Source organism: Styela clava, chromosome 14, assembly GCF_964204865.1.
Source record: "Styela clava chromosome 14, kaStyClav1.hap1.2, whole genome shotgun sequence".
Taxonomy (NCBI): domain Eukaryota; kingdom Metazoa; phylum Chordata; class Ascidiacea; order Stolidobranchia; family Styelidae; genus Styela; species Styela clava.
The window spans coordinates 612,069-682,628 of NC_135263.1; the positions used below are offsets into that span (position 1 = coordinate 612,069).

General features: G+C 36.8%; 3 protein-coding genes across 3 annotated transcripts; 1 reads left to right on the plus strand and 2 right to left on the minus strand.

Moving 5' to 3' along the window:
• Nucleotides 1–10,552: 10,552 nt before the first annotated feature.
• Nucleotides 10,553–24,192, plus strand: LOC120340380 (apoptosis-inducing factor 1, mitochondrial-like). The gene is made up of 13 exons (XM_039408623.2): nucleotides 10,553–10,667; nucleotides 11,359–11,492; nucleotides 12,472–12,547; nucleotides 13,204–13,313; nucleotides 14,557–14,778; nucleotides 15,394–15,543; nucleotides 15,975–16,083; nucleotides 16,915–17,111; nucleotides 18,000–18,140; nucleotides 19,046–19,188; nucleotides 19,987–20,135; nucleotides 21,097–21,245; nucleotides 23,071–24,192. Exons 1-13 carry the CDS (start codon nucleotides 10,583–10,585, stop codon nucleotides 23,152–23,154), a joined length of 1,749 nt encoding a protein of 582 aa, XP_039264557.2. The 5' UTR covers nucleotides 10,553–10,582; the 3' UTR covers nucleotides 23,155–24,192.
• A 1,627-nt stretch (nucleotides 24,193–25,819) lies between these two features.
• LOC120340782 (uncharacterized) lies at nucleotides 25,820–40,220 on the minus strand. Its single transcript, XM_039409144.2, has 16 exons — nucleotides 39,999–40,220; nucleotides 37,659–37,778; nucleotides 36,809–36,886; nucleotides 36,367–36,397; nucleotides 35,909–36,001; nucleotides 35,205–35,315; nucleotides 34,614–34,711; nucleotides 34,102–34,182; nucleotides 33,517–33,852; nucleotides 32,891–33,135; nucleotides 32,323–32,416; nucleotides 31,698–31,833; nucleotides 31,057–31,171; nucleotides 30,041–30,163; nucleotides 28,441–28,505; nucleotides 25,820–27,873 (listed from the first exon to the last, which is right to left on the minus strand). Exons 1-16 carry the CDS (start codon nucleotides 40,107–40,109, stop codon nucleotides 27,674–27,676), a joined length of 2,037 nt encoding a protein of 678 aa, XP_039265078.2. The 5' UTR covers nucleotides 40,110–40,220; the 3' UTR covers nucleotides 25,820–27,673.
• A 10,158-nt stretch (nucleotides 40,221–50,378) lies between these two features.
• On the minus strand, nucleotides 50,379–59,266 carry LOC120341316 (26S proteasome non-ATPase regulatory subunit 14). The gene is made up of 8 exons (XM_039409804.2): nucleotides 59,064–59,266; nucleotides 58,467–58,544; nucleotides 57,831–57,943; nucleotides 57,214–57,364; nucleotides 56,146–56,253; nucleotides 55,774–55,874; nucleotides 55,064–55,163; nucleotides 50,379–51,513 (listed from the first exon to the last, which is right to left on the minus strand). Exons 1-8 carry the CDS (start codon nucleotides 59,187–59,189, stop codon nucleotides 51,352–51,354), a joined length of 939 nt encoding a protein of 312 aa, XP_039265738.1. The 5' UTR covers nucleotides 59,190–59,266; the 3' UTR covers nucleotides 50,379–51,351.
• Between the last annotated feature and the right edge of the window lie 11,294 nt (nucleotides 59,267–70,560).

A 70,560-nucleotide genomic window follows, 5' to 3' on the forward strand; every position in this document is an offset into this window, starting at 1 on the left:
CGCGTAGAATGATATTAAAAGTGACGTAATAATATAGAATAAAACTATAATTTGTAACGAAGATACAGTGACGTAACAATAACACGAAAAGGGTCCGGTTTTCCGCTCCGGTTTTAAAGACATCTGAGAACCATTGTTATGTAATAAGTCTCTATGACGTCATAGTGAAATGAAAACTTCACTCCCTTTCGTTATAATTTACTTATTACACAACAATGGTAAACTGATGACAAAGTTAGATGTCTTATTTGGCGAACGTTTAGAAAGTTAGCTTTGATCTGGAGCGACTCGTTGCATATTGTGTTCTTGAGGGAGGATTGGGTCCAGTGCACACGTGTGGCCTGCAAGTTGATTGAGAACGCATGGCTGGAACAACAAAGCTGTGCAACAGTCGCCCATGAAACCTCCGTCGATGCCATCCCGTTCACGAACTCTGGTTCTAAGAAGACCGAGACCAATGCATGGAACGAAACCGGCAGCCATTGCCCACAGAACTGGTTGTTTTTCTCCGAATGATTCAGCAATCTTTCCGACTGTTAAAGGTGCAAGGCAGTTGGCATAACAGCACAACCCCATGTTGGAGAAGCATCCGCACAGACCAACTTTAAATTCTCCCATTTTGGTGAGTTATGTGTAATTTTTTAGGCTATTTTGGTAAAATCTGTGATAATCGGAAAAATATAAAGTTACGATATGTTTAACCCTCTAAGAAAACATACCTAAAATATAGTGTGGTATACAATTCTTGAACCTAATGCAACTCGGAATCTAACAATCAAAATAAACTACGAATACCACTGGAATGACAAACGGGGGCCATGAGTGCTAAAAGTCTCCAGAAAGAGGCCCCGAGTAATAAAAGGTTGCAAAGCACTTGTATAGAGCCTGATTCGGAGCGACGTCTTGCAAATAAATTGCTTCTTTATTTGCCTTTATAATCGAGGTCCTATATAAACAATCACTCTTTCTCCATTACTCTCCTATCAGGTATTTAGTTCAGGTATGATATTGCTCTGAGCAAACTTTTAACAAGGATTGGAACCTGTATAGATATTTCCCTGTATATGGATCTTATCGCGTGAGTGGTAACTGTTTGAAACTGTTAAAAGTACTCTTTCCACTTTTAATCGACGGCTCGGGACGTTGTTTTGAACGAACTTGCCTAACACATACCACAGACGTCATTCCTAGATATACCCATCAGATCCAGCCCAATGAAAAAACTCCACCCTGTAAATGACCCAAACAGTCGCATATCTGTATGTTATATATCGCCGTTGTAAGAATACGCTTCGCGTTGCCTAGCAACCGAATAAAAAATATCTCGAGTGAATAAAGATGTCTTTCGTCATTCGGCTGATTATCTTCCAGTAATTTTTTATCCTCTTATTCTGGGCACAATTTTCAAAAGCTATATATGGCTCGTGTCGTGTCAGTGGTTGAATTCTTCATCCTTTTTACTTTCCAGTGAGATTTTTGGGACTCGATTTGAGCACATTTGCCTTAAAATAATACATACTCATCCCTGTATATGACATAAGCTTACTTTATATCGACAGCAATCATTTTGATAGCCGTGGACGGAATACGCGTCACGTTGCCGAACAACCGATAAAAAAAACTTCACGTCTTTTTGCGACATTGCAGCAATTGTTTGCACGCTCAATTAGGGAATCTCGTTTTAGGATTGGGCTGATCGAAATTAAATATTCAACCAAACGTAATTACGAATTTAATTATTTAATCGCTTTGTTAAATCATTTGTTAATGTTGTTACTGGAAAATCAATTTCTTGCGCGACTACTGGACTAATATGAAATTTTCAGCACTTTAAGCTGGTCGAAGCCACTGGCAAGTTATTGCTTTCACTTATTTTATAATTTTATTCAGACTACGGCTCGAAGTTTATTTGTTTTATTTTAGTTACATTTTGTATCCGAATCGTGGAATAAAATTGATAATTCTTACACAGTATTCCCTCAACTGTTGGACTTTCAGATAATTTCGAGTGGATCACGAAACATCCATTTTTAAAAAATAAATTCTTTTTCCGCCCGCATTTATAACTTGTCCTAAACAGATAAAAATTGAGAAAAAAGATAAAAAAAAATTCTATATCCATATAGAAATTAATTTTTTTTTCCTTGTCCTAATTTAACAAATTCAAAATTTCGTTCTGATGTGACGTGATTACAGAAGGCATATGCGTCGCGATTTTCGAAGGTTTGGCAACATCTGTTCTAAGTGGTTTAGTATCGCTGCACACTGACATAATTTTCGAATATTTATATATGTGCTGTATTGCAGCTAGACTTCTGAATTATTATTAGATACTATAAGTCCTAAAAATTTTATTTCTGCTCAGAAAAATTTTGCTCCCAACTCATCGACGAATATCGGCGGCAATGGCGACAATAAAATCTCTGCCAGAAGAGTCACCCGACGCCTTTTTTTTTCGCGAAAACGACCGTTCGAAACTCGATATGTGTAGTCTGTCCAAACAACACTTAAAGTGCGCGACTTTTTTTGAGCCGCTTTAAAAAAATATTGACATTTTCGTCGTAAAAAGTTCAAAATCTTTGAAATATAAATTTAGATGAGTAATATTTAAAATTTTATCGTATTTATAACTACTAAAATATTGTTTTATGAGTATATTTGCGTTTCGACTTTAAAATTCGAGTAGCTTCCTTTAACTTTTCCTTTCTGCAAAGAGCCGGCGTCCTGACGACCCTATGTTTATCCGTTGCCCTAGTGCGAGTCTCCATGGTGAGTTTTCTCATAAAAGGGGCAGATCGTGTTCCCCGCTTTGGTACGCTTCAATTGTGACGCTACAATCCTACTACAAGACATCGCTTTGTGACAACACAATGGTCACTATGACGAAAAACAAACAAAAAATCAACAAATTCCAACGTATTCACTGAATAAATTGTTTGACAAATAATTGAGGATAATAGACGCGGTGGAATCAAACTATTGTGACTTCATAAAGATAATACCAGCTGACTTTATGAGAAAACAATAGCACTTGTTTAATTTAAACTATTTGGTCACAAATACCACATTCTCGTAAATCCGGCAATACGAGAAATCGCCCTGGCTTGTGAGGGCGAAGCTTCATTAAAACTTATTCAGTAAATTAACTTGCAATTCAACAGTTATTCGCCATTAATCAGTCCACACAAAAATAAATCATTATTTCAATATGTATCTGTGTTTTGGATAACAAAATTAATAGCTCTCTTTTATTGCGTACAATTTTAATAGACCCCGCTCCTGATATTCTATTGGCTAACACTTATCACGTGACACATTACAGCAAAATACTCGTGACTTTTACTTCTATCCCAATGTGCATTCTTAATTACAATAGTGCTCGCCCACGGTAGGAGAAAATGATTGATTGACGGCCGGGTGGCTTCCTAAATAATATTGAGCTACGCTACAACAAAGTCCTCTCAATGCGTACAATTTGCAATAGACTCCGCCCCTGATATTTCATTGTCTAACATTCAGTCACGTGACAAAATTGCGTCGAAATTAATGGTGCTCGTCCACGGTGGATGCAATAGTTGATTGATAGCCGGGTGTCTTCCCAGACAATGTAGTTTACAAACTGACGTGGCGCCGGTCGTTATTGGACATAAAATGGACGCCGGATCGTTTTGATAAATTCCTGTTGTAAAAAGTCGCTTCACTCTGGGATTAATGACCTGATCGATTGCGGATTTTCAAATGTTTTCTGAGTTCCACGTAGCCCGATATTTCACAAATTTTACTGATAGTTATAGATCACCGGCACAGTATGAATAATCAGCAATTTAACCTACAATTCAACAGTAATTGCATTCATTTTTATCAATCCCACCCCGGCTATTTCATTGGCAAACACTCTATCACGTGACAAAATTACCGCCCAATCCTGGTAATCGATTTCAAATTTCTAGTGCTTTAATATGAAGGAAGTATATAAAATTGATTCATTTTCTTAATGTACTCTTAATTTCCACGAGGCCTGTTATTTCACTACACGTTTTGGTAGGGTTTATAATTCATGGACGCAACGTCATGTGGTATTCGATACGATTCGTTTGCCTTGGGAGGACATTTTGCTGACATTGCGGAAGTCTTACTGTTTATTATATTTTACATATAGCCTGGTTGCTCCCTTGTTGGACACGAAGTGTATTTATGGACCGTTTTAGTATTATCATGTTGTTTTTGATCATGGTGTTGTTAGTATACTTTTTTCTCTCTTTTCGTCACAAAAAAGCGTGTCCGCATTAACTACTGCACCAATTGCTTTGAAATTATCAGTGGTTGAAGATTGGATTTTTCTCTAGAAGGATATTACTTTTATTTATCTTAAAAATTTCTGTGGCCTTTATGGGATTCGTTTTTTTTGTGTTTGATTACGTCATTAAAAATTGTGCACATTGTGGCGGTTAGTTTGCGTCAGTTGTGAAGTTTGCGGCACGTTTTGGACTTCATCTTCATATATTTGAGCATCGCTCTCTTGTTATTATAAATCATTGGCAAACTATCTTCATATGCCATTTAGTGGAATTCTTTCAATATTTTACTGTCATCACAGTATTAACTATTTGGCCCCCATGTCCCTATTTGGGCATTGCTCGCTTGTAAACATAAACACACAATTTACTATACCAATCATTCATTGATCGGCGCAGGCCGTCGGTTCGATTGTAATTTGAAAATAAGACTCATGCTCGACGCTATGTATTGTCAGCAGTACAGGGTTTGAAATATAGGATGACCATAAAGTATTGAATTCATTTTAAAATTGCAAAGGGAATTCATCGATACCATATATTGTTTTGGCCCTCACAGATGTATTAAATGAAGTAAAATACTTGGTGCTCCCGAAGTATGCGGACCAAGATGGCGGACATCGGAACGTAACATGGGTAACAGGTTAGGGTTAGGCCATAATTTTTTTCCAATTTTCCTTATTTTAGTCCTATTATCAGTTCGAAGACTAGCCAAGAGATTCCCGTAGTATTTATACCTAAAATTATGGCCTAAACCTAGTACACATATTACATTCCGATGTCCGCCATCTTGGTTCGCATACTTCGGGAGCCCCAAATACTTAAACAATTATTGATTCAAAAACAACAAACCCGGTTAAGACATAATGAGAACTGACTTCATAACAAAACTGAGATTGAAATAGGACTTATGGACATCTTGTATATAAATTATATTTATATATGATATATACACTGGTCAAAATGATTGATTAACAGCCGGGTGACTTCCCAATTATTACCAAATCAAATAAAAAATAATAAGAATTGTGTTGTTGCTGTGGCCATATCAGTCATTTTTAGGCATTACTATCTTTAGTTCTCAAACAATATAGTAATCTTCCTGCTCTACGTGCCTACGTCCTATTATCGCATTATGTCGCAGACAATGTAATACGTGACGCGCTCGTCGGTTGGTCAGATTATAATTTCAAATTACGACTTTCGTTTGGGGCGATGAATTTCTTAGAGCGTGTATGGCCCCGGTATAGATATTAGGCTTTCCACAAAATTTGATCAAAGCAGGGTTGCGCACTCACTCAAAAATAAAAGAGACTCATCTCTGTGCATAGTTACAGATTCTCACTCTGCAGTAAAGAAGACTCATCTCTGAGCGAACTCTCTCTTGCGCACTCACTCAGAAGTAAAAGAGACTCTTCTCTAATCAAAGTTACAGGCACACACTCAGGAGTAAAAAAGACTCATCTCTGGGCAAAGTTACGGGCACTCACTCAGAAGTAATGACGTCTTATCTCTGAGCAAAGTTACTGGCACTCAGAAGTAAAGAAAACTCATCTCTGAGCATTGTTACGGACACTCAGGGTATGAAAGGAGATTCATCTCTAAGCAAAGTCTCGCGCACTCACTCAGAAGTAAAGGAGATTGATGTCTGAGTGAAGTTACGGATGCTCACTCTAAAGTAAAAAAGAAACATACAAGGAAACTGGTGCGGTTCGCTTATAGAGCAGTATTCTTCAAACTCGTTGCAAGCAATGCTCGAGTGTGTATTATTAAATGACTTCGGGATGCCAACAAAATTCCGGGCAAATGTTAAATGAATTGTAACAGATGCCATAGGAAAATGTAAACAAGATGTCATATTTAGGTGTTCCCATGAAATATAAAAACAACAACATGTGAAATATCGTCCTCACAGGACTCAGGAAAATAGCCCAATGACAAGTTTTAATGGCCATCGAACATTATACGCTATGTTCCCTTCCAGCCTTTGAACAAATTGATGAACGTATTCGAATCGGGTAGTAGATTATTCGAATCGGTGGAGACGAAAATTTCGAATCGCCGCCATCTTGTTTTCCTTTTGTACGGCAAATGTCGAGATGAATCCTTCAATTTTTCTAGAAGATATTATTTTACAATGTAATTCTGACACGAGAAAATTTTCTTTTTAGTAAGTTATTGATGAAACATGTTTCTTATTGTGCGTGAACGCTCAGCGAACTATCTGAGTTATGGTTTCTGTGATGTCACAAACAATCACATATCTTAACTTATGAGATAACAATGGTGTGGCGTGAACAGTCTCTCGCCGAGAAAGTAAATATTATTTTATTTACACGCGGAAAAATTATTTGCTTTGTGATAGTTTGTTGCTGGGGAATACTCTAGTGTTGTGTACATCGCTAACCATGGTCTTGTCACTTTAGAAATTGTCATTTATATACCATAGTCTGGAAGATATATTTGGCGTCAACAACCCTTCTCGCAATGCGGACGGGTTTGACATGTCGCCTACCGACTGTCAAAAAAATAATCTAACCAAATCAATAACGTAAATCAGGGGTGTGCAACCTGCAGCCCACAAAGGAAAATTGTGCGGCCCGCAGAGAGGTGGCAATTTCGAATGATGTTCGGCCAGCGAAACAAGTTTTTAATTTGGTTTAATCTGGTACGCGTAAGAACTTCCTATCCGTTTGGCGTTGCAAAGCCTATACCTGATGCATATGAAGCTCAATGCTCTAACACAAGAGTGGGCAAGGTTTTTGGACCAGGGACCAGACCCACCTAGACTGGCGGGCCATGTAAGTGTGACGTAAAAGTAACATTTTATAAATAATATTTACAAAAGCAAAAGTGGAAAACAATAAGCTTCGTGTCAAAACTAAATCTGAACGCAATCTCAACAAATTCCCTGAACTATTTTTCAGCTAAAACATCAAAAGTTGATTTTAGTTTGGCTGTGGCAGCATCAGGCGGGCCAGATCAAATTACCCAATTTGGTCTGGATCTGGATTTTACCCGCGAGCCGTAGTTTGCTCATTTTAGCGCTAACAGCTGGCTCGACAACTTTTATGCATGTAACCACTAGAAAGCCCATGTTAAATAGAGATGCGGCCCGCAGTTTGCCCAGTTATTCGTATTTGGCCGGCCTGTAAAAGTTGCACACCTCTGACATGAATATATACAAGAAAAAATATGCAGGTTGGCCCTTTCGACACCCGATGTGGACAGGTAATCGGACGAGAGGCCGTGTATCGTCATATTTATTGCGCCGTATTAAATTTCCCTTTTGATCGGGAATAAATGAAAATCCTACTGCAGTTATCCGGTGACCGTACATTTGAACTCGTACTTTTGCACCCGTATATCCGCGGGTTCAATCTATATTCGGGTGCTAAAACCCATGGGTTAGGGTTAGTATGGATTTAAATATCCGTAAAAAAAATTCATAGGTGCAATAGCATGCAGGTGCACTTGTCGTGGGTTCAAATTACGGGTTCAAATGTACGTGGGTTCAAATGTAATGGAACCCAGTTATCCACTTAGCCGATATCGATCTTGCCGATACTCGTGAATGCATTGTGCCATTCGACAGTGGTTCCAATCTTTTTGGTGGAACGGAACCAGAAACATTCCAGAAGCTCGAGGAACCCGTATGCGATAGTTTAGTTGTCTTTTACTGTCTCAGTTGTATAAACTAAGAATAATTATGAACGCAAAACTAATACTAGCAAAAATGGTTATTTAATTGTAATAAATTTAATGTTAGTGGAAACTATTAGATATTGCAATAAATTTAAACAATATGTTTAGTTTAAACAATATATTTAAACAAAATCAATGTAGACTCTCAGATTTAGATGGGAAATGGCGGATTAGTGTCCTTGACCAGTAGTTTCCAACCTTTGACCCCCTTTTTATCATTCCAGAGGTATTCATAGTGTTAATTTTGATTGATATATTCCACAACCCGCCATGTTCAAACAATTCATGCTCAACAAGGTCAAAACACATCCTGTGAAATAACCTTATCAAGCAATAAAACTAGGAAAAATGAGAAGTAATAATTTAACTGAAACATAAAAAAAAAACGGAATTTACGTTTCCGAAGTAAACATTTGTATCCCAAGGTTTTTTTTAGATCAGAAGACGCAAGATTCCGGATTAAATATATATATATATATTTAAAACTGCAACCCGACACTTTAAATAGCAGGAGCAGCAGAAGTTGTGCTGTTTTTTTAGTTTTTAGAGCAGTGTTTTCCAAACTTTTACACCGCGGACCCCTATTTATCAATCTTAGTTTTGACGGACCCACACCTTATACCGTATCAATTTCTGTTCCTAACCAGCGAGGAAGGACAATGTTCTATTTACAACACGATACAAACGACATATGATGGATGAGGTTGCTTTTCTCTGCACAATTTTCGGAGTAATTTGTGGCACACAAACTAGGTCCGACTCTATGGCAAGTCTAGAATCTGTAGTTTGCTATCGTATTGGTAAGAGCTGAGAATGATGTCTCGCACATGCAGGTCGTTGCAAAGCGCAGCAAGAAATAATCGTCCACAACGATAAATTAGAAAGATACAATGACATTTTGATTGAAATCAATCATTAAAGTTCGATCCGTATCTTTTTAAATCGTTGCGGGCCCCCTGTGCAGTCATCACGGATCCCCAGGGGTCCACGGACACCAGTTTGGGAAACCTTGTTTTAGGGTAATGTAATTCCTACTATCACAACACAATTATTTCCATGTTATAGCGACGCAGTTGTGACCTGTATTTCACGGACACACTTTTGCGAATGCCTTCCACTCATTATCCAGATCTGGTCAAGCTTATACAATGACTTCAACTAGAAATGGGTAATTAGATCTTTTAAATTTACTGGACCACAGGTGACAGTTTTCCATTGCGGAATTTAGAGTCCTATAATTAATCTCGCTCTCAATGGTGAGCAATCGGTGCGTATGACACCAATCCGAGCCGCAAAACCGATTATTTGCTTATTTTATCATGCTTTCTGTTGTTCACTATGTTAAGATAGAATTTACATAGTTATCCTGGCGAGAGGAAAGCCGATGGGTCGGCTTAATCATATTGCTAACCACGGCCTCTCGTCCGTTTACCAGTCCATGTCGGGTATGGGATTTGCTAACCAATTATGTGTTGTCAAAACATTAACTTGTGAGGGCCGCGTTTCGCCATTCGATTGAGTCGCTTTATGGGCTTTTCTTTCACTCAAAATAAACAACAATTGTACAACAACTTCAATTGTTTGAAAATACATATATGTTGTAAATACCGTCCACAATTCAAATCCACTAAAGTCGTATGATGTAATATGGACTCCCTGCACTCGTCGTTCGGCCACGGACATATTACGTCATATTATTCGACTAATCTGTCATTATCCGTTGAAAAATCGATGTAAAAATCTATAAAATATTATTCAAAATGCATTTAAACAAATGAGAAGGCTTAGAAACTGTCGGAAGATCTGAAAATTATCGATTTATTTCATTACGCAACACGACTCACTTTGACCCCCACGCTTCCGACACATCTCAGGGGTCAAATGAAAGTTGCCAAATGTGCGCTGCGGTGTTTCTAATGCGAGATTACGAAATCAAATTTGCATCAATAAGATAGGATTTTTATTTTATTTATCCTCGTAGAGAGGAAAGACGATAGGACGGTGTGCTCATATTACGAATCTCTTGCCAGATTAGCAGAGTACGTGTTGATGTTGCCTGGTGGCCTATGCTACGGCTGTATGGCAATACTGCAATGGGTGACCATGTTGCATGTAAACTATTCGACATTGTTGACGAAATAAAATACTACTACTACCGGTACATATTAGTTCCAGTTATTAGTACAGTAGATGCATGGTCTTGGAACATTCATAGCGCTATCATGCCGCCAGTGGCAGAGAATGAAATTATACCGGTACGGTATAGTCATATCTGAATGTCACCACAGGCAGTAAAAAATGTAGAATTCTTGTAATATACCTAATTCTAATTCTGTAATCACTGAATTAGACTGAAACTGCAATATGCACCGTACTTTACTGTCATTCTGTCATTACTTTTACTTATTGAATAATATTGGATTTTGCAATATTGTACTAATCTTTCAAAATCCAACAAAAAAGGCCGTTAATTTATTGAACTTTGCCGAAGTGACTCGAGTCGCCTAAATAAAATGACTCAAACCTAACTTTGATCTAACTTTGCATTTAAAATATTTTTTGCAGACAATTAACTTCCAATCATGTATAGATGTGGTAGGACGTGCAATCAAGCACGAATTTTCGTCAGAAATTTAAAGAAAAATGAGGAAACATCACAAAATATATGTAAGTAGTTCGTTTTTGGTTTTAAAGTGTTTTGGGATTAGGTGTCACAATTTAAGCATAGCTGAAGCAGACATTGAGAATATTTTTATGCTGCGTCAAGTCCAAGCCATTTCAAAACAACTCCAGGGTGAAAGCAAATGGTTGTTCATAAAATTTATATTATTTATGTATGATTGTAGATTTCGCACATTTTGTCATATTTGCAAATTAATTTTAGCAGTAATTCCAATTGATTTGGTCATTAAATCCTTTGCACAAATATCCATATTTTATAAATGCATAATTTGTTGATTTTACCAGATTTGATCATTTTTTAGGTCCAAGCCCTGGCAGGCTGGGACACATTCAAAAGTTTTCTCGCGATGCATGGTTGGGAACGCCCCACTGCGCATGATTCTTGTGTCTCGTATTATTTTAGACCAGAAAAATGAGACCACTGATGGGGAAACAGAGGGCCCAGGAATTTTCAAAGCAGGGTTCTGAAATAGATTGTAACAGCCAGCAGGCCCAACTCTCTTGAGGGTCTGAAAAGCGTTTCAAACTATGAAAAATTGTTATGTAAGATACAGAAAAATGCCTTTTTTTACATTCAAGAGGTGAGGTTTCAACCCTCATTCCCCTCCCCCATTATTGAAACACTGATTTCTACACAGTTGGGAACACTGTCTTAAAGACTATTTCATTTTTTCAGTTTCCAGAACATACAGATTCACTCGGAAAGAGCCGGCAAATCGTCTACAGCTTTACTCCCATCGTTCATTAGATCTTCCGGCTCATATCGGCTCGCTACTATGTATCGGGACTGGAATGATATTTTTTGGAGCTGTAAGTGGATTTTTATAGATTAAAAACTAGGTCATGAGCACAAAGTGCATAGGATTACTCTGAACAAGGCTCTGTGTAAAGAGCTAATAGAAATTGGAACAATGGTTCTCGAAGTCGCTAGGCCGGGGGTCTGAATTAGAAGCAGAAGGATCTTAGCGTGCCAGGAGAGGGAAGCGCCTGCAAGGGGAACAAGGCGCTTAAACTGGGATAATGATCTAACGGTTGCCGGTATCTAAAACACCAAAATGTAAAAAACATATGAAGTGTTTAACTTAAGTTCGACGGGCCATATTGGATCTACCACGAGACGTAATTGACCCACTGGCCGTGGTTTGGGAACCACTGGTTCAGAGTTACCTGAATCATTCCAATTTCTATTCGAGATTATTTATATTCGGTATTCATAATTCTACATTTTGATTTTGGAATAACTTCATTTGAGAATTGAATTGCCTTTTTGAGCTTTTGAAATCTCGCGCTATTATTGAGAGCCTCTATTTACTTTGTTCTGAAAATTAAAAACAGCGGAGCAGTCAAATCACTGCCCATTTTATATGTTTCTGTTAAACGTGATTACGTGAACCAATTCAGAATATATTCGATATATTATAAATTCAAACATGCCCTTTTATAACAGAGGTTCCCAAACCGCAGCCCATGGGCCAATCATGGCCCGCGTAACGATTCATTACGGTCTGACGAATTTAAGTGAAATGGTTTAACACTTGTTTTTTCCTTTTTGTTTTCGTAATACCACAAATTGTTATGTCATTATCACAGTTTAATTACATGTATATTTGTAACAATTCGATTTTACCGATATCTAAATTATATATACCAGAACCTCTGCGGGCCGCGAATATCCTTTCGCTTCTAATTTCGGCCCCGATCATTCAACTTTGGAAACCACTGTTTTGGAATGTAATTAAAATAGAGAATTATCTTATGCTGGTAACAGATAGCATACTTTACATTACAGGCTGCTTTCCAATGTTCCAGTGAAGCTAAAGCTGCAGAAAAACAAGAAGATGATGAAGAAGCCCAAACTGAAGAAGGTGAATTCCCAGATATACCAAAATATAATTAAGTTATTTAGATCAGGGCTTCGCAAATTTTCAAGCTCGTGACCCCTTCTAATATATTAAAATATTCTGCCTACTCTGTTACGTTGGCATTGTTGTGTAGGCTGCGTGCCTCTTCTCCGATCCTATGTATTCTCCCGAAATCGTGATAATTATGTTTTGCACTATTTTTAATAATTGTGTTTCGAATCAAAATTAAAATAGATATTGACTCTATGTGAAATTGGTAAACTTTTTGCGATCCCTAAAATTGATTGCGCGACCCCCAGTTTGAGAGGCTCTGATTTATACCAAATTGAATAGGCTGACCCTGGAGTGCATAATAAACTCCTTATTGCTGTATCCAGGATAATATTAAACTTCATGGTACGGCTACACAGTCAGGTGTCCAATTCCAACGCAGAGTTATTTCAACGTTGACCGTTCAACGTTGGGATTCTACTGTAAATTTTTCCCCGACTTCTATGTCCTGGATTGATATATGCCAAACTCAGGCTCATAACATCCTTCTAATTCTCTATTTTCCTAGATCAAACGCCCCTGGATTATCAGTGTTTTGCAACTTATAAGTCGCGACCCAAAACTGGGTCGTTTGAAATTTTGAAAATAATATCCTAACTTTTATCCAGAGCCTGTTCTTCCAGAGATTCCAGAATCAACACAATATTTATTAATCGGAGGAGGAACAGCATCACACTCAGCCATGAGGGCGATTAAGAAGAGAGATCCAACTGCAAAGGTATGTACAATGGTACTCCTGTTGTATGCGAACCAAGATGGCAGACATCGGAACGTAGTACGTGTACCATGTTAGAGTTAGGCCATAATTCCAGGTACGCATACTACGGGAGTCACTTGGCAAGTCCCTGAACTCGTATTAATAGAACTAAGATATAGAAAATTAGAATAACATTTAGGTTTAGGCAATACCCTTACCTGGACCACATACTACGTTCCGGTGTCCGCCATCTTGGTTCGCATTCTACGGCTACGGGAGTACCTGTTCAATGATGTTTGTTCTGACTCAAAAAAAGCAGATACTCTTGCTACTGTTCTGGGATCTATAGTAGTGGGTGTTGTCATTGTCATATACACAAAGCAAAGTCACACGCAATCACTGACAAAATTATATAGGGTTATAGCGGTGCCGGAAACTTCTTCAGGATTTGAACTTGTGGGCCGCAAAGTACTCTCGACTGGGTGTGCAAAGAGCGATGGATTAGTGGTTAGAGCTGGCATATGAAAACTACGGTCTTTGGATCAAATGCGGCCTGTTAGGTGGCTGGCCCGCCTGATGCTGCCATGAATTTCTGCTTTCAACAAGTCTTGCATGCACTACCTAGTTGTCGTGTGCGGCTATGCGCATCCTTAAGTTTCAATTTAGTGCTGACAAAGTTTTGTTAAAGCCCCTATAACACTCTTTTAATGTTCTTCTTTGTTCATAGCTTACACATTCTGTTCACAAAATGTAACTTTTTACATCACACTAACATGGCCCAGATGTAATTAAGTTTGCACTGCAGGCTTCACTCACAGCCTAATAAAATTGGAAAGGCAATGCCAGACCCGAATGATTATGGACTTAATTAAAGGTGATAGCTTCCTGTCTATCCCTGGCAGCTCGAGCAAAGGCTTGTTTATAACAAAACGGTTTTCTTAGCGCATGATAGCCATCAGGTATATTCATGTCGAAGATAAATAAAGCGCAACCGGTGTTAGCAAAACGATGAATTTGCAGGCGTTTCAAATTTCTTATCAGAACGTAGCCGTCATTAGGACCTGATGAAGTGTTCTAAATAGAAATTTGAAACGTTGGCAAATTATATCGTTTTGCTAACACCGGTTGTGCTTTATTTATCTTCGACAAAACAGCTTTCTGGTCAAATTTTGTATCTTGTTCAATTTATGTTCTCTTCCTGCCATGATAGGAGTAAAGTCATGAAAAATGTTTGAAAAACACTGTTTTCTACAATTTTACTCAGATTCTCATAATAACGGAGGAAGAGATGCGACCCTACATGCGCCCACCACTTTCAAAAGAATTGTGGTTTTCCGATGATAAAGAGGCCGCGAAGGAATTGCAATTCAAACAGTGGAACGGAAAATGGAGGAATCTATTCTATGAGGAGGAGGACTTCTATGTCAAGCCCTCGAAATTACCAACACTGACCTCCGGTGGTGTTGCTCTTTTAAGAGGAAAGAAGGTGCACTATTTATTCAATTAGTCATATGAGTTTTGTGTTTGTTGGTAGAGAATAGAAATTTTTGTCATTTATTCAACTCTGTGCTATTTTGCTGAAAATGCAGTAACCTCATTATCCACAGTTTTTTAAATTCATTGAATATGATACCCACTACCCAGATCTGTCTTAAACAAGTGGAATAAAATGAGTTGATATTCAGCCAAGGAGATTCTTGATTTGAGGAATAGAATTCTATTCTAAAAACTAAAAAATAGAAATCCAATGAAATCATTGTTTATTTGGGCTTGCTTACGTGTTGCAGCCAGGAATTTTCAAAGGGTGTGTCTAGAATCTCTAGCTGTCAAGCTGGACCGTAACAGCTAGCAGATCTGTCCGGAGGACGAAATTGTGGGTTTCGATAGTCTTGTCTTGAAGGTCTAAAAAGCATTTCAAGCTGAGAAAAATTTCTATGGTGTGTTCCTATTCTTATCTGATACTCTGATATCCCTATCCAATATCAGTATATATGCTGCAAAGTAGTGCTTCATTGATTTAATATAGAATGAAATTTGACTCTTTTATAATAAAATGTTATAATCGAAAATGTTGTACTAACTATTGGCTCGTTTTCTTCAGGTGACAAAAATAAGTCCGAAACACAGTTCGGTGACGCTGGACGATGGAACGGAGATCAAATACGAGAAGTGTTTAATCGCAACGGGGGGTGAACCAAAAAATTTACCAGCTTTTAAAAAGTTGGGGAATAAAACTACACTGTTTAGAAAGGTGAGGGGGTGAATTTATTCAAGATATATTCTAGTAAAGAAATGTTCAGGTCATCCAAATGAAATGTCTCAAACCTATTATCATCTGACTGAAATCCGATTCTGTGGTCGAAACTCTGATATTCTGTGACTTTGATCGACTCGCAACGCATAGTTTAGGTCAGTGGTTCCCAACCTTTTTTGACTCGTGTCCCATTTCGGAGGCTTTTAGTACTCATTGCACCCGTTTCATGGTATTTATAGTGTTTATTTGATTGGAAGATTCCAAATCTCATTATGTTCAAATAATTAAAGGCAAAAAAAAGTGAAATCCCTTATCAAGCAATGAAACTAGTCCATCCTTTCGAAAATAGATATCTAGCTCGTTAACCCACGTTAATCCATATATCTTTGAACATTCACACAAAACATTAACCCTTTTTCTACCTCCAGGCTTCTGATTTCGTTTCGCTCGACGCCATCACGGACAATATTGAATCGATAACTGTGATTGGGGGAGGATTCATGGGGAGTGAACTTGCATGTGCTCTCGGACACAAAGGTGGGTCGGGGATTTCCCCTCTTTCAAAAACTAATTCTGTTTCAACAACAGGACTGCTGCTGTTTGTAACTATGATCCGAAATGTCAATAGGATATTTCGGAAACTGCTTATAATTTTAGTACATATTATCTGGTTTCGCTCTTCTCACTATTAGTAAATCCACATTTATGCATACTCATTCATAGTTTTCGTCAAAATTTGGTTTTCTTCATAGTTTAGAGCACAAGAGTCGGTATTTTATTCTACTCAAAATCAAAAGTCAGGTGCAAGTTGCTCCTGAGACCCCACAGAACTGTCTATAACAGGGTTTCTTAAACTCTATGTTTGCGACAGTTTAAATACCCAATTCAATAATAATTGGATAGCTCATACACCTAGTTTTGGCCAAACTTTTGATTAAATGAGGCGCGACTTGTGCACGACTGTACGCGCTGCAGTTAAAACAATGCGCAGAAGATGAAGTCCCTTGTGTTCCAAGGACTATTTTCATTATTCTTCTACAGGAATACGCTCACCATCACACCTCTGATTACATACTCTGACATGGGTTCGCAGGCTCGAATCCTATCTGAGGTAATTATGTGTGAGATGATTGCTGGACTCCTCGCCGCCATAGGGTGGCACCAGTTTGTTTCCTAGCTTTTCATTTTACGATGGCTTCCTCAACCATCAACAATTGCTTAACTATTCCTATACCAGACATGGGCTGGTAAACAAACGAGAGACCGTGGATCGCCTTATGATTGAGCCGTATTATCCGCTTTCAACTTTTTGGAATAAATATGACTAAATCATTATATAAGAATATCTCCAATTTGTAATTCATACAGGTGCTAAGTCCGGTTTGAAAGTTCGTCAAATCTTTCCCGAATCTGGCAACATGGGCAGAGTGTTTCCTGAGTATTTAACAAAATGGACAACAGAGAAAGTTCAGAAGGAAGGTGTCGAAGTCATCACTGATTCCGTTGTCAAATCTGTGTCACGAGATGGCGCTAAAGTGAAAATGACTTTGAGCAATGGGGAGGAGGTCAGTTGATGTCCACTATTCTTCTTTTGATTGAATTTGAATTTCCTGGCTATGTACATTGGGCGAGGCATTCGGAGCACCCTTTCAACCACATCTCCTTGGCACAGGCAAACCAAGGCAGTGGGCCAAATCTGACTCGTTGGTTAATTCAATCTGGCCCGCCACAACCAAATAAATGTTGATGTCTTAGCTAAATAATAGCTTCAGGAATTTGTTGAGATTGCGATTAAATCTAGTTTTGAGGCTTATTGTTTGCTTTTGTAACACTATAAATAAAATGTAACTTTTTATGTCAAGCTTAAATAGCGTGCCAGTCTAGGAAGGCAAAATTTTTGGCTCTTGGTCCAAATGGAGGAGCCCATCACTGCTATATCCTCTAGGATCCAAGTTTAAATCCTGCTCAACTAATTTAGAGCATTGATCACATTAACTTTTGGTATGTGAATTTGATCTATTAGATTTTTTCGTTTTTTAGTCAGTTAGTCGAGGTATTTCATTATTTGCTCATATTCACACTTAACTCAAAAAGAAAAGAACTTATCGCTCTCTTGATTAGCGGATAATCACAAACCGGGAACTACAGCGCACGTTATGAATGATTAAGACAGTTTACCCTTATAAATTAGTTTTATATCCACTTTCAGTTGAAAACTTATGTTTTGTGCAAAAGTGCCCAAAGAAGGTTATAAATGTAATAATTTTAAACTCAGATTAACTTTTAGTGTGTCCGTGTTTTATTACTACTTTTTATCATTTTAGTTGGGGCATAGGGGGGTGGGGGGTGGGATTGGGGGCCGAGATATAAGGCCCACTTATGAGCCTTATCTTAAAAAGTTGACCCGTCAATACTAAACACGTCCCTATCATATCAATTTGTTTAACTCTCAGATCACCACTGACCATGTAGTTGTCGCAGTTGGGCTTGATATCGACACGAGCCTTGCAGAATCTGCAGGAATTGAAGTTGATGAAGTGCATGGAGGGTACAGGGTTAATGCTGAGCTACAAGCAAGAAATAATATATGGGTGGTGAGTAGAGGGTTAGTTTTGTGATAACTAGTACAAACTGTTTGCTCTCATGAAGCTTTCTATATTTTTTATTGTTTGAGATTGTAACAAATCGCTTTTTCCATGGACCAATCATTACTTATCAATTTTTAGATCGGTAAGTATGTTGATAGGTATTTGTCTGTTTGTCTGTCTGTTAGATGCATGCGATATCTCACGAAAGCGAGGTTGAATCTGCTTCAAATTTTGCATGTGCATTCATCATATCTCGGACCAGAAGCCTATTGATTTTGGATGAATTATGTCGTATAATTAGCGAGTTATCAATTAATTAGTGATGGGACACGTGGTGTCACTATAGAGTCATGAATCGAAACCGCAATCCCGATCGATAAGTCTTCGGTCTCCGACCGATATTCCTGTTTATTTCTTATTCTTTCAGGAATTAAGCGCCTTCAAATATTCAATGCTTAAAGATGAAAGGAGTGGCTAAAAATATGTCCATCGATAAGAATTATAGTGGAGCATAACTGTTAAGAAACACAATACGAAGTCTTTAGAATGCGGACATAATAGCTACATGCTGTGACAAAAAATAATATTTTTAATGCTTCAGTCAACAAACCATGTGCATTATATTCGTCCCTTGAGTTAATTTATTGCTCTTCGATTGTTTGTCAAAAATTTTGATTACGACCATTAAATATGGCTTCCTATTTGGAAAATCTGAGAATCCAAAATCCAGGATTTTTTGAGAATTATGAGAATTTCTATTTCTTGTGTAAACGGAAAAACTAATTTTTTTGTTTGGCTCATCCAGACGTCTGAATTTGGTTATATGACTCACTGACCAAAATGTTGCACACCTCTGACTTAGAGCAATACCACCCGGGTTTGAAATAATGCCAAACTCTCTTCTATTCCAGGCTGGTGACGCTTCCTGTTTCTACGACATCAAGCTTGGCCGTAGAAGAGTCGAGCATCACGATCATGCTGTTGTCAGCGGAAGATTGGCCGGGGAAAATATGACGGGGGCTGGAAAGCCGTACTGGCATCAATCAATGTTCTGGTGGGTAACATTTTATCAATCCTGTACGAGTGTGTGTTGCTATGTCTGTAGGACAATGATGTTTTTTTTCAAACTTTTCTCAAACCTTTCAAGCAGCGCTTCTTTTTTAGAATTTGTTACACCCCACCTCAAAAATAATAATTAGCTACAAATAATAACAGGTAGGAAGGCGATTTATTTATTCAACAATTTAGTGGGACCAAGTTTTGGGATTTTGTTAACATCACCTTTGACAGAAGTTGTAGCAACCTCTATTGACTGGTCAAATGTTCATTAGTCAGCTGACAAGAGAATAGAATGCGGCTATCGCTTAGCGTTACAGTAATGAATGCACCGGACAAAATGGCGAAAGATTTAACGCAGCGACAAGAGCAAAAAAAAATTGGGGGCTCTCGAAGTATGCGAACCAAGATGGCGGACATCGGAATGTAATATGTGTACTATGTTAGGGTTAGACCATATTTTTAGGTATAAATACTACGGGAGGCTCTTGGGTAGTCTTCGAACTGATAATAGGACTAAAATAAGGAAAATTGGAAAAAAATTATCACCTAACCCTAACCTGTTACCCGTGTTACGTTCCGATGTCCGCCATCTTGGTTCGCATACTTCGGGAGCACCAAAAATTATGTATTTTTATCAATGTGAGGGCCTTTTTAAACATAAACTGTTAGATTGGAATTTTATGCTTGATGGGGAAAATCAGGAGCGTTGAAAAGAGCCACACTCAATGGCTTGGTTGGCCAGATTGTGGCTCGGCGACCACTTGATCTAAGCAAACTTTTATCAATTTTTTAGGTCAGATCTAGGGCCAGATGTTGGTTACGAAGCCATCGGGCTTGTTGATTCAGCTTTACCAACAGTCGGAGTGTTTGCCAAGGCAACAGCTGAAGACACTCCTCGTGCCGCTGCAGAAGCCAGTGGAGAGGGAATCCGATCTGAGCAAGGTAACTGAAAATATTTTTGTGAGATCTTTAAACCACTGAAAAGTCGTGATAAATGACATTTTTTTCTCTGGGTTCCAGGCTGTGGTTGTGTCCGATTATGTGGCCTGAAAATAACTTTTTATATCGCGTTACTTTGGAATTTTGATTGTCTGCCTTAGATGAAGGTAAAAAAAATAATTCTGGATTACTAAAACTCTTAATTGACTTAGCCTCTTTCATACCCAAAACCATTAACTTCCACTATCTGCCTGAGGAAAGAGAATGCTTCTCCTGAAACTGTTCCAAATCTTTCTGTTGTATTTATTTTTATTATTTTTACAAGTGTTTACATGGCCATTTCAATTGAAACACCTTTTTGACAATGAAAAGCGGCCAATTATGAGGAATTATTCTATAATTAGCTTGAAAAGCATTCGAATACATTGATATTTGATTCATTTTGGACAAACAGCCCTGAGTATACATTGAGTGGATGTCACCAAACCAGGAAGATTAGAAAAATTGTTAGTTGTATCCTGGGGCATACCCAGGGAGAGTATGCGTGTTGGATCCCTCTTTGGAGTGTGAAAAGCAGTTTTCTGTGAAATGTAAAAAATAATCATCTTTCGGTACTCCTGAAGTATGCGCACCAGGATGTCGCATAACCTGAACCCTAACCTGGTACACAACCTGATTTTCAGGTTGTGCGCCATCTTGGTGCGCATACTTCGGGAGGTCCCATTTTTCTCTATCATTCATAGCAATTTGCCGTAGCTTGAAAAAACCCTGAAGACTCTTGAAGACACATATTGATAACCTGCTAGCTGCTACGGCCTAACTAACTAATTTCAGGAACCCCATTCTGAAAATGCTGGTCACGTCACTGTCTGTATCAGTGGGTTAATATAGAAAACCATGTTTAGGAAATGTGTGAGAATATGTCAAATTTTTTTATTCTACAAACATTTTTTCTGTTTTGTAGATTCTGAAAATGTTGAACAAATGCAATCCATTCCAACTTCTGAAGAGAAAGAAGAATTCGGGAAAGGCGTCATATTTTATCTCAGAAAAAATAAAGTTGTCGGAGTTTTATTGTGGAATATATTTGGAAGAACAGGAGTTGCTAGAAAGGTATATAGGGGAGTTCCCCCTCCTTGAGTCTAATTTAAAAAAAAAATGCATGTTTGTTCCAAGCAAGTCTTTGTCTAAGCTGTACCATAGGCATGTCGAGATAGGAGACTTGCAATCATGGTTGACCTATTGAATAGACAATGTCCCGGGAAATACTTCGTGCTGTCTGTTATTGTCTAGTTCAGGGTGGTCCAAGGTTATCGGCCTCTAGGGCCACACTATTATTTTTTGTATTGTTCGCGGGCCATAATAGTGCCAAGAATAGGTAAACAGTGCAATACTGAACAAACACTTTTATTATCCAAACACATTGATCATTATTTGTCATTTATCAATCTAAAACATTCAAAATCCACCAAAAAACTCACTAAAACGTGTAAAAATCTTACTATAGCTACATTTAGTGTAAGATTTCAAACTCTTCATAACAGAGAGAGTGTCATAAGACGGAAATGCCGTTTTAGATTGTCACCGACACAACTTGGTGACATATCAAGCAAGCACTGGGGTATTTTTCCTCCCATATCCAGTCAAAAATCTGTTTGAGTTGGTCAGTTTTCGTTTCGAACTCATTTTACAAAATAACTTGCAAATAATTGCAGATAGATTGATTACTGAATTTTACCAAATTTGAGAAACCGAAGGGGGGGATGCTTGTAATTACTAAATTTTCTGACATATAGGCATCATTTTCTGTAATACAATTTAGGTGGATTGCAAAAAAACACCCGGCAAGAATTATATTGTCCGGCCATAAACATCAATATTTAGGTATCAGGCATTGCCGACCTAGGCTAATAGATTCCGCGGACCTGGGCTTGGACCACCCTGGTCTAGTTATTTGCTATTATTGTGATGCACGCATAATAGACCAAACTTGGTTGACCAGGGGCCAAAATTTGAAAGCAGAAGAATATTTGCGGCCGGAGAGAGCGCCCACAAGGGGCCCGATACCAGCACATATAAATAAGATATCGGTGCAATTGAGTTGTTACAAAGTCAAATATACATCTGCTGACTGTGATAATGACATAACAATTGGTGGTATCTAGCGCGCAAAAAGATAAAAACATCAAGTGTTAAACCATGTCACTTCACTGGAAGTCCGGCAGAACATATTAAATCATTATGAGGGCCGTATTAGGCCCGCGGTATGGGAACCACTGATTTACTGTGGTTGTTTACTATTATTGTGATGCACATTATAAACTATTCAAACTATACAAAGGCCTTCATATGAGTTGTGGAGAACACTGACCTGTGTTCTTATACAATGTATTGAGGGGGAGTTTTGAAAATGGTAAATTGTAGTGCATCATGTATAATATAGACAAAGGGAGGATTGTATTAAAAACGTGGGGAGACATTGCTTTAGATTTTTGATTATGTGACTCGATTAAGCGTATAATATGAACCTTTTCATGCTCAAAAAGGAGTCTCTTTCACATCTGAGTGAGTGTGGTGTATGTCACCTTGCCCTGACCAAGTCCATACATCTGAAACGGTTTAGCTATTCTCACACCCAACTTGGACTGGTTATCGGAGAAGGCTATTTGATTACAGCATTATATACCATTTCCTCTCCCAGAGCAGAATAGGATTTGAATATTTATCCCGAAGAGAAGAAAGACGATAAAACGGTGAAACCATATGGCGAACAACTCTTCCAGTTACCAGTCCATGTCGAATATGGGATAAGGTATCGAACCCACACACTGTAATCAGAGGTGTGGTGGCGAGCGTATTCCTATCGTTCAGCACGATAAGCCATGCCCTCGCGCTTAATTTTGAAATTCCTTTCCTGATAAAATATTCTTCTTTCCAGATAATTCGAGACCAGCAGGAATATGAAGACTACAGTGAACTCGCAAAATTATTCAAAATACATCGGGAAGAATTTGAAGAGTAATCTTCTGCTGTCAGCCAATCAAAATAGTTTATCTATAATGTTCAAACGCAATCAGAGTTTCAGAAAAACGCTATTTTATAATTAGGTAATGAATAAGCAAAATTAGCAAAGACTTAAATTCTTAAGAACCAGAAATGGCTGAAATTGAATATTTGCTCTACTTTGTAATAATATTTCTGAATATGGAATATCGAAATAGATTCTAAATAGGATCGTGGAAAAACATAAAAGTCAATATACATACATTCAATGATTTGGAAAAATTTTCCATATTCTCAATACTTCTTGAAATAATATTTTTAAATACGAGTTATCGAATATGTTCCGAGTTGGTTTATTTTCCACAGGAAAATATGCTGAAATCATTGAAAATTTGAGGAAATAAATTTAGCAATACGGTTAAAATAAACATTGTTAAGATTGATTTTCTTTTTTATTTATTATTCAGAAGTTAAATGAAGTCTGTTTTTGTCTGATCATTAGATGTAAAATTTCTTTGAAAACAATGTATTGTATTAGACTATCTCTATACTCAGATAGATATTTGGGGGAAGTCTTATATCTTTCCTGATATCTAAGAAATTTGACTTGCCCTCGAGCCAAAATATCACATTTTCCATGATCCGTTCAAACACTTTTAAATTATTATGAACCTGAATGCCTATGTATGTTTCCGCTATCAATCTTTTGCCAATTCACTTCATTTCCGACTTCAATTGTGACAAGCGTTTGCCAAAAGTTATCAAAAGTAACCCAGAACATAGCAGGAGACCATATTTTCTACAAGCAATCTGCTTCAGGCCAGATTTGCGCTCGAGATATTTCCACGAAAGTATGAATTCTTCCTAAATGCTCTCTATATATTTCTGTATGAAAACCAACTGTTTCAATTATGATTGTGAACACTTAATTTGCAAAATGTTCCCTTAAATATTGTGTGCTGCTTTAAAAGCAATGTTAATTCGTGATGTGACCTGATGTTTCAGGAACACTGTTTTTGTTCCTCTTACTATTCTGGAATAAATTGAAATTTGGCGATTGAGGGGTATTTTTTTGTGCTTCCGTGGTCTTAGTTCTTCGATTCAATGAGATTCTTAGCATGTCCTGATAATCTGGGAAAACTGTTTTTGTTCAGGCAATAGATCAGAGGTTCTCTAACTTTTGGTGTTGTGTAGCCTGAAAGACGTAGTATAATATTACTTACAGAACCCCACAATAAATTTATAAACATAAAATATTTGAGTTGTCGCCTTGTTGCCACATTTCGACGCTACCGTTGTCAAATTTTATTAATGTGTTATTGCTTCTTTGGACATTTACAAAATTAACCAAGTCAGTATTTTATTGAGTAAACGAATAGCTCGCGGAGCCCTTTGGAAGCTGTACTGGTATGTGAAGCGGATCGTGTTAATGTGGCATACACACTTAGGATAGGATTAACATATCTATCTTGAGGGAGAGGAATACGGCTTAAGCACATGGCAAACCACGAACTCTAATCCGGTTACTAGTCCAGTCTGGTATAGGATTAGTTAGCCAGATATATGTTCCAGACTTTTTACAAAATGGGGGAACTTTTTGAATACTAGCACTGATTGCAATTCTAAATGTTACTTCATACATACGAAACAATAAACCGGTTTTGTAGGATTCTTGCGTTGTATAGTAGAGGATATTGATATTGGAGTGAAAATCATAATTTTAAATTCATCGGAGCTGAAATCTTGACAAACTCAAGAGCACCAACTTTTAAATCTTACCTGATGATTAAAAAAGCATAAATAAATAAGCTTTAGTTATCAAAGTTTTGAAACAGAGTAACGCTCAAATTGGAGATGATGCTTTCGTCCGCTCTAGAGTCTGATCGTTTTATAAATGGCTCAGAGTAGTCTGTGGCAACTTGTGGTTCTTCATATATATGCGTATGTAGCTATTATAGACTGAGAATGTGAGGACGAAATTGTGTCGAGCTATTTTCGATTCTAGACAATGAGGATCGCTGGACGTTTTCCCCGCTGTATAGTCGAACTGCAGGTCAGTTACCTATTTGAAGTTGAACTTCCCTCAGCGGTACCTGAAATACAGAGTCGTTTATCGGCTTTCTCTCCCTTAGAATTGCAGTGTATGGAAATTTTATTCTATAAATACTGCTTGAAGAAATTGTAGTTCATTTCTTACCTGAAGACAACTCTACTAAACTGTAAGCCTTATGAGGATGATTCGGTGCTCCAGAAGTGTGTGTACCAATATGGAGGTAACCACTTTGTTCGTCTACTTTACATCAAGTTGTGTAAAGAGACGGAAACCTATGGGCAGGGGTATATTCACTTGACTAACACAGAGAGTCATCGAACTCGTAATAGAACTAAAATGGGAATACAATTATGGCCTAACCTAACCCTAATTAGGGCACACATACCACGGGAGTACCAATAAATCAGCCGTTACCAGACAGTGAATCCGGTAAATCATAAAGAAGAATGCAGATTTGTAAATTTAGCAGCAAGAGGCTGAAACTGCCAACATGAGTGCCTTCTAGTTTCTTGGCATCGTTATGAGTGAAACGCGATGGCACTATCAGACGGAATATGAAATAACGCTGGTTCCGATAAGCAGCCCAACTGTTTCCTTACTCTGCCCAGGACACATATACGCACAAAACATATCTTTTGAACCTTTTTAATTCTGATGATAGAAATGTACAGAAAATGGAATGAAACTCGAAGAATTCATCCCCGATTACAGATTCTCTTGGGAAGGTTGGAGAAAGTTATACATCTGGGAAAGAATATTATTCGTCGAAACGTATGTTTATTGATCAGAATATGCTATTATTGCAGCAATATCTTGACCAATACCTATGTTGGCTGAGCTATTAAAATTAGATTTTCGGGTTCGGATTCTAAAATGGCTAGGTTTAATAAAAATTAATGACATTTGCAGAATAGACCAATATCTAATTTTATTTTTAACAGATTTTATCTATTCAAAATAATAGATAGATATACAAACAGGTCGGCCCAAAATTAGGGGTCGAATCATTGACTCGACTAGACTCAAATAACTCGAGCCATCGTACTGAAATGTCGAGAAGGGTAAAGTCATTGATATTAATAAAAATTTTCGACAGACTGTATATAATAATCTATATAATAATACGCAAGGAGTTTTTAAGAAAATTTAAATATTTTTAGCACGCATGAGGCAGCACCATAAAAGCAGGGTATGAATTAACAATATTTTTGACACAAAAAATCTTTTGACTGCAGTGATAGATTTATCTTGCCCAGAACAAGGAAAAATCTGCTAGAGGTGGAGATATCAACTTCAATTAACAGATTTCAATTTCATAAAAGGGCCAAAATTATGCGACTCAAATTCTTATCATAGATGAATATTCCCCCAAAAAAGGCAAAACTCAAAAAATCTGTTTTCAGAGAATGAAGAAAACTTATCTTTTTTTTAGTTTTAAACTTTTGTAACTTTTCATTTAAATATTACTTCAAATTATGATTCGATACCAGTTTAAAAAGCATTTTTTTGTAAATAATTTCCAAATAAAATTTTTTCAGAAATTTCAATATTTGCCCATGGTTTGGAATCATTGTCCACTTATCATCAATTCATTTTTAGAGAAAGAGGTTTCGTGTGAAATCTCAATTGTAGTCTTGAAAATGTACCATATTTATAAAATATGTAAAATACAGACAAAATAGGCGGAAAGAGAAAAAGTTGTAAAAAGTGAAAAATGAGAATAAACAACAAAGGAATGTCGGAAACAAGTGAAATATAGATAAAAAAAATGTATATACATTATTATATAATAAACAAAATTTATCAATTGTGATAAACCAATAGAAATTCATTCTTGTCTTATGACATTTTATTTTATGACATCATTGTTGTTGCTTTGAAACTAATTGTTAACAAGGAGAGATGAAAATTCATAAAAATTCTTTCTGGATTGCATGAAATACCACCATCTTGTGTCTGATACAAATACCTAAATACTAACTGATCCCATTTCAGACATGGGCTGATAACCAGAGGAGATGGCACCTTATCGGCTTTCCTCTCCCCCCCCAGAATGAATAGGAATCTCACCCTATCCCACCATATAATACTGAGCTGGCAAAATATGGACCATGAATTCCATTAAGGAACAAAAAATTAAAATATAAAACAGTAACTTGGATTTGCTACAAATTATGGCAGCTTAATAAAATATATCTGTAAATGCAACAACAATAATTGTAGAGGCAGTATAAATAAGCACCAATAAAATATCATTTCGAACCTGTAAATCCACTCATCCATGTCAACTTTCAAAAACAGAAAGCTCATTTCAAACCCTGCAATGTTACTGTTAAGCTCTGCAATATCATTCATGCGAATCTCAGACATGTAAGAATCTTAGATCATGTAAAAAAAAGCTTATTTCATCCCCTGCGTTTTAAGTAAATCTTTCAAATTTGCTCAAAATAGTAAAATTGTTTCATTTCAAGCACTGCGAAATCATTCAAGGGTTTGCTTTGCTTAAAATTTCAGCCAAAATGTTCAAATCTTGATCAAATTCAGGAATATAATTATTTGTCTCTGGAACAGAGTTCATCATAGGTCGTTGCACCTGCTCAGGGGTTACTTGAGGTCGATGCATGGGGTTATGTGGGTTCGTTGACGGCCATCCTGCACCTCTAGAGTTCCATGATGGGTGAGGTGCTGAAATTAAAAGAAAACATGATGAATATAGAGGAAAATGGCTTTTTCTTTCAACTTTCTATATTTTTGGAATGATCGATATAATTAATCAGTCAAATGAGAATGACAAGGGGTTGTGAAAGTTAGCAGGGATATATTCCATGTCCACCACCAGAAGCGTAGCTAGAGAGTCGGAAATCGATAGTCTTTAAAAAGCATTCTACAAGCTGCGAAAATTGCTATGTATGATATGAAAATATTTTTTTTTACAAATAGATACGATACACACCAAATACCCCGAATCAATATGCGACATAAACAATAAGACTTCAAACTAGCCAACTAAATGCGCAAATATAAAAGTTTGTCTCGAATAAAAATGAATAACTTTGAAAATTTAATTTGTTGACAATGTAGTAATATCGCAATTTTGAAAAAAAAGGGTCCAATTTGTAATTTATCGACATTATGAAGTCACAATACTCAAGTACTATATCACAATATACTGGAGGCCAACATCCCCCACCATAAATACTGAGTCCCCCCCCCCCCTAAAAAAAAACAAAAAAAACACAAAAAATGACTCACCATTCCCTGGGAAAGGAACATTGACATTTGTTGGAAGAACTTGCTGTGAATGTGGTTCAGAGATTCTGAAAGATAAGACAAATAACGGTTTTCAGTAATCAGTAATTATTTTATCACCAAGAAATACACACTGTACATACAGAACGAGATAAGAAAAGAGAGGAAAATAATGCATTTCAGGGTGAAAGGGGACGCGATGAACCAGCATTCGTTATCGAGCAGCGACACCTATGAATAGTCTAACATTGGGTCATACAAGAACAAGAATCGAACTAAATACAGTACTAAAGTGAGGAGTCTGACGCCAAAATACTGACATTGGCAGAAATATGTTTAAAAAGGCCGGATATTTCCGGACTCACTAAGCAAACGACTCCGAACAGCGACTGGCAGATAACCATGACAACTACGGCACAAATACGGTAACGTCTAAGTGACTGGAGCACCATATTGCAAGCTGAGTTGGATGGTACCAGCACTGTGCTGATGCATGGTTCATAAAAGCTGAGGACGAATTTGTACACAAAATAATACAAGGTTGCAACAGCGAAACTCTGAACTTGAAATCAGAAAGAATACTACTAGAACAGTTGCCCCCTCTGATATATAAGTCTAAATGCCTCAACTAAAAGTGTACTGTAGGGCCGGGTATTTTCAAATACCTGATGATTTCGGAATCGAATCGAATATTTTTTCGAATCTAACCCCGAATACTTGGAAGATATGAATTTGGATGCGACTTTTATGTTATGGGTCGGTCGGCCACATAAATTACTGAAAACGTAGATTCTATCACTCAGTAAATTTGCGTTCACATACAATAAGAAACGTGTTTCATCAATAACTCACTAGGAAGAAAAGAGTCACATGTCACAAGTTCATTGTGAAAAATGACTCCATAACAAAATGTCAAATTATCCAGACCTTTGGTGATCGAATAAAAAAACAAGATGGCGGCAATTCAAAATTTGAGTCGAATAGTTTACAACTTGATTAAAAATGCCCAGCCCTAGTGTACTGATAGAACACACCAGTAATCCGCTGCCTTGCACTTTTGCTGGTGCTCCCGAAGTATGTGCACCAAGATGGCGCACAACCTGAACCATAATCTGGTACACATACTATGTTCAGGTTGTGCGCCATCTTGGTTCACATACTTCGGGATCTCCCTTTTGCTACCAAAAACTATTTATACCAGTTCATTGACTGCGAGCCAAAAAAAGAAGCAGAAGAAATATTCATAGGCCAGGAGGGGACGATACTTATAATTAAGATACAGGTATGATTGGATTGTTATGAATATACACATGCTAGAACTGTGCAAATGATGTAACAATTAGCGGTGTTTAGAACAAAAAAATTCGAAAAACATGGAGTGTTAAACTATTTCACTCAAGTTCGACGGGCCATATTAAATCGTCACGTTGGCCCGACGGTTTGAGAACACTGATTTATAGGTTTCTATGCGTATTGTACTTGCCTTTAATAAGTGCAAGTAGCAGCACTAATAGCGAAGTTGCTGAAATAGACTTCAATTGCTCGAAAAAAATTGGAAACAACAAAACTTTCGTTCGTGTGAGAAAGGGATTTTCATTTTTACCTGCCATAATAAGGGTGTGAATTATTCTGCATGTGTTGTTGTCGCATCATAATTGCTTCTTGTTGAATCGATTGTTGCATCATCATGCTGGAACGTTGGGTTTGAACGAATGGAGCCGGACGACTGTTAAAATATTTAAAAAAATCATGGAATTTGCATGTAAAACATGTTGGTTATCTTTAATTTGTTTATCTGCTTAGAGCAAAGTTATACACACTGACTCAAAGTAAAGTAGACTCATCTCTGAACAAATATATGGATGAGCACTGCAATGCCAAAATCTACTGAAACCTCAGCCTGTATGATTTAGAACGATTCACCTTTTTCGAAAACTGACATACTGGTCAAAGAACATTCTTGATGGCATTACCAAGGCAAAAAGCCACTAACACATGAAGAGCTACTAATATTACTAGAATATTTCCAGGATAGCAAAGCCCATAGAATTTATGACACTGAGTGAAATGTGAACCTGAAACGCGAACAAAGATAGGTTCGGCGCTCTAACCAATAAACCATCATCCCCATTCACCCCCTAAGACAGGGGTGGGCGACTTCTCTAGTCGGCGGGCCAGATGTGGGAAAATGAAGTCCTTGGCGGGCCGGATTATAACATGAATAGTATTCAATATCTTAATCACATATTTATTCTCTAATGCAAGAAAGAAAATTATAAATCGCGATTTAAAGTAAAGTTTGAAGTACAAAAAAAATAGAGACCAAAAAACACAAAATGAATTTATCATAATGTACTTAAAGTGTAATAATGAAATATCATAATGTACTGATGTACAGTCAGCGGGCCGGTCAAAATCTCGTCGTGGGCCGTATGTTGCCCACCTCTGCTCTAGGATGTATCTTTTCCATCTCATTAAAAAGACCAAATTAATTTGCTTGAAGAGAGCTAACAGACTTGCTTGCCAACTCTGTCCATCAGCAGCTAAATAAAAGGGGTCTTTTCTTCGAGACCATCAATAATTAAAAAGAATGAAAACTAGAACCCTTCACAAACTCACCCGTACATATTTGAATCCATGTGTGAAAGTCGTTGGCCACCGGGTGGCATCTGATGATGACTCTGTAGATTTATTTGCTGACTCATTGATGGAACTTCAATATTCCCTCTATAATCTGAAAATGAATTCGAAGCATGTAGTTTTGAATATCTGGGAGAGGAAAGGCAATAAGATGTCTTAATCAGCGCTGTGGAATTTAAGTCAGGAATGTTTTTATTGATATTGGTAGTAAAAATTTTCTCTGAAGTCAAGAGTCAAAATCAGACATTCAATATAAACCTGAGTTCAGGGCATAGTCAGGAATTTTCAATGGGAGGTGACCCCTGTCCGAGTAACTTTGAATTTTCCATAAATTGTGGTCCAACTCAAGTGGAGTCGAAGCTGCCAAACACATATTAAACAAATATTTTTGATAGCATTCTCAACGAGCGATTGAAATTTTTTTTCATATATGTTGGATTTTCTTGGAGCTGGAGTGGGTAGCTACAATATCTTCCAACTTAAAATTGGGGCTCGAAAACAAATTTTTCTTAATTGGCAGTCGTTTTTTTAATGGCTCAGACCTTTTCGGAAATGCAAGCAAAAATTGCATGAAATCTCTCCTATTTGCATTAATATAATATCAACAAGCTATTACTTACGTGGTGGGAAGTGTTGGGTTGACCTGGGGTCAGAGGGCATGTTTACTGACCCGGAACCGCTCATTGAACCATATCGTGTCTTCTCCGCTAATTGTTTCAATTGCTGGGAATGAGATTCATAGTAGTTGGCTTGAGACTGGAAGAACAAAAGTATTAGAAACATAAATGTTAATAATTGAATTCCAGCTAAATTGGAAATTAAAATTAGGTTATTTCAGAAGCCAGATAATCGAACACAATTTTCATGTTTCTGAGATTTGTCATTTTCACGATTCAAATATGATTTTAAGTGTGGCTGCGTGATATCAACTACCTATCTCTACTCTGTGCCTTTGCGCTGGTGGATACATATGATGCAAGGATGCTGTAGCATGAAGAAAGATAATCATTCGATGTCTATGTGCCTTGCTACACACTAACACAGATGTATGTGCACTCACTAAGGAGTAAAGGTGACTCACATCTGAGCAAAGATACGGCCACTGAAATGCCAAGAGCTACTGAAACGTTATGAAATTATGGTGGTTCACTCACTCAGAGTAAGAAAAACTTATCTCTAAGCAAAATTACGAGTAACACTGAAATGACAAGAGCTACAGAATTATGCATTTGAAAATACTCTTACCTGTGGGCCATGAGAACCTGCCGGTGGATGGCACAATCTCGGGGGTTCAGGAGGGGGAGCCTCGTGCGGGGCAAACTGGGCCACCTGGTTCAGTCTGGAATAAAAAGTTAGATAATAGTTGGAGGAACATATAATATTTCGAATAACTAATGTACCGGATCAGCGGTGACAATAAGCTAATGCATGTGCCATTTTTCATCGAAAAAAGTACATCGCAGTTAACTTGCCCTATTGATTTGGTTTTAGTGAGACTAATTACTTATCCTTCTTCTATGCTTTTGCATCGACGGCCCCCTATGTTATAATGCAAGGATGTGACTAATCTAGGTGATTAAAGGATCATGCCGCACACTATCACGAACATTTACAGTGTAGTACACCGACAGAAATTTATTTTTAACATCACGTCTGACCAAGATAAATATATTGAGAGAATGGGATGACTTGGGGACAATTAAAAGGTATTGCTTCCCCTGTAGCAAAAAACGAGTCAAAATTTTCTTCAACCTCAAGAGTTTATTTAAGTCCAATATATATATAAATTAAACACTCTGGTACGAATGCATACCTTTGTATATGTTGACTCGTCATACTGTTATTCGATGGCATCTGTCTCCCACTAGTGGCATAATTATTTTGTTGTTGTTGCAAAGTTGACATATTCAGAGAAATATTCTGTTGCGACGATAAATTTGCAGAAAAGTTGTTTCCTCCCACACGCAAAGATTGTTGAGTCATGATATTGGCGGAAATATTCTGCTGACTCATGCTGTTCTGACGAGGCAATCCGATATTTTCCTGCTTATTTTCAGGCTGAATTAGAAATAGAGATTTAGTAAGATAAGGAGAGCTAAGCTGATGATATATGATTAGTTCTATTTTGCATGGTATAGAATTGGCAAATATGTTAGGATAAGATTTACATATTTATCCCGGGGGAGTGGAAAGGTGATAAGACGACTTAATCATATGGCGAACCGGCCATGTTTGGGTATAGGATTAGTTATTTGTTTTCGGAAGCATGAACTTGATGGTGGAGGAAGCCGTAACCGACCAGCGGTTACTTGAGCCAATCCCAGGTAGGCTTGGGAGTCCAGCAATTTCATTTTCAAAAATGCAAATGAACTCTAGAAAAAAGAATAACTATGTCGTGGTCCATCCTGAGAACAATCAAACAGAAAATCACTAAATTACCGTATTTCCTCGAAATCCTGGGAACATATCAACCTTTTCACTTTTACAATACATTTTCGCATTTTGTTGCTGTTGCATCATCTGTGATGTCATCGGTGGTGATGTCATATGTTGTCCTGGTGATGACATACGTTGCATTGATGCCATTTGCTGAGACTGTGATGATGTCATATGCTGTGTTTGTGATGTCATTACATGTGATTGTGATGTCATATTATGAGTATATGGTGATGTCATAGGCTGTGACTGTGATGTCATAGATTGTTGACCATCAGGAGATATGATGTCATCTATTATATCATCGTTGATGTGAGATAGTAGTTCATCAAGTGTGTTCTGAAAAAAGTTCAAGGTCATTTCAAGGTTACAATCCTATTTCAAGGTCATAGTCTCAAGTGATTTAGAAGAATCTGCATTCGGATGTTAAGTAAACATTCGTAGACAAGGGACAAAAATAGTGAATTATTCTTTTTTTAGCACAGCAGTTTTATCATCTAAACAACTGCTTGTTTATATCCTTTAGCAGAGAGGAAGAGTGGAACACTTGATGGAAAACTAGAAATCTTGCACTTAGTAGATGCTTACCATGTCCAGGTCCAGATCAAATCCACTTAGATCGTTTGAATCTGCTGCCCCCGGTGGGCATTGTTGCTGTTGTTGTTGGTTCTGGGAATAAAGACGATCATTAATTAAAGAACAGAAAATCCAAAACTGCCGTCGCTTGATAATTTTCGAAGTACATTGCAAAATATTAATCCACTTGCTTAAACAATTACTTGATATCTGCCCACATTTATGAAATTGTTTTAAAATGATCAAATCTGTTTGAAGTAACCTCGAGACTAAGTCTGACAAAGGCTGGTGATATGAGACATTCAGACATGCATTGTGCTCTGGTTATGATCATTTTTGTGAAAAAAAAACTAGATCATTTTATATAGTATAAAGGTTTTTTGTTGTAATTCAACACGAAAGGTACAAAAAGAAATTTACATCATGATTTTGCAAAATTTAGAACATTGATTAGGTAATTTTTCAACCAGGGTTGGATTAAAAAATGCACATTTTGAGATGCACACATTCCAAGCGATATTTACCATATTTTGCTGACTAAGTTGTTGCCCTTGGCGATTGTCATGCACCATTTCTTGCTTTATATTCTTGGGGCCGACATTCACACTGACAGATTGAGAATCTGAATGTAAAAAATATTAATAGAAGTGTTCTCTTCCACAGTGCATTGTGTGGGTTCACAGGTTCAAGTCTTGAACCTTGACAATGTCAATTCACAAGGTAAGATAAAAATTTACAAATACCTGACCTCAAAATACATGAAATTGACATCCTAATACAAATATCACATCATAATAATAAAACAGAACATCATAATACAAATGTGACATCACATTCACAATGATAAAACTTGACATCATAATAAAATATGACATCACATATTATACAGAAACTTGATTTCACAAATCAAAAACTTAAAACCTTAATGAAGACCAGCATAACGCACATAACGCAAGCAGCATAACGCAATTAGCTCGTTATTTTGTAATTTTTCTAGAGATATATAGCTGAATAAATTATGAATTAAACTGCACATAATTTTTTGGGTTACAAAACTTTGAAAATCATTTTATGGGCCCATCATGAAGTTAAGATCCTTGCTCTAATGGACCTACCTGACATGTTCCTGCTCGAATGTTGAACATTGACTGTAGTTTCAATCTGTTTTGCAGAATCATTCCCGAAGTTTTGAACAATTTGTACCGACACGTTAGGTATCTGGTATTCTGAATAAAGAATTAAACTAAATCAGAAAAGTTTTGGCTGAAGTCATTATTTATTTCACTGGACACAGAAAGCATTTCTTCTGTTAAACATATTCACAAGGTGTGAAAATAAAGCTCCTATTCCTTTTTATCTTGACTTTATTTCAGTTCTCTATGGACAAGTTTTCTGCCCAAATATATATTTTCCACCCAATTTCAAACAGATAAGTCTTTTTAATGGCTGCCTGTGACTTCACTTAGAAAATGAGTCTCCTTCACTTCAGAGTCCGTGTGTATACACCACTATATTCTTATATAATTTCAGCAGCTCTCAACAACCAGTAGTGATTGGCCATAACTTTGCTTAAAGATGAGTCTACTTTACTCTTGAATGAATAAGTGTGTATGCAACAGCATATCTCTATATAGCTTCAATAATTCTTGGCGTTTCAGTGGTTGCAACTAATTTACTCTGAGCTTCATTTACTTTGAAGCGAATACATGTGACCTTGCTTCAGACAAATTCTCAAAAAAGACGAAATTTAATTTGTCCCAGTGTTATAAATAACCAAATCTTCCCTTCTGCAAAGAAAATGAGATAAGAGAAATGATACCTTGTCTCTGGTTATTTTTCTGTAGGTGCGGATCATTTTTCATCTTTTTGGCTTCTTGTTGTTGACGTTGGCTCATAGAAGAGTCACCGTAACCTGAACACAAAGTTTGGAAATTCATTTAAGGTAAGGCAAGCCGGAATATCCACCGATGTGCTCTGAGCGACACTGCGCTCTCCAGAAGTATGCGTATCAATATTATGGAGGTAACTAATTTTGTCCATATTTATTTACATCAAGTTGTGTAACGGGACTGGAAGCCTAACCCTAACTACGAAAGTACCAAAACTTGTGGATGTGGCAGAGTGATTCCATTCGTACAACTTGAATTTCAATCGAAGAACTGAATAATCAAAATATTTCGAGTAGAACAATTGGAGAAAAAATAGGAATTTCTTAATAACAACAGCAACTTAGCAAATTGATTCGTTACAAACTTCATGTCCAATAAAAACTCTTACCTTGTGCTTCATTTTCCAGCTTTCTCTTCAGCTAAAATACAGAAACAAAAATGATAAATTGATTGGAGGAAAAAATAAGAGTGACTAGCAAGTGGTTGTTACCAAGACTGTGGAATTATATTCGAATGCTTATTTTGATATTGGGATTGGATTTAGTGTCGAAAGTCAAAGCAGGAATTTCCAATTCCTTCGAGTCAATTTCAAGCTCTTCAGACAGTCACAACAATGTCAGTTTTGAGGGGTAGCAGCTAACTAGGACCAACCACAGAAATGTGATAAAAAAAACATTTTTCTGTATCATATATAGCAATTTTCTGTAGCTAAAATAAGTTTTTTTTAACCAGAGTGTTCAGGTCAGAATTTCCAATAAATTCCTATCACACAATAGCTGAGGAGAGATCTTCTTTTCAACAGCACACAACTAAATTTATAATAAACTTACAGACTGAGCCGCCGCTCTTGCTAGATATCCTGAATCGTTATCATTTGTGTCAACGGATGAAATCTTTTGCCGTGAATCCTGGGAAAACAAGAGAACAATGCTCAAAAATGTGATCGACTAATATTTGAAGCTGAAATGTCAGTAAAATCCCACACAAATGTTAGGAAATCAGATGTGGTTTCCCACTAAATATATAAAAAAGGTGAATTGTGGTTGAAATATTGATTGCTCCATCTGTTGTGAAAAAAGTGAATATCCCCAACACATAACTCAGTAAAACACTCCATAGGCCAACTTCTTGCCCATAACATGAGTCTCCAGAAAATACATTATAACTAATGAACAAGCAAAAATATAGTATTTTATTATTTATTGTAACATACATTTCAAGTAGCAATGATGTCAAAAATTGCCTGTAACGAAATTTTTAATACCAGGCCATTCCCACAAGCATTGATTTGGATTAAGTACTTAAGAAATTGCAGGAATAACGACTCAATAAAATTAGATCACAATGCCTCGAGGCAAAATAGTTTGACGATGAAAACAATCATCAAGGAAGATAATATATTGACAAATAATTTGAAGATATGCTTTATCGTCAGGGAAGGCCAAAACCAAGTAAGTTGGGCCCTACTTTAGCACAAAGAGAAATTGAACATGAACAAGCAAATACCGATTAACATTGATTACGAACTAATGACACTGTTTTCATTAATAATTCTATATTTATTACATGTCCGAAGTTAAATGAAAGGTAGTATTTTTGTTTGTCTACCAGATGTTGAAGCTATAAAAAATCCTTCGAGAACTCGCAAGCAAATTAATCATAGCAACAAGCTCCTCTCACCTTTGTTTTCATTCCTTTCTTGTTTTTGAGTTCCTGTACTTTTTGCCACAAGAGGGCAGTATCTCGTCTTTCATTGGCGCGTATCGTTTGTTGAGCGGAACTGTAGCGGTCCGCACATTTCTGAAGTTCAAAAGAAAATTTAGTCAGCGAAAATGATCAATGGTTGGGGCAACTTTTATTCAAGATATATTTTGAAAGTATTTCTAATGTCATGATTATGTAGACAGTTGCCAGATTTACACACTCTGTCACCAAACAATATATGTATTTTTTCATTTGCATTCAATTCGGAAATAGTCATCAAAAACATCTGACACAATAGTAATATTGTTGAAAATCCATTTCCCATTTTCCTAATTATGCAACTTTATCTCAAATTAACAATTATTAATCACGATATTGGAAATCATTATGAGGACATAATTGACATTTCCTTATAGGGAACTCTTAATTGTTTTGTCATAATCCATTAACACAGTTACGAAACCAATTTGTTTCTTAATTTGTATTTAAACTTAAAATAGAAATGAGCAGTTATGCCCAAACCATACATGGGACAGACATATATAATCAATATACCTAAGGAACATAGCAGACCAATCAAAACTGAGAACAATTATGACATCATAGACAATCAATAAAATTCAAATTTAGAATATTGGTAAATAGGAGTAAGTTTATTTTTCTAAATTGATTATTTGAAATACTATGTGATCTTCCACCACAAGGCCCTTTTGAAAGTGTTTTAGTGTTAGAATATTTCAAAACCTGAATAAACGGTACTCACGAAGTACGTGAACCAAGATGGCAGACACCGCAATATAGTATGTGTACCAGGTTAGGGTAATAATTTTATTCCAATTTTACTTATTTTAGTTCTGTTGCGAGTTGGGGGACTAGCCAAGTGACTCCCTGTAGTATTTGTAGCTGAAATTATGTCCTAATCTTATTCTTTTACACATACTATGTTCGGGGTCCGCCATCTTGGTTCACATACTTAGGGGTACCGAATAAACATAATATGACGGGAATACATGTTCTGCATTATGATAGATATCAAATTTAGCTACCAAATATTTAGAGTAAGTTCTAACAGTATTTTTATACAGCTTTTACTTCGAGCAAGGAGTCACTGCTAATTAATCAATCAGTTGCTATATGGCAAATTAAGGTTGGCACTTATGGATTTCTCCTGAAGACATGGAAATTGAGATAGGGGTTTAATTTTACAAATGGCATTTCATACAGACTTCTTCATAAACAATAAAATTATTCCCAGATTATGATTATGCATGGCCAATCATGATTAACTGATCAACCTATAACTTATGTGTGGGCCAAACATGACACATTGATTATCACAATGTTTATTTTTCCATCAGTAAATGATTCAGACTGTCTCCAAATACAGGAAATGTACCAAGGTGATACCATGGACTAGCCAGTGATCCCAAACACAAAATTAAAACATTATTTCAAAATTTTACACTTAATACAAATTTAAAGTTTGCAGAATTACTTTGCTAGCATAATAAAACAAAAATTCAACTTTTTTTTTTGAATTTTGCAAAAAAATGTCCAATTTTCAGGACCAAATTTAAATAAAATTCATTGGGAACACAGATGTAGCGTATTGAGTATTACATTGCATTGTCGACAACCGTGAGAAACTAATCAACCACAGCAGGGTATATAATCAACTTTATTTTGTAAAAGAGTCGATAAAATGACAAGTTTGGTTTTTTCCGAATAGCAAAATTATTTTAAATGCTTTGAATCTATATTTTGAAATTATTGGGAACAAATGTCTTGAAATTCTGTAAATGTTAAAGTGACATTTTGGTCCGCAAAACAGGTTTTCCGGCTATTCATGTCATCATTATGACTCATAATCACATTCCCCCACCCATTGTGACATTATTATTGTTCAATTTTATTGATTTACCGGTCTTTGCATAGGCTAAGACATTTATATGAAGGGCAGGCGATTAATAATATTTGAAAATTCAAATCTCTGAAAATGGCTTTAAACAAGAAGCCTAAACACTGATATGTAAGAGGCTATTATGATATTTGAATGGTAACCGAACCATAGGCCGTGGAATTCTTCATGTATTTGATATTCCATTTGGTATATTTGACCTTGGGCACAAAATCTACATCCCGCAATTATGATGACATTATTCTGATCAATCACGCTTCATTTAGTCCTCAAGTTAAAAAACATCAACAGTGCGATGAAGCATGACAGGTAGCAATGGTAGGTAGTTCATAATAAGAATGATACGATTCCGTCCAGTCACACTCCAGTGACTTATATTCAAAACAAAGAATTCTCACCTGTGTATGTTGTCCATAGTTATTGAATCTTTGTTTAATTCGATCCAAGACAAGAGTCCGAGCGTGGGGAGTTGCAAAGGGGGTGGGGCAATCAACTGATGGCATCGTCATGGAGACAGGGTCAAGGGTTATCAACTATATCCGGGAAATGTATTTAAACTTCTCGAAAAGCTTGTAAATAAATATTATCTTTGCAAAGTAATAAAAATTACAAATCTTATTACATCTGTTAAATAAATAAAATAGAAAAACTTAAGTACTAAGAATTTAACAAAAACAACCCTTTGACTAGCTAATCAAGAGATCAATAAGGTATAATATTGCAGCAATGAGATTGCACTATTATGCTGACATAATTCTGCTCGGTCATGGTTTGTTGAATAATATTGGTTTCAGCGAGTCGGTACTCTCCTTTTAAGAAAGAAAAAAAGGGGTTTTCTGTGTCATAAATAGCAATTTTTCGTAGCTTGAAACAAATTTTGGACCCTTGATGTTGACCCTTGACCCACTAGCTGTCCTGGTCTAATTTGGCAATTAGAAACCTCCAACCTTTGAACATTTCTGGCTACACCTTTGCTACAGCTAACCACTGATTCTCAAAATGAAGTGTGAAATCATGTCCTAATCTCATCTCTGCCAGAGACTTTAGTCAATACCATTATCAGAGATCATGTAAACATGTTTTGCGAGATGAATTTTGTGAATCATCACTAACAGTTTGTGTGTTGTTTTACTAGACATGAACTCACTAATTATTTGGATAGATTGCTACAGAGGAACTTCGACATCACCCAGTCGATGATAAATCAACTGTATTTTGATTTATTTATTATTCAACACACATTTGTACTTCTGGTTGACAAAATAAATTTCCACTTTGGTAAACTCTATATCTAATATGTAGGTCCAAATCCTGGACTGTTACCAAGTAAGGCATTGAGCTAGGCAGATGGATGCTTTCTCAATTTTCGCTGATTCGGTCTGTCTTATAACTGAATAACCGAGACAGACACAATCAAAGATGTTGCTGTGTTAATGCAATAATAAAATAGTGTAGCAGGCATCATCAGATGAGGTTGGCATATATTATTTTTGAGCAGTCTCATGATTTTCATTCCCAAAATTTTACGAACAGAATTAGCACACTCACTCTGATTGAGAAGACATTATTCTGTTCATAACAACATATACTAGACCAGGGCTACTCAACTATTTTCACCAAAGGTCCGTTTATGAAACTTCAAAATTACTAGGGTCCGGACAATACAGAAAATTTATTTCATCAAATAAACGAAAATTCAAATGCAATATTAAATTAAATACAAGAGCAATGAATGGCTCGCAAATATGGACACAAATAATATCGCACATCGGTACCAGTACGACAAGCTGTATAGCTGTGTATTGTATTGTATCAAAATCATCGAAAACTATAAAACGATGCTTATGCTGCCAAAATAAACAAGCAGAGCGGTCAAAATATTATGGTCGAAAGGTATGATCGAACTGAACTTGACCTTCCTTACACTACATGCTGACATGGGTGTATATGTATTAAACAAACATAATAAATTTATTTCACTCGACGGAATATTGATTAAGTAGTAGACTAGCAAACCCGCTTAGTAAACATTGTTTCAATACCTGTCCTGTAATCGATAAAAAATCTTTAAACGCGCGAGTAAAAGTCACCCGTACATTAGGGCGACAATTGCCGTATTGTCGCCATTATTAACGCATCGGTGCGACTTCCAAAAACGTCTGTATTCTAATGCTATAACAGCAGTTGCATCGTGAATAGGAATTATAACACAGTGAGGTACACGACGTAAAGTTTTAGAGTATTTTGCGAGCATGCATCATTCGCGGACCGGCAATTCTGTCGTGAATTTAACTTTTGCTTATCCTAAATATTTACCACGGGTTCCTATTTTAATCCACAATATATATCATCATTCCGATTACATAATATTCTCCAAGTACTCTGTTAGACTGCCCTATCTACTTTTATCGCGAACAAAAATATATTTCCGTATACGTACCAGTCCGCTGAATCTGGATGTTTTACGAAAACAAACGTACTTTTTTTGCAAACACCAATTAGGTTTGAATATATTATTGCCTCTTTAATTAATTCGAAATGTCGCCACCTGCAGTCTGTTATCTGTGTTTTCCGGTCTTGGCCGAGGACCAATATATTATTGTGGCACAGTAACCTTGCTTAGATCGGTTCATAAATGAATAAACAATTCATGATGACAATTCATATTTCTCGTTTAGAAAATCGCAAGCTAGTACTTCGCCTATCGCAACCCCACCCGCTTTCTTCGTAAACAATTTTAGTCTCACAATATAAGCTTCGCAATTTGTAAATAATCTCTCCTTACGAAAACATCTAATGAAACTGAGGGATCAATTCACCACGGGACACGCTCAAGCATTTGAATAATTAAAGACGTTGTACGTGCGCCGAGACGCGAGTTTCACAATGAACGAGTGGAAAGTCATTTTAATGATCATGCATTTCATAAATACAAACGATAGATCGAAATAAACAATATTATTTGGCAAATTCATTAAAACTTCGTTGGGGCGTTTGATTGTAAATATGATTTAAGATTTATATAATATGTAGACCCTACTACATTTTAGAATAATTATTAAACATATATAGTTGCATAACTTATTATTACGTAAATTTGTGTTACTATGATGACGTATTTTTCCATCACATCACGCTGTATGATGATGTCATATTTCGTAACGACGTAAAAGTTTATATTAATTTTTGCTCCAATGTCACATTCATTGACAATGCAATCAATTTAAAATAATAAATCAATAATACGCGGTTACCTGGTACCTAGCAAAATAGAAGTTAATAGCAGGTATTCTCCCGGGCTAAAAGCTACATCGGCTTAGATTATTTGAAAGTATTCATAGAATTCAATAATATCGAACTACACTCAGCACTGAACCAGCAGACGAACTCGCGTTTACAGCGCCGTCGGTAAATAATATAATCGCGACAACGATTGAACGAAGTCGATTCATGTTTTATTCAGAAGGAAATCCTAAAACGCGAGGCAAAATATACAATCTATGTGATAATCAATGACCCGTAACGATTCTGAGCTCAAAATGAACTGCGGTTTGTATCGGTCTGAGATTATAATATCGTTTTGGATCATTTCACTTGAACTTCGTAACCGAGGAATTGTATGTACATCGCGGTCGATGGTGTGAGGTTGAAGTTATACTTCAGGCGTGTAACATTTTCGTCGATGGGCCATGTAATCATCTTCAGATATCTACCTGCCGGGCCACAAAAAAATTAGTTTTCACATGCGGGAAAGGCGAAATAATAGAATGTGGTTATTGCTTAACCTTGCAGTAATAAATCCACCGGACAAATCGGCAAAAAAATTAAAGCAATGACGAAAGCAAAAATCATTTTGTATCTTTACCCACGTGAGCGACTTCTTAAACATAAAATGTCGGATTCGGATTTTATGAATGTTTACAAGAACCACACTAAATGGCTTGGCTGCCCGGATTGTGGCCCGCGGCCCACCTGTTTCAAACCCCTGTTATACATGCTTCTATTGACATTGAAGTCGAGATCGCAGTCGTCTTTTTAAACTATTCAAAGTCGAGTGTCATGATTTTAAATTTCTCGGATCGCAATTTCAGACTATTGGTCATAATCGAAGTCAAATTTTCGACAAAAACTCAATGAGCACCAAGTTGTCGAAGAATCAAAGAAGACGTCCATTTGCAAAAGCTTATCTTGAAGTGTGGTTTTCTCAAGAGTTCGGAGAAAGATTTTCTTTGAATCCAAATTCGTAGTCGATCTGTAATCGGAGTCCCTTTCTCTTCGCCCTCCAAAAAAATCCCTCGAAACAAGATATCTTCCAAAACGAAACATCCGCTATCACATAAATCCGATCGTGATCAGCTGCGTTGGCGACTCTCGATAAAAGTTTACTCTGCAAAGACGAGTTAGTTGATTCATGCTCGACCAAATCCGGTAACAATGCGAGCGCCGTGGTTTGCAACCACCGGCTTTACCTTTACCAAAATAAAGATGAAATATCACAGCTAGTAATTATATTAGCTAGTTATTGTCACGCCGACTCGTACTGTTGACCGAACGTTACATTTTGGTTTAGAATATGCTTTCAAATTGTTTTATCATCTTACCTCTTCATGGTATAAGTATTAAACCCCGTGGCTTTCTGATTGTCACTGGTGACCTGCCTTGCTCAAGAAAATACTTATAAAACATCGAAAGTATAAAATTCGCCCAAAAGTGGTGCAAAGCATTCATCTGATTATCCCGACCCATTATCCAGAAACTCGGTTGATTTGTCTCTCAATGGTTTCGAAATTCGGTGTAATCATAGAGAATGGCCGATTATGAGTGGCGTAATTCATGTCCACGTTATATGATGCTGGATTTTCATTATATTCGTTTCTCCATATGATCAAAAAAATAAATATACTCGTTGTCTCGAACACTTTAACGTTTTTGAAAGGTAAGAACGAAGATTCAACATTTTATATGAACGCGCGATACCGACTAGTCGATGTCACCATTGTAAACAAAGAAGGCGACGAACTCATTGCACCATGAATATTTCGTCATAAAGAGTAATAAACTCGCGGAAGACAGCAAACACGAAACAGACGTTGCGATTTTGACGTCATATACATTTTTTATCGCAATCAATAATGGAATAAACAAACTGAATTGTCACGAAATAAAGCGTGTTGAGCAAACAGAAAGCAATCGTTGTCCACTAAATTCGAAAGGTCACCTAGGTAGGCAAAGTCGCCTTATCGGGCGAAATAATTGGTGGCAGTAAGTTGACCCATTTAGTACCAGACGGCCATGAAGTTAAGCATCTACACTTATTTCACAAGCTATATTTTGTTACGTCTGAAAAGAGACGCGAGTTCATGAACCCCAAGACTCGGACCACATTTGTATGTGGCAGTTGTAACTGCTTATATTTTGAGGTGTCCCCAACTGTCGATGCGCCAATCGCAAGCAGTTGACTTTCGGGATATTCCAGTAAATATCGGCAAAGGTTAACCTCGTCACGGCTTCCTTCAGTAGGCGCGTGTGGGCGTAGCATCGACGACAAATCGCCAGCTCTCGTAAACAAACTACGGTTCGTTATCTCGCACGTACTACAGTAGGCTATGGCCTGGTTCCAATAAACAATGATAAAGGTCAGAATAGTAATAGGAGTGCGTATCCCGAGTTTCGCCCGGAGCAAGTTTGTTATCGCTGGTTTCGTTCAGTGTTGGACACCATGGTAGGCAAGAATAATTCCTGAACTCCTAGTCCAGTGTTGTGGAGACATTGTCAAAGTCATTGTTTGATTCGAGTCACGTGTTTCAAAAAACTCGACTAATCCAAGCGGAGGGTAAATCTTACTAGCGAGACTTTATGCTTTAGTATCAACGTGGCCCATATTTATCAATTTCACTGTTGTTAATGAAATCTACGAAGACTCCAAACATCAACGACTAAAATTTGAAAAGAATTTCTGCTACTCGGACTAGACTCGAGGTTTAGGTACTCGTACCAGGTACTAGATGACTCGACCATCAATCTATAAGCCAGATTGTGCCACATATCCGCTCGCAAACTCGCATCTTCGTTAATTCTACAGTTAGGAGAAATGAACATTTATCCCACGGCGAAATGTCGCCAACTACGCAGGTTTAATGAAACACACCATTTTAATCTTGCGCGCGCAAAGCCCTAAACCTTGGATATGCCTACTTTAAAACCAGGAAATCCAAATCCAGAGCATGTGTTGAGGAAAACTCGTATTTTACAGATATCGCTGCCTTCTCGATCGTACTTGAACCTTTCTAAATCATGATCTATTTTTTAGCGAGCGACTTAGCTACCTGCTTTATTCATAGTAAAGCATGCAAAACTGGTAAGAAGCCAAATTGTTCTAGAATCCATCTACTAGAATCCATTTGAAATCCGAATTCGTAACTTCCGAGTCAGCCCGAGAAATTACCCCGATGTGTCATAATATTTTGGCAAACATATGACCAATACAACAACGATTTGCTATAAAAGGAGTACTAGATAAATAAACTAACTCTTGCCATAATAACACAAATGTATTCATATAATGAATTCTGAACAAAATCACATTGTTGTAGGCAAGCATAAATAAATTGGAGCTACAGAAGTGTATGCACCAAGACGGCAGACAACCTGAGGTAGTATGTGTACCTGATTAGTGTTCAGGTTGTGCGCCATCTTGGTGCTCATACTTCGGGAGCGCCAATAAATTTCGGAAATGCCCATGCCCTTTCCTAACTTACAACTTCGTTTGTTCAACTCCATTTACAGTGTAATGACATTTCAATAATCCCTTCCAAACAGCAATTACAGCTACCTAACTATAGATATATTACGCGATAGAAATATGATGTATCCGTGGCCACTACTACAAGTGTATTTCTGTAACCCTCCGTCTGACCAAGGTCAAATTTCCTCAATAATATTTCAACTCAATAAACTGCCACTGTCTTATGGCATCACAATAATCCTTTTCAAATAAGGCCATACAAACTGAAATTTGCGCTATCAAATTCATTACATATATACGTACTATGAAGTTAGAAATACGAGGTCCGATTGTTTCTCCGATGACCTTTCCATTAAGAGTTCCATAGGACTGACCTTGATAAAACTTATCTAGCTTTCGCCCTGTTCTATGATATTCTAACTTTCCTTACTGGGCGCTGTCTATTCTGGGTATGACACACCGAATAATTTTTGAGGGAAACGAAGCGAAATGTCGAGAACCAAGTAAAACCCCCATCTAACGATGACTACATTTACGTCACAAACCAGCGCGTCCATATATATTGTTACATAATGTCGCCATTCACTCTCGACGACGATATTTTCCCAGAGCTAATAACAAGGCAATACGACTCGCGCAGTCGTGAGACGGCGTTCCCGTGTCCTATGACGCATTGACAGCGCAGAAAAAGCAATGATTTCAAAAGATATGTCACTGTATATCAAGTAAATAAACCTTCACGCGGTTAGTTCTCGAGAAACAAATTGTGCTAAATTCGCAAAATGTCAAATGTATTAATTTGCACGAATTTCGAGTTTCTAAACGCGTATGTCGAAACTTATTGTGTAAAAACGAATTTTCTCTCTTTTTTTTCTCAAACTTCCCGCATTTCATTGCCTCAATCGAAATGATTATATCTGATCAATACCGCGAACCATAATTTCATTCATTAAGAAAATTCCCCATTAAAAATAAGGACCTGGCCAGTTTCTGTTGCCAGATCCCGAGTTGTTCGCAAAATAAACAGGTAGATCTGTCGATCAAAACAACAATATCAGGGAAAAACCTGATCAAACTGGTTATAGAATTGAGACGTTACGTTAATTATGTGTGTTTGCGCATTTACTTTTATAAATAAGTTCAAATTTGAATGAAAAACACAAAAATAGATAAATTTTGAGTCGCCATTTCAAGTTAAGCTATTCATCTTTACGTAATCGCAGACAAGCTTCGACGTTCTGTTGTTTGACTTGTGACGAAACAAATACGCGTGTATGTGCACGCGCATCGGCCAGGATCGACGATTAGTTTATTTTAATTAAATCCCCGGATTAAGGGCTCAAAATGAGCTGCAAATTGCCCGAGACATAAATTCGATCGATTACTAATTCGAAGCTCTCATAACCAATGAAGTGCGACTACAAAACCAATTGAAATTATATTATCAAAATTTATGTAAAAGGTGTGAACGTTTATTTACATAGAATTATTAATTAAAAGCACGTCGATTCAAGGTTTTGTATTTCGGTGAATTAGTATTCTGGGCATGTGAGCGTGTGTGAAATAACTTAATAATTTTAGGTGAGATAACACGTACCACTTCCTCTTGGCAAAACCTTCCACCTTATATTCTGTACGTTATGAACCTTATCTAAGGTTTCGTTTGCTCCCCTGATTTCATAATCAGTTTTTATTTATTTGTTTTTATCTGTCAAGTGTATTGTTATGCTGATTAAGGAGTCGAATAAACTTATACATTTCAACATTTTACATAATACACTTTTCTGATTTGTAACAACCTTATCACTTATTTTATCTTCTTACGAATAACAAAGAAAACACAAGTACTATACAAGATGACTCAGGTTTTCTATCAAAAGATCAGAATACAACATATTTAGTTGTTGCTGACATGAACATGCTATTTACACCTGTTAAGAACAGCAATACACAATACGTATCACAACTTCGATGAATCCTCGATTTTTGTGACCTTTTCTTCTTCTTGTAAACGAATGTTTTTGCCTACTCAATCTACAAATCGTAATAAAATAAATAAATAACACTAATTGATAGCTGATGATAAATGAAGCACAGCCGGTGTTAGCAAAACGATGTAATTTGCCCACGTTTCGAATTTCTATACAGAAAAACGTCATCAGGGCATGGTATGGAAAGGACACACGAGTGGATATATATAGAGCAAGAAAAGAAAAGCTATTCTCATTCCTGCAAAGCTGTGGTGCGTATGATCGAGTATTTTGAAGACTTTCAGAAAACTTTTTGAGGCAAATAATCAATCTTATGCATTGCGATAGCTGTTCCAAGACGTATAACTAACTAACTATTCTCGTAATACACTTTTATTTTCCTGTTGTCGTCAGCAATACTCGAACATACTTCAGGGGGTCCCTACTGATGATACCCAAGTCCATGCACGCGGAACAAATACCGGTAACTAGTTATGTATTCCGAAACCCCACAGGGACTGCTAAACCAGTAACCGGGCGATAGGCTGAAATTCGCCATAGTATCAAGATTTCCTCTACCTACAACCAAATATGAAAATCCTACGCTAATGCTGAAATTGTGTATTAAAAACCTTCGCTTGGCCTCATTACACACATTCACTTGCTCTACAACACAATTCTTCTTCAAGCGACGACAACACGCCGTCGTCTGCTGATCGTATCCTGCGGCGACAACAGTTTTTATGATGTGATAATGCATCGTATTGTGACGTCCGTTCGCTCCCGCACGGTTGGCTGAAGCTTGTAACCACAGGATAACGGTATGACGTGAGCCTTTGTTCGCGAGGGAAAGGCGATAATTTTTCTTTCGGCAAAGCTTGTTCTACTGATTGAGTTGCGTATTTAAATTTGTCTTTCATCTACCAACTAAACATGATAGGAAGAAGATTTCGCGTAAGTACGCACGGCAAATTTTTAACGAAAAACATTACCGCATATTCGACGAGAACGAACGTACATTGAATACACTCGGGAGTACCATATTATTCCCCTTTTAAAAAATTAATACCTCTGTTGAAATTACAAAGGATGTATTAACGTCACATTTCTGTATATATTTTTTCGTTCGACTTTGAAATAACCCTCGTAATTCAATGTCGGGCGTAGTTGTTGACTTTTAATGGTGCTATCATTTTATTGTTCACTACTAATCTGTGTTATAATATAAAATGGTAGCGGGTAATAATCCTACTCAACTTCTTATGAAGGGTTTCGCCAGCGAGCGTGCTATTTAGTTATTACCACTAGAATTCTCATTTGTTTATTTGAATTTGAATATAGTTCACTCCTGTTTAGGTTTCTACACCTTTCCTTGTGTTATCTGACATTTAGTATTCTTTAAGAAAATAAGATGGACTTGAAACGTGTCATTTAGTATTGCTGGTGGAGCAATTTCTATCCACGCTCTTTCGTCGATATTATAGTTTTAAAACGGACGAGCGTTTTTCGAGCAGACGTTTCACCGCCAATCAAGTGCAAAGTTTCTTTTTTTCTTGTAGAATAAGATAATGTGGCACAGCCAGTCAGTCCTCTTGCTATATTTCTAATTTGTACTTCATATAAAGCATGTAAACATTCATTAACAATTAGCAGGTTACTAAAGCTTTAAAGGTGACACTACAGCAGCCCAACGCATTGGCATCTAGGACAGGATAGGATTTACATATCTACACAAGTGCGCCGCAATTCTTTTTGCAGTACAGTATTTTTGGTACTCCCGTAGTGTGTGTGATAATTTTATTCCAATTCTGTTTTTAGGTCTATCACGAGTTCGGGGACTGTCTGTGCTAGCCAAGTGACCCGGACCTAGCTTTGAAATAACGGGTATGGCAATATACCTCTCATAGATTTCCAGATATCGGAAGTTTATTCCCTGGAAAAGTTGAACCTGCTTAATTGAACTGCTATGCCTGAATTCGGGTAGAGATAACCCAAAACGACTACTTGGACAAAAAGTCTAAACATTGCTTCGCTTGTCCTTCCCCCCACACATTTTGAATCTATTGATTTCAATGTTTTTAGTTATTAAAGATGAAAGAAATCAGCAGGACGCTATTACTATATTTCCTATAAAACCCAACATTTTATCACAAATTTTGCTTTACTGTTACTTGAAATCATGAAAGCAATTTTACAGTGTTTCACCGAAAATAGGACCTAGCCTGAATTTTGAGAATGATTTTCATAAATAAATAAAGACCTTATCAATAGCGCGATTTTTTTTTTTGACCTAGTTGATAGCAAGAAATCTCTTCTACACATTTTAAATGATTAATTTAAAACGTGTGAGAGGGGAAAACGGGTTACTTAAGTAAATGGATATCAGTTTTCATATTTTGTATAACTGGAAATTTTGTAATTCTCTACCTTGTAATTTTGATAAATTAAAAACAAAGACATCCCCCAAAAATAAGTTCTAGTGTTATGTTTCGAAAGAAAATTGAAAGTCTTATTTTCAGGGAAACACGATATATGACCTTGGATAAGGATGCCCTTATAGTCTCTGTTTAGCGTTGTATTCAAATTGGTTTTTCCAATTCAGATAATCACAATTCAGAAGGTTGCGAAATGATTTTTTCTGTGTTATTCTAGAATAGTTTGGTAAATACTGACATCCTTAACCTTCACATTCTCTTACACACAGGGTGGCAAAGACTGGTTTGTATTTATCGAATAGGAGCATTGCTCTCTTGTATTAAAACCAGTGTACTGAATATCAAACTACAACACCCACACTGAGCTGCACGGGGCTGTTGCAATTTGGTAAGAGGGTTGTGGATGAATAAATATTAATAAAAACGATGTTGGGCTGCCACCAAGTGGCCATCTAAATATTTGGTTTTTGAAAACTAAACAGAGGGAACTGTGACAGACATCATTTGAATGTTCAATGTGCAGAAAGTTTAAGCTTCTCGGTGCCATTTAATATTTTTATAATTCGAGGGTACAAAAATGTTGACAGCGCTATCAAGTGGTTTATTTAAAGACAACAGTATCAATCATGGCTCCGAGGCACTGCGTTATGTTATTTGTCATCAAAGTATCGACTTTTTCTTCCAAATGACGTTTTGGATCTTGTTTTCCAACATTTTTTATCGCAAGTTGTTCCGGCGTCATCTTTTCTTCTTCTTCGAGAGCCTGAAAGTGAGGAAATTTGTGAAAAAATTATTTTGTGCGTTATTTCCAAAACTAAGTGTAAAATTTTTTTGGATTTGTGCGCATAGCTTTTTCACCAACTTGGCATTACTTGAAAAATATATATGTACATCTCATATGTACACTGATTACAAAGAATTCAGACTGCACAAAACTTAAGGGCATGAGTAGTGTGTATCACCAGCTAGTGAACTAAATAATAATAAGATTTAAAAATATTAAAAAAAATAGAAATCGAAAATAAGCAAAAAAGTATAGGAAACACTGGTTGGTGTATTGCATCAAAGCTCTGGGCACAACTATATTACATTGCAGGTAAGATCTCGTATTCGAATACCATGTCCACCACATGCACATACAGGGAGTAAGCAATTTATACAAGTAGATGTAATACAACAAAATACGCTTTTCCTATTTTAATACAACCAAACATCCAATTCCCATTTTGATACAACCAAACATCCAATTCCACTGTTAATACAACCAAATATCTAATCCCGTTCTTAATACAAGTAAACATCCAATTCCCATATTAATACAACCAAATATCCCAATTCTCATCTTAATACAACCAAACATCCAAATTCTCATATTAGTACAACCAAACATCCCGAATCCCATCTTAATACAACCAAACATCCAATTCCACTGTTAATACAACCAAATATCTAATCCCGTTCTTAATACAAGTAAACATCCAATTCCCATATTAATACAACCAAATATCTAATCCCGTTCTTAATACAACCAAACATCCAATTCCACTGTTAATACAACCAAACATCCAATTCCCATTTAATACAACCAAATATCCCAATTCTCATATTAATACAACCGAATATCCAATTCCCTTCTTAATACAACCAAACATCCCAATTCTCATATTAGTACAACCAAACATCCCAATTCTCATATTAATACAACCAAATATCCCTATCCCATCTTAATACAACCAAACATCCAAATCCCTTCTTAATACAACCAAACATCCAATTCCCATCTTAATACAACCAAATGTCTCAATTCCCATATTAGTACAACCAAACATCTCTATCCCATCTTAATACAACCAAACATCCAATTCCCATCTTAATACAACCAAACATCCAAATCCCTTCTTAATACAACCAAACATCCAATTCCCATCTTAATACAACCAAACATCCCAATTCTCATATTAGTACAACCAAACATCCCAATTCTCATATTAGTACAACCAAACATCCCAATTCTCATATTAGTACAACCAAACATCCCGAATCCCATCTTAATACAACCAAACATCCAATTCCACTGTTAATACAACCAAATATCTAATCCCGTTCTTAATACAAGTAAACATCCAATTCCACTGTTAATACAACCAAATATCCAATTCCCATTTAATACAACCAAATACCCCAAATCCCATACTAATACAACCAAATATCCCAATTCCCGACTTGATACAACCAAACATCCCAATTCTCATATTAATACAACCAAATGTCTCAATTCCCATCTTAATACAACCAAACATCCAATTCCCATCTTAATACAACCAAACATCCAATTCCACTGTTAATACAACCAAACATCCAATTCCCATCTTAATACAACCAAACATCCAATTCCCATCTTAATACAACCAAACATCCAATTCCACTGTTAATACAACCAAACATCCAATTCCCATCTTAATACAACCAAACATCCAATTCCCATCTTAATACAACCAAACATCCAAATCCCTTCTTAATACAACCAAACATCCAATTCCCATCTTAATACAACCAAACATCCCAATTCTCATATTAGTACAACCAAACATCCCAATTCTCATATTAGTACAACCAAACATCCCAATTCTCATATTAGTACAACCAAACATCCCGAATCCCATCTTAATACAACCAAACATCCAATTCCACTGTTAATACAACCAAATATCTAATCCCGTTCTTAATACAAGTAAACATCCAATTCCACTGTTAATACAACCAAATATCCCAATTCTCATATTAATACAACCGAATATCCAATTCCCATCTTAATACAACCAAATGTCTCAATTCCCGACTTGATACAACCAAACATCCCAATTCTCATATTAATACAACCAAATGTCTCAATTCCCATCTTAATACAACCAAACATCCAATTCCCATTTAATACAACCAAATATCCAATTCCCATTTAATACAACCAAATATCCAATTCCCATTTAATACAACCAAATATCCCAATTCCCGACTTGATACAACCAAACATCCCAATTCTCATATTAATACAACCAAATGTCTCAATTCCCATCTTAATACAACCAAACATCCAATTCCCATCTTAATACAACCAAATATCCAATTCCCATTTAATACAACCAAATATCCCAATTCTCATATTAATACAACCGAATATCCAATTCCCTTCTTAATACAACCAAACATCCCAATTCTCATATTAGTACAACCAAACATCCCAATTCTCATATTAATACAACCAAATATCCCTATCCCATCTTAATACAACCAAACATCCAAATCCCTTCTTAATACAACCAAACATCCAATTCCCATCTTAATACAACCAACGATCCAATTCCCTTGTTAATACAACCAAACATCCCAATTCTCATATTAATACAACCAAATGTCTCAATTCCCATCTTAATACAACCAAACATCCAATTCCCATCTTAATACAACCAAACATCCAATTCCACTGTTATTACAACCAAATATCTAATCCCGTTCTTAATACAAGTAAACATCCAATTCCCATATTAATACAACCAAACATCCAATTCCCATCTTAATACAACCAACGATCCAATTCCCTTGTTAATACAACCAAACATCCCAATTCTCATATTAATACAACCAAATGTCTCAATTCCCATCTTAATACAACCAAACATCCAATTCCCATCTTAATACAACCAAACATCCAATTCCACTGTTATTACAACCAAATATCTAATCCCGTTCTTAATACAAGTAAACATCCAATTCCCATATTAATACAACCAAATATCTAATCCCGTTCTTAATACAAGTAAACATCCAATTCCCATATTAATACAACCAAATATCCAATTCCCATCTTAATACAACCAAACATCCCAATTCTCATATTAATACAACCAAACATCCCAATTCTCATCTTAATACAACCAAACATCCAATTCCCATTTAATACAACCAAATATCCAATTCCCATTTAATACAACCAAACATCCCAATTCTCATATTAGTACAACCAAACATCCCGAATCCCATCTTAATACAACCAAACATCCCAATTCTCATATTAGTACAACCAAACATCTAATCCCGTTCTTAATACAAGTAAAACATCCAATTCCCATATTAATACAACCAAATATCCCAATCCCATCTTAAAACAACCAAATATCCCAATCCCATTTTAATACAACCAAATATCCCAATCCCATCTTAATACAACAAAATATCCCAAATCCCATTTTAATACAACCAAAAACCACTTCTAATACAACCAAACATCCAATTCCCATCTTAATACAACCAAATACCTTTTTATAATTTTTGGCCAACTGCAGCATATTAGTGACGGTATCTTCATTCACTTTACAATGCTCGCTGTAATCTGTCAAAGTCAGGCCATCGATCCAACTAGTAAACAAAAGATTTATTTTATTTTCCATGAATGAAATGAGAAGTCAAAACAGAGAAATACACCAGACTTCAAGTCATTTAAAAACTACCCAAACTCAGCGTTAACACAGATTATATGTTTGACTCAACTCAAGGCCACAGCAAGGTTGAGGAAATATTTTGACATCAACTTTGGCCCAAAACTACAAAAAAAAGATTCAATTATCTGTAGAGAATGCTTAGTTATTTTGATGCTCCTTAGAGTTGGTTTGATTACCACCATTTAAAGCAGGGGTGTGCAACCTTTAATACAGGAAGGCCAGATACCAATAACTGACTGAAATTGCGAGTCACATCTTTGTTTACCATAGGCTTTCTCGTAGTTGCAGTTACAAAAGTTTTCGAGCCAGCAGACATTGAATCTCATAGGCATCATGTATACACTTTGCAACATAAATTACTCGCGCATGTCAGATTAAACTAAATTAAAAACTGGCGTCGCAGGCCGCACACCATTCAAAATTGACACTGCGGGCCGCACAATTTTTCCTTGTGGGCTGCAGGTTGCACACCACTGATTTAAAGCACAAAATTTGAACCCCGAAAAATTTGAAATTCCAGCAAGAACCTTCTTTTATGCAGGTTGAGCAGCATCTTCTGTTCAAGTTCATTCTTTCTGTAGTTGATGGCAATCGAGTAGTAATGTCTGTTCAAACCGTGAATCAAAGCCTGGAAAAGATTTCAAGATGTTTCAAAACAGGGAATATTTTACTATTTCAGATACATTCTGGAGAATTAGGAGTGTCGTGCACATATTTCATTCTCCAATGTTTTGGCTGATCCTGAGTGTAACGTTATTGGCCCACCTAACCTAAATACAACTTGTATTTTCCAATCATTTTCTAGCTGTTATTTCCAATAATTAAATATAGAAAGATAATAATCAGTACATTCCTAATACTTAAGTACAACACACCTACCACAGTGTGAAATTTATTACCTGTATGGAAGGCTTCTGTAAATGTCCAAGGTTAGACGTTGTCTGCCGAGGTTCGTGGCCCAAGACCATCATGTTGGGGTTGATCAGTCGGAAAGCATCGATGACAACCTGGAAAGAAAAAGCTCAATCAAACTGAGAATTATTGGAATTAACAGACTATTCCTGCTACTCCAGTATTGTGTGTACCAGGTTAGGGTTAGGCCATAATTTTATTCCGATTTTCCTTATTTTAGTTCTATTGCGGGTTCTGTGTTAGCCAAGTGAATATATCCCCTGCCTATAGGTTTCAGTCCCTTTACACAACTTGATGTAAAATAAGCAAACAAAATTAGTTACCTCCGTATTGGTACACACACTTCTGGAGCGTCCTATTTTGCTACAGACCACTTTATGGAAAACAAATTGCAGTACTTGGTATTAGTTTTAAATGAATGTAATAATTTATGTGAATCTCCACAACACTAACATGGAAATATGCATTACAGTTGAAGAATTGAAAAATAATAATCGGTGAAAGTCTTAGCTAATGACTACCAGAGAATCGCCCGCCCATGGCCCCTAGAGCCCAGCTTGAGAGACCGTGGTCTGATTGCTTTCCTGTACCGAGCGTTATTTGAAGCAACAGTGAAGAAAACAATTATATTCTAGACCAGGGGATCCCAAACCAGGGGTCGCGACCCCAATTTGGGTTTGAGTGATAAGTAGGTAGGGTCGCAAACAGGTCATGGGGTCGCTGAGGTATGGTAGAGGATGGATGTACAAAGCATCTAAGATTTGACAAACCAAGTTAAATTTAGCAGTTTGTAGTCCATGGCTTACTTTAAAACAGGAACATAGGCATGCTTATTCTATAGAAAATGTAGGCGCTTGTTTGGTTTTAGCTTATTTTACTTAATACCACGACATGACCAAACTCAAAAGTCCAGTGAAACAAGCTCTAGAGTTTCATGAAATATATATATATATATTGACCTGGGGTCGCACTGGAAACTTGAAAGATGTATTTGGGGTCGTCCTGAAAAAAGCTTGGGAACCCCTGTTCTAGACATTTATAATGACAAGACTAACCTTTCCTTTAACGCTCTGAATCGGGTCGACCACGACGGCAACAGCTCGTTCGGACAACGCTTCGAAACTTTGTTGGGTGTTGATGTCCACACCAGATAGCCAGCAACCGAAGCCAGGATGGGAATGGTACCAACCTACCACCATTTCAGGCCTGTATTAAAAAAAAAATTTTATTAGTCATTTCAACACATTTATTAAAACCAAAACACACTGCATAAGAAGCATCAAGTGGTCAAACATGTTTGTTTCAAAAGTCCATGCGTTTGAAACGAATGACCAGCCAACTATGCCTCTGCATGAACTGGTAACCAGACGAAAGTCCTTGGTTCGCCATATGATTGAGAAAGAAAGAATTTTTTTTTTCGTTAAACCAGAAAACATATAAAATATATATGATAGCAAAATGGGAAAAATTAAGTTTTAGATGACTGGGTGGTATCGATACAACCATTCACAGTCATCTGAGTCAGATACCAGTACCACCCAAAACATCATTTTCTGGGCTTCCCACTCCCAAAAGGATAAATATAGAAATCCTGTTATTCTATTATCATCACGAAGCAAACAAAATTCCCCACACTTTCCTAAGTAGGCTGACACAACTAATATCAGCATACCTTCCAGTCTGTTTCAGCATGTCCAACATCTTGGCTTGAAACACCGGATCCACAGCTTCAACACTGACTCCAGTGCCAGACTGAGGCATTGCAAATACATCAATCACTCTGACCTGTTAAAAAGGATAAAATTTATAATCAGCCCTGACTTGTTCCGAGTTTTTATGAGGTGTTTTACTCCATCTTAACATCATACAAGCAAGCATTGTAAGCTTTTGGAAGAAGGCTTGGCAGTTTACACATCATGCTCATAGTTAGAAATATGCCTTCCATTGCACCTCCAAGTACCCGTCGCGAGTTCAAATTCTGTGTGAATGAACACTTCTTTTGACAACACTTTTCATCTAAAATTTGTACGTTCAAACCCTCACTTATTTATTATTTTGTTCACTTTCCTGATTTGCTAATCATATTTATTTTGTTTTCATTAATTCTTTTATTGCCTTTTATGCTGAATTATGAAGTCGTAATGAATTTATACCTAAATAGGGATAATTATATGCAGAGAAGATCGCTGGACTCCTTGTGTCTTCTGGTGTCATAGGGTAACTGAGTCTTGTTTGAAGTGAAAGGTGTATAAAAATACAGATATTCATTACAATCTTCAGTCAGTATTGAGTACAAACAATATCTCACCGTATAATCATCAACAAATTCTCCGAGCATCAAACCCATGACTTCCATTGGTACGCCAGCCCTGCCATGTTTCAACATCTGAAAAGATAAATTTATGTTAGTCTGTAAGTTGCATAAAGAGCCTGCAGAGGTTTATCCAGAAATTTGATTTATCTAACATTGTTTATGCTGTAACTTCATTGTTTTTGAGGGAATTTTGGAAGGGTAAGTGGCTAGTGTTGGATTCAGTGACCAATATACCTTCTTAGATTTTTCAACATTGATTAGGTTATTGAAATTAATCATTGCAAATTTAATACTTATCGCAAAGTGGGAAGCCAACCTAGTTTTTTTTTAATGAATACAAAAATATGATTAATTTATTCTGACTATATTATTATTCTAATTTTATTTTACATTTTACACTCACAGACCTAAGAGAGAAATTGAGCAATATAACTACAAATGAGTTTCAAACCATGAGACATAAAAAAAAGACATTTTATTTTGAACTACACCATGATAAAAAGAAGTATGATACACAAGACGAACACAGAAAATTTTGAAAACTGGCGTTTAAAACACAAGAAATAAAAAACACCAATCACAATTTCTCACCTTTAATAAAGCTAACGATGAAATATAAACTTGTTCTGCTGTGTCAACCATGGGAGCATCAGACTGGGGTTGTTGTCCAAATCCCTGAAGTCCCCCACCCGCTCCTAATCTCATTAACCTATCCATTCTTATATTTTAAATGTGAGCTGAAATGTGAGAAACAGCTCGTAGTTTCTTCATTAAAAAGTCTGAGATATGATAATTTCAAACAAATTAATATAGTCTAACTGTATAAGATAGATACTTTTGAAAACTCCATAATACAGATAATTATGTAAATCCTTCCTTCCTAAATACACTAATTAAAATGGAGAATTCTGCAGAGCAAGTAAAACCCTTGAAACAGCAAAAAAGTGAAAGTACCATGCTTCTGCTCACCAGCACACCTACAAAAAACACTTAAGCTATTAAAGACACTTAAGCTTTCTGTAACCATTCAGCTAGCAGGCTATTTTTTAATTTTATTTTAACTAGGCTATTATTCTATCACCTTTCATGCTAATCAAAATAAACCTGCTATTATTATAAAAAATAAATTCCATAATTTAGATACGCACTACTGTACTATACAACATTTTGACATTGCTATTTTTGAGTAATTTTTTTTACTTGTCAAGGAAAATTTCCTTTCAACATAAATCCTTTACCGGTACTAGTATTTTACAAATATAAACAATAAGACGAGAAAGAAGTACGGGTATGCCTGATACCCAATACAGTATATTCAAAATTAATAGAAAGGCAGAGTTCTAGAGTCAGTAATCAATTTTAATTTTTTTTTCAACAATTATTTTATCGTTGTTGTACAGTCAGACAGCTGTAGGCTTCTGATTTGAAATAAAACTTATACTTCAAAACTTACAGACTTAATGAATACAAGTGCCTTGCCAGGTCCCGTCCATAATGCCAAGTTTATCCAGATATTTTACTGAGGCATACCCTTACTACAAAAGCCTGAAACTCGCAAACTCTCCACTTGCAGACCTGTGTTGGGCATCAACAGGTAAAACGAAATTCAGGCACACACGATAATCATGACTAGGGTAAACGATATTTGCTTATTCATGGTATTCATTGATGCGTAACATAATTGAGTTGTAGCACGAGTCGAACACACAGAAACTATTTGGAAATAAGACACTACCTCTCACACGCAAGAAGTTGAAATTAATAAACATCAAAAAATGGTGATAGTGTATTGTTATTACTGTTCTTACTTACATTAAGAAGAAGAAGTATTCTTTTTTTTCGGGTAATCAAAATTAACCCACACTTAGATAGATAGATAGTTTATTTCGAAAACTCCACAATATGATAATACAAAAAAAATTAAAAATGGAGAATTCGAGCAAAACCTTTAAAAAAATTTAAAACATGATGAGTATCATGTGCCCGCTCATCAAGACGCACTTATAACAAACGCACTTATACCAAATATATGCGCCACTTGATCGTTAAATGACAATTTTTAACGACTGCTGTTGAATTAAGATACTTATACGTTATGAGTAAAAACGCGATATTCAATCATTTACACTTTGGATTATTTCGTTGAAAATTTTACAATTAAAATTTTCGCCTTCGTGCTACCCTAATCAAACGGCGCCCATGGAACGAGCAATGGCTCCCATACCCCAGAGACGCCACAGTATATTCCAATGGCTCCGTGACGCACTGACTTCGAAATAAAGAAATAGGAACCATGAAGGCGGCGGTTGTTCAGCAACCTGACTATTCCAAGGATTGTCTACTCCAGCGTTTCACAAACTATTTCGGCCACGGAACACTTACAATTTTTATCTCGCCTCGCGGAACACAAAAAAATGAAAGAGTAAAAGTAAAATGGATAAAGAAAAATGTTGTAGGCCTAATGTATATAGCGGTTCCCAATGGGTTCTCGTGGCAAGTTGCCAAATGGGCCGCGAAAACTAACAGAAGTGTGCTAAACATACCTAAAATATGATTGAATATTTCACAAATTGCATATATTATAAATGTTTTATTGTTTCTTAATTTAAATTAACGTAGTGTTTGCCCTTAATGTTACGTCTAATGGTGATAAAGGTGCTTGCCGCAATTTCGCGAGCGGCAAACCTGCAGTTTATTTATCTACTGAATAGAGTTTAGCAATTTTTTCAGCATTTCAAAGTAAAACCAAGCAGATATGGAGGAAGAAGAGTTGATCTTATGTCTTTATTCGGTGCTCCCGAAGTATGCGAACCAAGATGGCGGACATCGGAACGTAACATGGGTAACAGGTTAGGGTTAGGCGATAATTTTTTTCCAATTTTCCTTATTTTAGTCCTATTATCAGTTCGAAGACTAGCCAAGAGCCTCCCGTAGTATTTATACCTAAAATTATGGCCTAACCCTAACCTAGTACACATATTACATTCCGATGTCCGCCATCTTGGTTCGCATACTTCGGGAGCCCCCTTTATTCTTTAGACCTACTTGTTTGCATTTAGCAAAATCAGCAGCATAGCTGTAATGAACCTATCAGTCAACAAGCTAGACCGACGGTTAATGAAAATGCCACTACCCTATAGTTGGTTCACTTTAGGCCGACGATGACGCGATATCGAACGGTCAGTTGGGCGACAACTTCAGGTTCCATAAATCGCCATGGCGGCCATTTTAGACGTATTTTTAATGTTTTTACCACGGAACACAGTTTGGGAAACGCTGGTCTACTCTAATGTATAACCCAACTGGAAACCGACGACACGCTGTTGGTTTTCATGTGATCGGGTCATTTGTTAATTTTTCCTATAGGCCTACGTTTTACATTTTTTCTCTTTCATCATGACTCCATACATACTTCACTGACATATAAGAGGATACTAGCAATTGTGTATGACTTCAAACTTCAAGAGTCAAATGATATGTTTTCTTGAACATTTATCTAATGTTACGTTTTCTTTCTTTACTATTCGCATCGGAATATATCCTATGCAAACTGACTCACTACTCTGAAACGGGGAGAGAAATTGTTCTCTCTCTTGTGTATTTCTCAAATCTATCTCATCCAAGGAACTATTTGTAGATTAATCAACAAATGAGGTTTTAGAATGCTAGTCCCCCGTTTGTCCTGGCGCTAGGACAGCAAATATTGAAATATAATCTTTATAAGTTTATTTTTGACTCCACAGCTAGCATAAAAGACGATAAAATTATTGAAAAAAAATAAAAAAATAAATAAAACTGATTACAGAATTAGGGAACATATTTTGTATATTTTAAGCTTGTTGAAAGCAACACAGAAAACTATAAACACAATCTCGATTTCTTAAATCAACCATTTGAAAATAAAGCAGGAATGCATAGTTTAGATTAATTGATGAAGGTTGCATAAACAATAGAGCCATTAGTGAAAATAATCATGACTGGGCTAACCGTATATATGAACAGAAAGCCAGGACATTGTGAATTGAACAAACATTTATTCGATTCCAAGGCTTAGTGCTAACCAACTCATATTAATAATACTGAAATCATTGGGACACGTGCAATTTATTTTCTGCATTTTGATTAATTTAAGGGTGGTACAGCTATCGCTAGATGTCAAATTGTCATATTAATACAACCAAATTTTCAAAACCCTTTTTAATACAACCAAATGTCCCATTTCCACCTTAATACAACCAAACAATCCAATTCCCATCTTCATACAACCAAACAAGCCATTCCTTCCTAATACAACCAAATATCCAGTTGCCGTCTTAATACAACCAAACATCCCAAACTCATCTTAATACAACCAAATATCCGATACCATCTTAATACAACCAAAAATCCCAATTCCAATCTTAATACAACCAAATATTACAATTCATCTTAATACAACCAAAAATCCCAATTCCAATCTTAATACAACCAAATATTACAATTCATCTTAATACAACCAAACATCCCTATCCATCCTAATGCAACGAAATATCCCTATTCATCTTAATACAACCAAATTTCGCAATTATTATCTTTTATGACCAAATATTTCAATTCCCTTCTTAATACAACCAAATGTCTCATGCACATCCTAATATATCCATTTCAATCTTATTACAACCAAATATCCCTTTCCCATCTTATTACAACCAAACTTCCCACTTCCCTCCTCATTACAATCAAATATCGCATTCCTTCTTTAATACAACCAAACAATCCTATTCCCATCTTTATACAACCGAACTTCCGATTCTCTTCTTAATACAACCAAACACCTCGTCATATCTTAATACAACCAAATACCCTCTACCCATCTTAATACAACCAAACACCCCATCCCGTCTTATTACAACCAAACATCCTGGTCCTATCGTAATACAATCAAATAGAATTACTCAAAGCTGAGCTGGGTATGGAGTTTTGTGTACTGAGTACTTTTAACTAATGCTTGCCATGAATCAAATATCAGGTGCCTGTCGGTGTCAGCGCTATAGTTTGTTGTTCAAACAATTGGCATTGTTTAGTGTGGCGTGTCGAAGGTGTGTCGCATTGGTCTCGCAACCTGCTCTTAAATAAGTTTAGTCGAGGTTCATTTTACCGATATTCTTTTTGCGTTCAACTGACTTTCCGATCCAAACTTGGCACTTGAAATAATGTGTGCCGTCATATCGGTCTCTTTTTCTCGTTTTAAATCAACATTATTAGCTGAGAATGATGCTTAGAAGCTGGAGCCAATAAAATTTCTGGTAGCTCTGGCTCCATCTAACATGGCAAGCTTTTTCTTCACCAAAATGTCACAGCTCCATGGCACCGAATACTGCTACCCAGTCCTGATAATGAGAGTTTCCAACAACAACATTGCAACAATGTTCACCCTGTATGTGTTCACAAGCTCTAATCCTGTGGGATACGATTACGTGTAAGTAGATTACCAGTAACCATATGATCAATCCGTATCGTCAGCTTTCCTCTCCCCAAGATTAAGATGAAAATTCTAATCTTATATTTGTTTGAAGCTCTAATAAAAAAGTATTCTTCAGACGGCGCTCCGAAAGTATTTGTACCAAAATGACACACAACCTGGTACACATACTGTGTTTAGATTGTGATCAAACTTGATACGAATACTTCGGGAGCAACCTTCAGACCACAGAACAATGTCATATAACATGGGTGAGCAAGGTTTTTGGATCAGGGGCCAAAATTTTCGTCCACCTAGACTGGCGGGCCATGTAAGTGTTACGTACAAAGTTACATTTTATAAATAATAATTACAGTATTTCATAAGTAAAAGTGGAAAATCATAAGTCTCGTTCTAGGGATAAATTTAATAGCAATCTCAAAAAATTCTTTAAGCTATTTTTCAGCTTAAGCCTCAAAATTTGGTTTCAGTTGTTGTGGCAACATCAGGCGGGCTGAATTTGTACCGCGGGCCATATTTTGCCCATGCCAGTCATATAATCTACATGTTTCTACCAAACATGCATGCGCATAATAAACACAATTTGTGTTCGTCATCCAAGCAAAATGAATTTCGATGTGGAAGAGGAAATGACGTCCATGCCCATGAAAACAAAACCTGGCTAACTAATACCACATCCAACATGGACTGACTACCGGACTAGACCCGTGGTTCGTCACGTGTTTAAACCGTCTTATCGGTTTTCCTTTCCCCCGGGATAAATATGTAAATCCTATCCAAATTTACTTATTAGTTAGTTGTTGCAAAGTAAATGGCGGGAAAATGCAAAACTATCATATAATTCAAATTTTAGTTTCTGAATTGAACGTCCTTGCTTTAACTCTTTACAGTTAAATATAGCAATGGGAAATGACTCAAAGCAACGCAGACCCTTCGACTTACGCGTGGCGCAGAAACTTCAAAGTCAGCAAAATACGAAACCACGAAACTGCTCTCAAGTAGGTTGAGTCGAGGTTCATTTTTACCGATAATATTTTTGCGTTTAACTGACTTTTCGATCCAAACTTGGCACTTGAAATAATGCATGCCGTCATATCGGTCTCTTTTCCTCGTTTTAAATTAATATTATTAGCTGAGAATGATGCTTAGAAGCTGAAGCCACTAAAATTTCTGGTAGCTCTGGCTCCATCTAACATGGCAAGCTTTTCTTCACCAAAAATTTCATAGCTCTATGGCACCGAATACAGCTGCCCAGTCCTAATAATGCAAGTTCCCCAGCAACAACATTGCGACATTGCTCACCCTGGGCGCTCCGGGAGTATTCGTACCAAGATGACGCACAACCTGAAAAACCCAAGCCTGGTACACATACCATGTTCAGGTTGTGCCGCATCCTGATACGAATCTTTCGGAAGCGCCCAGGGTGAACAAGTTCGCAATGTTGGCAAGGTTTTTGGATCAGGGGCCAAAAATTTTGCCCACCTAGACTGGCGGGCCATGTGAGTGTTACGTACAAAGTTACATTTTATGAACAATATTTACAGTATTTCATAAGCAAAAGTGGAAAACAATAAACCTCTTTCCAGGAATAAACTTAATCGCAATCTCAACAAATTCCTTGAGCTATTTTTTTTTATCTCAAACCTAAAAATTTCACTAGGACTTAGTTGGTTGTGGCAGCATCAGGCGAGCCGTATTTAATAACTCAACGGGCCGAATTTGGCCCGGGTCGTATTTTGCAAATGTCAGTCATATAATTTACATGTATCTACCGAACATGCATGGGCATAATAAACACGATTTCTTTTTGTCAGTCAAGCAAGAGAAACATGGTTCGCCATACGTTTGGGCCGTATTATTGCCCGTCGCCCCTCGGGATAAATATGTAAATCAATCCTATTCCAATTTACCTAATAGCTAGATGTTTCAGAAGAAATGGCGGGAAAACGTAAAATGATCATAAAAATTGCTTCCAACTACATAATCAGACAATGGATGATTTAAATTTCAGTTTCTGAATTGAACGTCCTTGCTTTTGCCTTATTGCAGTTAAATATAGCAATGGGAAATGACTCGAAACAACGCAGACCTTTCGACTTATGCGTGGCGTAGAAACTTCAGAATCAGCGAAACGCAAAACCACAAAACTGCTCTCAAATAGGTTATGTCGAGGTTCATTTTTACCGATATTATTTTTGGCGTTCGAACGACTTTTCGATCCAAACTTGGTACTTGAAATAATGTATACCGTCCTATCGGTCTCTTTTCCTCGTTTATTCCTAAATATTTCCAGCGCAACAGTTATTCAGATGTCAATCGTGGGAATTAGGTGAATCAGTAATGGAATAATCAGAGATTTTCCCCGGGTTAAAGGTCATTAGAAATTGATTGATTTCCGGATTGTTTCCATGAGAAGTTACACATCTTTAACCAGAACAAAAATACTTAAAATCAGCCACCAAAATCCCGATCTAAATGCAAAATGAGATCTAAATTCGTAATTTTATATTTTGTAGAGGTTTTCATCTAGGTGTTCAATTTGCAGCCATTGCTAAAGACACATTCAAATTGCCTGTACTTGTTTCGATCAAGTGCGGGTTCCAATGTTGAACTCATCGGCGCTCTGGATGTATTTTTACCAAGATAGCGCACAACCTGAACCATGACCTGGTACACATACTATGATCAAGTTGTGCGCCATCTTTGTTCACATACTTCGGGAGCACCAACTCATGATAAGCTGAATATCTTTACGAGTTTCACACGAGATGTAGTTCTGGAAATCACGCGAAACAAGACAGTACAAACCATTTCAGTCACGTTGCTAGTGCGTGCATAAAATTTTCACTCAAATGTCGTTAAGATGTAAATAGCCAGATGTTGCAGAAGAAATGGCGGGAAAATGCAAAACGATCCAAAAAATTGCTTCCAACTGCATATTCAGACATTGCATAATTCAAATTATAGTTTCTGAACTGAACGTCTTTGCTTTTATCTTTTCACAGTTAAATAGAGCAATGGGAAATGACTTAAAGCAACGCAGACTTTTCGACTTACGCGCGGCGTAGAAACATCAAAGTCAGCGAAATACAAAACCACGAAACTGCTCTCAAATACCCAATGGTTGAGTCGAGGTTCACTTTTACCGATATTATTTTTGGGGTTCGACTGACTTCTCGATCCAAAGTTGTCACTTAAAAGTACATACCGTCCTATCGGTCTCTTTTTCTCGTTCAATCTTAAATATTTCCAGCGCAACAGATGTTCAGATGTCAATCGTGGAAATTTGGTGAATCAGTAATGAACTGATCAGATATTTTTCCCGGGTCAATGGTCATTAGAAATTATTTGATTTCCGGATTGTTTCCATAGAAATTACACATCTTTACCCAGAACAAAGCTCCTAGAACTAGGACACTGAAAGCCCGATCTAAATGTGAAATGCAATCTAAAATCCTAATTTTATATTTTGTGGAGGTTTTCTGACATATCTAGGGGTTTAATTGGCAGCCATTTTCAAAGACTCAAATTGCCTGTGCCTGTACCATAAGACTAGATTATTTCTTTGTTTTGATCGGGTGCGGGCTTCAATATTAAACTCATGATATGATGAATATTCTCACGAGTTTCACACAAGATGTAGCTTTGGGAATCACGCAAAACAAGACAATACATACCATTTCAGTCACGTTGTTAGTGCGTGCATAAAATTCCTATTTGCATGTCGATAAAATGCAAAACAATAATGCAAATGGTTTTCATTTGGATGGTGGGTGACTCAATATCAGATTTTGTCAGCCAAGCAAAATGAATTTCAGTGTGACAGAGGAAATGACGTAAATGGTTGCTACGCTAAGAAGGGTTCAGGATTCAAAAGTGATAAAATGCGCAGGAAGATATTATTTGTAAGACTTGAGGTATGAGGGCTAGCAGTTATAAATTGAATAGAGACATGAATATGTAAATCTGGTAGTTGTGATGTGAAGAAGTTCCAGTAAAAGTTCGTCAGAGTGGTAGTCAGGTCCGCAGTGTATGATTGATATGTGTGGTTCGTTCAGGTTAGTTCGTTGGATCATGCGTAATTCAAGCAACTTTGCGAGAAGCGTAATTAAAATCAGAAACGTTTGAGTTCCAGTAGACTTGAAATTATTTAGGTGGCGAACCAACTAATAACGTAAAGCCTTTCCTTAAATATTATTATTGTTACTGCGTCTTATTCCACAAGATTTTTCTGGGTCAAAGGTCACTGAAAATTGATTGATTTTAGGAGTGATTCCATAAGAAGTACACAACTTTACCACAAAAATTCATGAAATCTGACGCTGAAAGACCGTTCTAAATACAAAATGAGATCGAAAATCTTAATTTTATATTTCAATATTAAACTAATGGGCGCCCCGGATGTATTCACACCAAGATGACGCACAACCTAAACCGTGATCTGGACACATACCATGTTCAGGTTGTGCGCCATCTTGGTACGAATACATCCAAAGCGCCGATAAGTTTAATATTGGAACCCGCACTCGATCGAAACAAGTACAGGTAATTTGAATGTGTCTTTAGCAATGGCTGCAAATTGAACACCTAGATGAAAACCTCTACAAAATATAAAATTAAGATTTTAGGTCTCATTTTGCATGTAGATCAGACTTTCAGTGTCTGATTTTAAAAGGCTTTGTTCTGGGTAAAGATGTGAAACTTTGACCTGGTACACATACTATGATCAGGTTGTGCGCCATCTTCGTTCACATACTTCGGGAGCACCAACTCATGGTAAGCTGAATATTCTCACAAGTTTCACACGAGATGTAGGCTAGTTCTGGAAATCACGCGAAACAAGACAGTACAAACCATTTCAGTCACGTTGCTAGTGCGTGCATAAAATTTTCACTCAAATGTCGTTAAGATGCAAATAGCCAGATGTTGCAGAAGAAATGGCGGGAAAATGCAAAACGATCATAAAAATTGCTTCCAACTACATATTCAGACATTGGATGATTCAAATTTCACTTTCCGAATTGAACGTCCTTGCTTTTACCTTATTGCAGTTAAATGTAGCAACGGGAAATGACTCAAAATAACACAGACCTTTCGACTTACGCGCCGCGTAGAAACTGCGAAATGCAAAACCACAAAACTGCTCTCAAATAGGTTGAGTCGAGGTTCATTTTAACCGATATCATGTTTGTCGTTTCACTGACTTGTCGAACTTGGAACTGAAATAATGTATGCCGTCCTATCGGTCTCTTTTTCTCGTTCAATCTTAAATATTTCCAGCGCAACAGATATTCAGATGTTAATCGTGGAAATTTGGTGAATCAGTAATAAACTGATCAGAGATTTTCCCCGGGTCAAAGGTCATTAGAAATTGATTGATTTCCGGATTGTGTTCATGAGAAGTTTCACATCTTTACCCAGAAAAAAGCTCATTGAAAGCAGGCACTGAAAGCCGATCTAAATGCCAAATGAGATCTATAATCTTAATTTTATATTTTGTAGGGGTTTTATGGCATATCTAGGGTTTAAGTGGCAGTCATTTCTAAAGCCTCATTTAAATTGCCTGTGAGGGCTGAACCCGTACCATAAGACTAGATATTGTGTTTTCGCCATAATATATTATTATTCGTAAGACTCGAGGTATGAGAACTAGCAGTTATAAATTGAATAGAGACAGGAATGTGTAAATCTGGCAGTTGCGATGTGAATGGTGTGATCTGGGTGGTAACGGACTGTGATGACCTTATTGGTCGCATTGTTACCTCCCAGTCATATATCGAAAACTCTGAATTCTTCATTTGTATATGCGTATATGATCGTTTTGTTTTCCCGGTTTGACGGAAAAGCCATAAATTCCCTCCCTCTCTGTCAGTAAAAGATCGTCAGAGGTCCGCAGTGTATGATTGATATTTGTGGTTCGTTCAGGTTAGTTCGTTGGATCATGCGTAATTCAAGCAATTTTGCGAGAAGCGTAATTAAAATCAGAAACGTTTGAGTTCCAGTAGACTTGAAATTATTTAGGTGGCGAACCAACTAATATTGTAAAACCTCTAAACATTATTATTGTTACTGCGTCTTCTTCCACGAGATTTTTTCTGGGTTAAAGGTCATTGAAAAATTTGATTAATTTCCGGATTGTTTCCATGAGAAGTTTCACATCTTTACCACAAAAATCCATGAAATCTGACGTAGAAAGCCCGTTCTAAATGCAAACTGAGATCGGAAATCTTAATTTTATATTTTGTAGAGATTTTATGGCATATCTAGGGGGTTTAATTGGCAGCCATTTTTAAAGACTCAAATTGCCTGTGCCTGTACCATAAGACAAGAATATTTCCTTGTTTCGATCGACTGCGGGCTTCAATATTAAACTAATGGGCGCTCCGGATGTATTTGCACCAAGATGACGCACAACCTGAATTATGTTATGTTACTATGTTCAGGTTGTGCGCCATCTTGGTACATATACCTCGGGAGCACCAACTCATGACATTGTGAAAACCCTACGAGTTTCACACGAGATGTAGCTTTGGAAATCACGCGAAACAATACAATACGTATCATTTCAATCACGTTGTTAGAGCGTGCATAAAATTCCTATTTACATGTCGATATATTGCAAAACAA

What these genes read in the sequence shown, in the direction of transcription:
- LOC120340380 (XM_039408623.2), top strand. Translation starts at nt 10,583, where the DNA reads ATGTATAGATGTGGTAGGACGTGCAATCAAGCACGAATTTTCGTCAGA. An exon ending in GAATGATATTTTTTGGAGCT is followed by an intron (nt 11,493 to 12,471) that starts GTAAGTGGATTT and finishes TTTACATTACAG; the next exon opens with GCTGCTTTCCAATGTTCCAG. An exon ending in GAACAGGAGTTGCTAGAAAG is followed by an intron (nt 21,246 to 23,070) that starts GTATATAGGGGA and finishes TCTTCTTTCCAG; the next exon opens with ATAATTCGAGACCAGCAGGA.
- LOC120340782 (XM_039409144.2), bottom strand. Translation starts at nt 40,109, where the DNA reads ATGACGATGCCATCAGTTGATTGCCCCACCCCCTTTGCAACTCCCCAC. An exon ending in CAAGAGCGGCGGCTCAGTCT is followed by an intron (nt 36,398 to 36,808) that starts GTAAGTTTATTA and finishes TCTGTATTTTAG; the next exon opens with CTGAAGAGAAAGCTGGAAAA. An exon ending in CAGGATTTCGAGGAAATACG is followed by an intron (nt 33,136 to 33,516) that starts GTAATTTAGTGA and finishes TTTCTAATTCAG; the next exon opens with CCTGAAAATAAGCAGGAAAA.
- LOC120341316 (XM_039409804.2), bottom strand. Translation starts at nt 59,189, where the DNA reads ATGGATAGGTTAATGAGATTAGGAGCGGGTGGGGGACTTCAGGGATTT. An exon ending in ATGCTGAAACAGACTGGAAG is followed by an intron (nt 57,365 to 57,830) that starts GTATGCTGATAT and finishes TTTTTAATACAG; the next exon opens with GCCTGAAATGGTGGTAGGTT. An exon ending in CTCAACCTGCATAAAAGAAG is followed by an intron (nt 55,164 to 55,773) that starts GTTCTTGCTGGA and finishes TTTGTTTACTAG; the next exon opens with TTGGATCGATGGCCTGACTT.